The 72,089-nt window shown below is 38.3% G+C and overlaps 1 non-coding gene across 1 annotated transcript; it reads left to right on the plus strand.

Moving 5' to 3' along the window:
- On the plus strand, positions 36,652–36,724 carry TRNAR-CCU. Its single transcript has one exon. It is a non-coding gene; the product is annotated as a tRNA-Arg (tRNA).

Here is a 72,089-nt window from a genome sequence, read left to right on the forward strand (position 1 = left end):
TTGGCCACCTGATGAACTGACTCACTGGAAAAGACCCTGATGCTAGGAAAGATTGAAAGCAAGAAGAGAAGGGGACAACAGAGGAGGAGATGGTTGGATGGCATCACCGACTCGTTGGACATGAGTTTGAGTAAGCTCCAGGAGTGGGTGATGTACACCTAAATATACTAGATGTACATATATTATGATATTTATATATTTAATATAATATATATTATATTTAGTATATAATAAATATTAATATTTATTATATAATAAATATAATTATATAATATGTATTATAATACATATATGTATTATATCACATATAATACAATATTATATGTGATATAATACAAGAGAAATATTTATGTGGTCTCAAATATACCTTAGAAAGAGATATATGTGCTCTTATATATAAAGAGTTCAATAACTAACAGCAAGGCTCCGGAAAAAGACAAAACTTGTTCAAACATGGGGTCTGGCACTTATCACCTGTTGGGTCTTTAAAAAGTTAATTTCTCTAAAACTCAGTTTTCTAAAATGTAAAATGTACCTGATGAAAACACATATTCATATGTCTGCTGGCAGAACTAAATGAGATGATGTGCTGGGCATAAATTAATAAATTAATAAAAGTTAGCTGCTATTGCTATTATATATAAATTATACATATTAATATTACATATAACTATAATAGGTCCTATGGAGAAGGCATGGCACCCCACTCCAGTTCTCTTGCCTGGAAAATCCCATGGACGGAGAAGCCTGGTAGGCTGCAGTCCATGGGGTCGCTAAGAGTCGGGCATGACTGAGCGACTTCACTTTCTCTTTTCACTTTCATGCATTGGAGAAGGAAATGGCAACCCACTCCAGTGTTCTTGCCTGGAGAATCCCAGGGACAGAGGAGCCTAGTAGGCTGCCGTCTGTGGGGTCGCACAGAGTCGGACACGACTGAAGGGACTTAGCAGCAGCAGCAGCATAATAGGTCCTAAGCCCATTACAAATGGCACTGATTATAAAATGATGATTTAGAATTCTACCTATAGTTCTACCTGGTGGCTCAGATGGTAAAGAATCTGCCTGCAGTGTAGGAGACCCAGATTAGATTTCTGAGTTGGGAGGATCCCCTGGAGAAAAAAATGGCTACCCATTCTAGTATTTTTGCCTGGAGATCCCCATGGACAGCGCCTTGTGGGCTACAGTCCACGAGGTCCCACAGAGTTGGACATGACTGAGTGACTAACACCTTCACTTTTGTAAATAATAACCCTTTTAGAGGGAAAAAGCTAGTATTCATTAGCATTTACTGCTCTAGACACGATGTTGTGTCCTTTACATATATTTACACATATTAGCTCATTTAATCCTCTTGCCATAAAGAAACCAAGGTTCAAAGAGTTTATGACTGTTTACCCAAAGTGATACAGCTAAAAGTTGTTAAAGATAGAATTTGTTCCTAAAGTCTGTCCTCAAAACCCATCAGCCTAATCCTATAGTTAAATTAAAGATAACAAAACTATTAGCTGAGGCATTTCCTCTTTCAGTTACCCCCTTCCTCACCCCAGCTCAGTGACACTGCTCTAATCAGAAAGATCTTCATCCCTAATCACCTTGACTATTATAATAATGACATAACTGGCCTCTTCACCAGGATTTCCTCGCCCCAATCCATTCTTACTCCCAGTTGCCAGAATAAACTTCCAGAAGTTCAGTTCCTAATCTTCAGTGATTCCCACTACTGACTGGACTAGTCAAAATATATTAGCTTTTCAATATTCTCAATCAGTTCAGTTCAATCCGCTTAGTCGTGTCCAACTCTTTGCAACCCCATGGACTGCAGCACCACAGGCCTCCCTGTCCATCACCAACTCTGGGAGTTTACCCCAACTCATGTCCATTGAGTCAGTGATGCCATCCAGCCATCTCATCCTCTGTTCTCCCCTTCTCCTCCCACCTTCAATCTTTCCCGGCATCAGGGTCTTTTCAAATGAATCAGCTCTTCGCATCAGGTGGCCAAAGAATTGGAGTTTCATCTTCATTATCATTCCTGCCAATGAATATTCAGGATGGATTTCCTTTAGGATGGACCGGCTGGATCTCCTTGCAGTCCAAGGGACTCTTAAGAGTCTTCTCCAGCACTATAGTTCAAAAGCATCAACTCTTCAGCATTCAGCTTTCTTTATAGTACAACTCTCACATCCATACATGACTACTGGAAAAACCATAGCCTTGACTAGATGGACCTTTGTTGGCAAATATTCTCAATAGCCAGGTGTAAATCCCTCTTTTCACACTATTTCTCAGCTTAGTGCTGCTGGATGGTCCAGTTTACCTAGATGAGCCCTAGTTTCCTAGATAATGCCCAGCTACCCTGGGATAACTTTAACTTCCTTGCTTTGCTGCCTTGAACAGCTCCCTGTCCAACCCATGTCACCCCCAAAACTTCTCTCATTCAGTCCCACCAAAATACTAGCCATATTCTGGAGCTCAGCACAAATATTGTTCCATTAATCAAACTTTTTCTGATCTTTCCCCTCTCACTGTGATCATTCCCTCCTCTCAATATCCACAGTTCTTTATCTGTGCCTCTACAACAGTACTTCAATTTTCTGCCATTCATTATCTGAGGCTATCTCAAAAGTAGAAACTAAGTCTTATTCATTAAGCATCCCAGTGATTTGAATATAGCAATAGTTAGAGCCAACACTTACCTATCATTTATTATGTTCCAGGCATTGTTCTAAGATATTTTACATAAACTAGCTCAACCCACACAACAAACCTATTAGGTAAGTGCGGTAGGTGTGGCAGGCAGGCTTTAAGATGGACTTGCAATCATTCTCACCTCCTAGCAATTCATACTTGGCTGTAATCAACTCTTCTTGAGTATGAACTTGATATAAAGACTTGCTTCTAATAAACACAACATGGAAGAAATAGTGAGATGTCACTTCTGAGGTTAGGTTACACTGAGATTGTAGCTTCCATCTTGTGCTCCCTCTTCGTTCAGTTGCTCAAGGGAAGCCAGTTGCCATACTGTGAGCTGTGTCATGATGAAGCTCATATGGCAAGGAACTGAGAGAAGCTGTTGGCCAACACTCACAGAAGACTTCAGGCCCTCAGCCCCATAGTCCATGAAGAACTGAATCCTGCTAAGAACTATGTGAGCTTGGCAGCAGACCCTTACCCAGTTGAGTCTTTAAGTGAAACCACAGCCCACTTGCTGACACTCTTGAATGCAGTTTTATGAAAAAAGTCCAGCAGAGGCACTCAGCTAGGCCACACCTGGATTCCTGACTCAGTTTTGTGGTAATCTATTCTGAAGCAACAGATGATAAATTATTATTATTATTATTTCTACTTTTCAGATGAGAAATCTGTGGCTCATGTATGTAGTAAGTAATAGGGACAGGATTCAAACCAGGCAGTATGGCTCCAGAGTCCATACTCTTAATCACAGAGCCAGAATGTCTTATAAATGAATAAATGAAAATTCTTTCCCTAAACTGACTATACCACAGCCAAGTAACTTTAACTCAAACAATTTAGAGTCGACTGTAAAAAGGTTTATAGTATCTTAATTCATAATTGTACCATCGGGTCTCTGTTGAGATCAGATAGAAGTATATTAAATATACTTATTTAAATATCTATTTATGTCTAACTTTCTATATAAAACTTGGATGATCTGTGTAGCTTTACTGATACATATATAAACTTATATTGGGAACTCTGTTTATCTCAGTTTATATTTGTAGCTTGGGCCTTCCCTAGTGGCTCAGGTAAAGAATCATGCCTGCAGTGTAGGAGACCTGGGTTTGATCCCTGGGTCAGGAAGATGCCCTGGCGAGGGCAATGGCTACCCACTCCAGTATTCTTACCTGGGGAATTCCATGGACAGAGGCTACAGTCCAGGGGGTCGCAAACAGTCAGACACGACTGAGCGACTAACACTTTCACTTCATATTTACAGCTTAAAACATGGTTAGTACTAAGTGTGGGTAAGGGCAAAAGAAGCTTTAGAATCTCACTAACCTGGATGTGAGACCTACATCCAACAATTTTTGGCAGTGTGGTGCAGTGTATGGTCATTTTCTCTAAGCCTTGCTCCAATTCCATGTGTTTAGCAAGGTCTTCCTCAGCCACAAAAGTTAAAAATGTTCACCTAGAAATTATCTTACTAAAAGAAGTAAGTCAGACAGAGAAAGACAAATATCATATAACTCACATGTTAAATTTAATTTTAAAAAATTATACAGATGAAACTTTTTACAAAACAGAAACAAACTCACAGATTTTGAAAGGAAATTTACAGTTACCAAAGGAGAAATGTTGAGGGGAGGAACACTGCTATACATAAAATAGATAGCCTAGGAGGCCCTACTATACAACCCAGAGAACTCTATTCAATATTCTGTAATAACCTATTTTGGCAAAAAAATCTGAAAAAGAATGAATATATGTATATGTGTAACTGAATTACTTTGCTGTACACCTGAAACTATTACAACACTGTAAATCAACTATACTCCAAAAAAATAAAATGAAATATTTAAAATGGGCAATTCTTTCCAGAATTCCTCTTTGTCCTACTCATGACACACAATGATTACAGTATCTGTTAGAAGGCAAGAAAAAGATCTCAATATCTCTACAATACAGGATTAAATTATCCATTCATAAAGTCTTAATTAAACATGCAGCATTAAGCCTACACCTTAGTAATGAGGGACTCCCTAAAACAGTGTTCTGAATAGAGAAGATGGCCAGTAAACATCTGTCAAATTAATAAATGAACTCTCTATTATACCATCTCAGTATCACAAGGGAAAAAAATGAACTCTCTCACACATTTTGAAAACAGCTGTCTTGGTAGGGTTGACAAAGTCTTGTTGAGAAGTAGCTGACTTTCTAAGGCTGAGCCTTGGTGTGGTGCAGGGTCTGTACTGAGTGTAGCCTAGGTGTCACCCCATGTGTGTTCATCTTTGCATGGCGGGAGGGCAGTTTGGAATGACATTTCCCATAAGTCCTTGGCCGTCTCATGCCCTTAGTGCCTGTAAGAGACACTCTCACCAGTGGCTAAAGCTCATTCCCCAGTGGCAACTGTAGCAGGAAGTTTAGATTATGTGAAGTGTGATCTGTCTTTGACTTCTGAGAATTTCTACTAAGAATCAGCCACTCTGGTGCTACAAGCAGCCGAGATCATTGACAGCGGCTTCCCTGCAAACCCTGCCTCATTGGATTTCCTAATATTTCCAGACAGGTCTCCTGATTTCATCCTCTCAGAATTTCCAGAAGTGTACATGCCTTTAATTCCTCTAATTCCTAACCAAAATACCTTGGTGGCTTCTGTTTTTCTGATCGAACTCAGATTCATAGGTTATGCTATGATTTGGCAATTTAATGGTTAGTAGTGTCATTCATTAAACACGAAATCATTCCCCAATAGAAAATGTCTCTCAATTATTTTTGCCCAGGAGAACTTACAGAACTGCATTAATGAAAGGTATAAGTACCCTTCTAATGTCAGTGAATTATATTACTATGCCTATTCCTAATGAATTTATTACTTACAATTTCTAATAGTCCCTGGAATTCTTACTTTGGGGGAATAAAAGTGATGGAAGAGTTGAAAGTCACAGCACAATATAATGTTACTAATCATAATGAAAAGATATAGTTATTCCTGATAGCATAGCCTATGGCTCAAATGCCAGATCTAAATTGCCTATGTTCAAATTCCAACTCTTACACTAATCACTGTGTCTCAGTTTCTTCCTCTGTAAAATGGGAATAAGACCTTATTGCGTGGTTGAGAAGAATAAATGAGCTAATAAATGAAAACTTCTTGAAACTGTGTCTAGCTCTACAACAAACATGGTTACTATGTCTGTATTATTATTTTATTATCATTATTACTTAATCACAATACATGGCAAGAGGGCCAAATCATGAATCCCCAAATGCTCACCTATTACCACTAATTCCTGACAGTTGAGTTACATGACATGGGGGACTCCAGGCAAGGGCATACTTTATAACCATGCCCTACCCTGACAACTCTGACAGTACCCATCAGGGGCTTCTTTTTATTATCTTCTCCCATAAGCCTAGACTAAAACAGGAAAAGCATTCCCAAACCCTTTTCCATAGGCCTCATGCTCTATTCTCCCTTATAGTTAAGGCTTAAAAATAATACATAACAATTATTAACTTTGTATTGCATTCTAGACAACATGCTAACTCTTCTACTTGTAGCAAAGCCTCATGACACTCTAGAGATATATTCATTGCCCCCTCCCAATTAAAAGACAAAATATAAACTAAGCCCAGGAACACAGAGTGCCTCTCTCAAGGGCACATAGCTGATAACAGACTCAGAAAGCTGAGTGTAAGAGTCCTTTCTCTTAACCCCGGCACACAGACAGGTACTTATACTCTCCAGTGCCCTGATTTCCATGAGACGACAACTGGTAAGAGAAGAAGCATTTTCTAAAATCAACGAAATTATTAAAATCCTTGGTCTCTTCCTTTGTCCACAGAAAACTGCACTTGTAGTTCATTGTGTCTATTATGCATATTCTTTTACTTAAGGAGAAGAAAAGGTTATGTTATTTAAAAAAAGGTGAGGACGCCTTTGTAGGATGCCATAAATTTATTCTGTCAGGCAGGCCGAGTTGTGTGACAGTCAGAGACACGGCTTGATGCAGAGATGTGAAGTGTGACTTTTTTTGACTGTCACACTGGATGAGATGGATGGATTTTGGAACACATCCCAGGAAGCTGAGACACTTATGTGGTCAAGTGTTGGTCTCTCTGATCAAATCTGACTTGCTGTCTCTGAAGTTGTTGGATTTTGCCAGCCCTCCAGATGCAGCATTGTGTCTTTGCAAACACAGTTGGTTTGACACCATCTGCAAGACCCTTCATTGGTCCTAGCGCTATGAGCCATTGTTTCCTGAGGAATTAATGGACATTCTCACATTCTACCTGTGATAATTGAGCTATTTTCACACTTGCTAATGTATCGGTTACCCAGAGCCTAGTTCTCACTTACATACTCTGTGCTAGATATGCATATAAATGGGAGAAATCCTGGAACTTGCTGCCAAAATCCAATAGCCTAGTATTCAGCAAATGAGAATAGTTAGCCCTTGAAGAAATTATAGCTCCAGAAATAAATGTACAGGATTCATGCTTTGGTGGGTAAACTGGTTTGAGATCACCTACACTCTTTACTTTATAAATGATCTTATCCTGAATAAGTCATTTGACTTACACATAATTTAGTTCAGTACTATGCTTTAAGTCGAGACAAAAATATTTTTCCGTGCTCTAGAGTTATTTCACTCTAACATCACCAGGGAGCAAAATGTGAGAAAATAAATGTGAGTCTGAGCTCCTAACCAAAGGCATTTGATTAATCAATTACCAAAAGCACTTGTTATAACGAAATTCTACTTATCTGTTACAGTAGATGCTCTCTTATCAAAGTAAATGGGAATAATGTCAAATTAATCCAAAAAGAGAGTTAAAGTGGGAGATAAAGAATATGTCCTAACATTTTAAATTAAAATATATTACTTTGTATTATTTCACTAATATCTTGATGAGGAACCAAATAATTTTTATTTCTATATGGGCCTTTTCATTGAGTGTGGGTCTGTCTGTTTATCTTTCTTGTATAAACCACATCTATAATGTATTTTCTATGAGTTCAGGATGGAGTTTCTTCAGCTAACAGATTGCTTCTTACACAGCAATCTGAGTGGGATATCTTTAATGATTTTTATGTACTTTCTTTGCCTCACTCAACTTCAAATCTATACTTCTTTTTTTTTTTTGCAAGTTAACTTTAATATGTTTTTCCAAAGTATTCAATTTAGTTGGCATAGAAACATCTTTCTTTTTTTTAACTCATATTTCATGGATATAAAATATAATGAAGATTATAATCAATTTTATGTAGTTAAAATAGTAAATACAAATGGCATACATAGGCTTGGAAGCAAATACAACTAACTCTTGGTAAGCACACAGCTCATCTTATGGGAGCAAAAATATGTGGGATCCCTATGGAGTAGCCTACTAATCATTGGCACTCCATGTGCCACGGTCATCTGTCAGCATATCTTACTAAAGGAACAGAAGTAGATGATTAATCTAACAGTTTGATTGTGTATTTCTATATATCTACTCCACCTTTATGTAAACATGATGTACTGGGAAGTCCTCTATTATGTAGGATTGATTACATGGTACTTTCACTGATCATAATTGCATAAGAAAAAAAAAATGTCCATTTGGTATTAATTTCAAAGATTCAAAACACAGGTGGAAATACATATTTTTAAAAATATAGATCATCTAAGCTATTTAAATTACATACTAGAGTATCAGGTTTTAGTGTCTGAAACCCAAATGTACCTTGTGTAAAAAGTCTCAGATGATTATATTGTTCCAGAACAAAGAAGAAAAGAAATTATAATACATCTAGAACTATATTTCCATCTTTCCATTAGGTTTACAGGATAAAGAACTTTTCTATTTTTAATTTCTGTCCTAATAGGTTGAAGACAACAAATCATAACTTTGAAAAGGTATCATATTGTACTAGCTTTCTTTCCATTGCAGTGTCTCTGCCAGACATACTCTGGATGTTTCAAGGAAACTAAATGCTCATCTACTCAAATAGTACCTCTCAGGCAGTCTCCTTGTTCATATGAAGCCAGTGGAAGTCCAGGACATAGCTTTTTCACTAACACTTAACTCAAAATAAGATGAATCAAATAGATGGAGACGGAGAACTGAATCCATTAATAGATGGCCTGCCATGTGGAAGGAACAGTGTTTGGGACATAGGAGTACAAGCTAATGTCACACATTTCCTGACAATTCTAGAGGAATTTGAAAGTTTACTATCTCACTGATAAAGTATGACCATATTTAAAATATTTATTTAAAACTGTGAAAGTGAAAACTTGAGGCTATCTACAGATTACAAAGAATTAACAGTTCTAGTCTCTGGGATTTGTGGGAATTTTTAATTTGCTTTGGGATGGCATGGTTACCAAAAGGCTTTCCTATTTCATTCTCCATGTTTTTACGGTCAAGAAATATTTTATACATGTGTTTTGCATAAGGACCTAATATAGGATGCAAGCTGATAGAACATTCAACAAAAGAGGTAAGAAATTATACTCTAACATAAAATTTCTAACATGACATGCTATTTATCTGTTTAATACTTCTTGCTGTGTACAACATAAAATCAGTTTGTCATAACCTTGAAGCATTATTTTCTGGTTCTGAAAGCTCCAGAATAAATTGCCATTCTTTGACTTTCTCAAGCATAAAAATGAAAACTGGATTTTTTTTCTTAGAAAAGATGAATTACCCTAGCTTGACAGAGGGTAATTAGCATACCCAATGCAAGTTAAGAGAATGGGTTGACAAGCACAAAGAAGACTAAGAAAACATGAGCACATTTTGCATGTGTTTTAATACATAAATGATTAAAAACATTACTATATATGTTAATTGCCACCAACTTCAACACAACCCTATTGGAAGACAATATTAAGTCATGGAAAACAGTACATCTTTAATTATTTGTCTATTCTATAAACAAGTTTAATTGGAATCTAAAAACAGCAAGGGACAAAAGCTCAGTTCATTAGGGACCAACTAACTGTAAAGGGCAGATAAAAACCTTTTGTCTGATACAGATGTACCTCCTGAGCACCATCAGAGAGCATCAGGCAGCACACTAATCAGTAATAAGAGGTGTTCTCATTATTAAGCTTATAAAGCATAAACCAGGTCACCACAAGCTTTGAAGGTACTGATCATCAATTATTTCGCTAATTGTTTGTTCTGTTTGCATGTCTCAGGGTAAAAGGAAAAAGTCACTGAAGCGAAAAAGAGACACCAATAATTGCTACCTCAGTGACAGTTGGTTTTTAGTATCTCATTATTTATGATTTGTTTTGTTGTGCATATGTGACTTTAAGTCTACTGTATTAATGTATACCCAAGAAGCCTACTGGGTAACACTTGCAAAAGAATTATACAAATTAATCAGCAAACTCAGGCATAGAATCTGCCCTGCAAAGTCCTATAAGACTGTTAATAACTCTGTGTGTGTGTGTACACGCGCGTGCTCACGTGCGTATATGTGTGTGTGTGTGAATCTAGGAACCCTCACTTATGATGCATTGAATTTCTGCTGCTGGGGAAGTGTTATATAGCATGTTGCAGCATAAAATGCCATTGCCATTTTGTTTTCAAGAATCACAAGACATGTGGACTGTCCTAAAAAGCAGATAAATCTCCTTAAAGAACAACAACTACAACTTTAGGATTATTATTAAGTTAAAGATGACATGAGGCAAAAGAAGCTAGAATATCATGGAATTCAGGAATAGAATTTAATTTTCTCAGTTCTAACCATGAAGCTAAGTGGCACTTTAAACAAAAGCATCACTTACTTAGAGCTTGGGGCAATGAGTGGGGGGTGTCATTGGTTCAAAAAGCAGCTATTTTTGGACATTTTTAAGGTGTAAGGCAAAACTTCTATTTTAGTCTTCCTTCTATCCATTAAAGTTCCATTAACAGATTAAATATTACCCAAAATCTAATTATTAAGCTGAAAACAGAATAAATTCTCTAACAAAGCATGTTTTTAAATGTGTATACAGAAATGTACATTGACTTTTTCAAGGTTAAGGAAACTCATGGAAGTTGTCTATGTATTTAGTATGCCAAAAAGATCACTATTTTGTTTACATTAGACTTCTAGAATACCTTTCTGAAAAGAAAACATTCCTTTGTGGACTTTTTTCTTCATTCCTTCCATTTCCTACCCTCCTCCCTACATCTGACTTAAATGCTGCAAAGAGTATAAAACTGATAGGGTCCTGCTTTTGCAGAGTTCATTTCTTTATGATAGATATCAAACTGAAGTACTTAGGTTCTTAGTAAAGAGAAGAATGGTCCCAGTCAGAAGGAATAAAAGTAAATAATTACTATTGCATTAAATGCCAAATCTAAAAACTGGACTAAGTCCATGCCCTCCTCAATGGAATCACCTTTCTCTGAGCAAACTGTGCTGACAGGAGTAAACTGATATGATAATATCTCTTACTGCGAAGAAAGTAAAGCCCAACTCATCTTCTGAATCGACAAAAGGACATTATTAAAAGACAGTTTCCTTGCAAAATTAACATGGGGAAAAGAGTTGTTTAAGTATTTTGTAGGAGAATGGATTTCAGGTAACTGCACCTGTACTGTAGAAAATTACTCTTCAATTATACATAGTAATTAGAGCTGTTGTTTAACTGTTCTGAGAAACCTGCAGTGTGCTGAAAGGTGCATGCAACTCATCGAAAGATTCTGTCACTGGGAGTAGGTGAAGGAAGAGGATTTGAGATAGAAAGCAGAATAAAAGAGAAACTTGCTAGAGAACAGGTCTTTGTACAGGACTCAACTGAGACACAGAGAGCAACTATTACAATATATTTGTTCATCATTTACAATGTTCTTAGCATGGTGATAAAATTACTGAAATTTATGTCATTAAAAGGGGCTTCCCTGGTGGCTCAGTGGTAAAGAATCTGCCCTCCAATCCTGCCAATGTAGGAAACATGGTTTGATCCCTGGGTCAGAAAGATCCAGTATTCTTCTCTGGGAAATCCTATGGACAGAGAAGCCTGGCGGGCTACAGTCCATGGGGGTATCAAAGAGTCACATATACTTAGTGATGAAATAAAAATGTCATTAAAATCTCTTCACTGTGCAAACGAGTCCAGAATGGATATCAGCCTGTGTGGTGAGACTAAAGGTAATTTTTATTTTCATCTTGTTCATTACATATATACACACACACACACACACACACACACACACATATTCTCCTAAAATGAACAATATACTCTTTAAAAATGAGTCACTTTGACTATTTTGGTGTTTTTTAAAATTAAATATGATACAATATGAAATATCTTCCAAGCATTAAGTGAATATTATTTTGAAACATTCTCTTAAAAAATTTCTTTGTTGAAAATAAAAAACTGTGCTAAGTGGCTACATATACTTATTAATGGTCACATCACTTTAGGCGCTTAGACTTTGCTCAGGCTAATTTTTAAATAAGCTTTAATGAGATCAAAGTAAAGCACCTAAGGTGCATTCTTGTCATATTAGACACTGCTTAGTGGCAAACTCTCTATTCCAAACACTCAAGGTTTCCAATGATTCAGCTAATAATGAATAAAAATGACTCAGGAAGAAATCCCTTCATTTCACTCCAGTTGTCTTATTCGCCTCCTTAGTTGGATGGATCAGCACAATTTTGAAACGTGATTTTTTTTTTCATACACATAACAATTCTCCTTGATAGCATATATCACACTGAAACTATAATCATGACTAAAAGGAAATAACTTCAATAAAATATGATTAAAGTCATCAGGTTACAATATACATATTCCATGAAACCTGTGAGAGAGGAGCCTATGTCATATTTCTTCTGCATTTCTGTCATCATCATCATCCTTGTCCACAAAAATAATCAAATGAATTGATCAACTGCTACATAACTATTGTAACTGAGCACAATGAAACTTCATTCAGTATTTGCTAGTTTAAAAAGTAAACTCATCAAATCATAACTACTAATACCAATTGATAAAATCTAAGCTCCATGAACTCTAGCATTTCTCTTTCACTTATCTTATCCTTAGATGAACTGTAAACTAGATATTTGTTTCTGGGAAGATCCTTTTACATGTCTCTCTCTCATTCATTGTATCAGTGACTGAGTGACACCAGGCATCTCGAGCTCCCATTTGCAAGTAGCAGTTGCAATTAATTGCTGATACTGATGTGAAACCCATACTGCATGCTTTATCTTATTCTGAGGCTCCTAACTGAGGTATCTGTGTTTTCTCCCTTCATTTTCTAGCCCTTCAGTGAGATAGGAAGCACAGTTTAAAAACATCACCTCTCTCAGGACTGATTGTGCTTTGGAACTCCCACTGAAGTCAATAGGTGCTTTGTGTACACTCAGACTGAACTCATAATGAGCAGAGTTGATGAGAATCCAGTTTTCCAAGGATGACTAGTGCTGAGTCTTCAAGGTCATTCATCATTTTCATCTGAGATGGGAGACCCTTTATTTGCACTCTCTTCTCAAATAGGTATACAATTAAAGGAAGAATTATTCCTCCCAGTGGCAATCACTTTATTAACAAAGGGCACGTTGAGCCCCCAACTCCTCTCACTGCCAGATGGTCTGTGTGCCCAGGCAACTGAAGGCAGCCTCAATGAATATCTTACTTTCTGCCTCAGAACGGCTGGCTCTATTACTACTCTTCTGGCAACAAGTGAAAGGAAATCCTCCTTGTAGTTTTGCACTGCATTATTTAATTTTCTCTGTAAACTCTGAGTCAATAAAAATGGCACCTTTTAGGTTGTCCATCCAATAATTGGGTTCAAATTAACATTTTTTAAATGCTAAAAATCCAAGATTATAAGCCCATAATTGGAGTGGTCTGCTTTAGCCCAGGTTGAGTAGCTGTTATGATGTAAAGAAAAAGCTTTCATCCTGCATAGTATGCTTCTTATTAACTTCCATTAAACATACTTAAATATCACAGAGCTTAGAGCAGTTTGTAAGATGTATTCAATAGTAGAATTCTTTCCTTCTGACAATGTCATTAAACTTAACACTACTGAAATTCTCATTGTGCGTTAAATATAATTAAGATGTTCTTGATCAAACTTGTGGACAAAGTCCTCCCTACCCAAAAGAATACCATTCTTTTCTACATAGTGTTATCTCAAGGATAAGGAAAGTTCCTTAAGAGGAAGATGGTATTGAAGAAAATTAACAAAAATATGTTGTTTGTCTTCTCTCCTTCCCTATGTGGCTTTCCTCATAGCTCAGCTGGAAAATCATCTGCCTGCAATCCAGGAGACCCAGGTTCGATTCCTGGGTAGGGAAGATCCCCTGGAGAAGGAAATGGTAATTCTCTCCAGTATTCTTGCCTGGAGAATCCCATGGACAGAGGAGCCTGGCAGGCTACAGTCCATGGGATCACAAGAGTTGGACACGACTTAGCAGCTAAATCACTAAGCCACCACCATTGCCTGTGTTAATAGTGATATGATAGGCTATGATGCACCAACCAACAACCCCCCCAAATCTCAAAGAGATAATACAGTAAAAGTTTACATTTACACTTCCCATGTGGTTATATTGCTCTCCCATATTGCTGTTGTCCAAATGTTAACTCTAACCTGAACGGCCTCCTTCTTGCAGCTATGCCACCTGAAACATTGGTCTTCCAAGGTTACCACAGGCAGGAAAGAGAGAAGCGGAAGAGGCACAATAGCTTTAAAATGACCAGCAATGTAGCTATTGGCTACAAGTAGTCATATGATGGAGAAGGCAATGGCACCCACTCCAGTACTCTCGCCTGGAAAATCCCGTGGACGGAGGAGCCTGGTGGGCTGCAGTCCATGAGGTCGCGAAGAGTCGGACACGACTGAGCAACCTCACTTTCACTTTTCACTTTCATGCATTGGAGAAGGAAATGGCAATCCACTCCAGTATTCTTGCCTGGAGAATCCCAGGGATTGGGGAGCCTGGTGGGCTGCCATCTATGGGGTTGCACAGAGTTGGACACGACTGAAGCGACTTAGCAGCAGCAGCAGCAGTCATATGACAACAGATTCACAGAAAGGGAGGATGGAAAATGTGGGGGACATATGGCTACTGAATGGCTGATAACTAATGCTACCATATTTTCCAAACAACAAGGAAAAAGAGATGAGCTAATATTAGGATGAATACTTACTATCACAAATGCCAACATGAGCCCTGATGCATGCTAAGTTGGGGTTTGCCATGCTGAAAAATAAAAACACAAAGCAAACAATCAAGGCGACCCCCAGGCAGGATTACTCTCCTCAAGGAGTTTCTCAGCCAAGTGCCTTTGGAAAATCTGATAGTTTCTCCAAGTCTCATTCTTCCTATCTACAGTGCAGGAGGAAAAAAAAGTGATAAGAATTAAATAAGATGTTGTTTGGTTGCTAAGTCGTGTCTGACTCTCTTGTGACTCCATGGCCTGTAGCCTGCCAGACTCCTCTGTCCATGGGATTTCCAAGGTAAGAATATCGGAGTGGGTTGCTATTTCCTTCTCCATTAAGTAAGATACCATATGTTAAACACATAAAAGAATGCCTCACACATTTTAGGTACAAAGTTAAGTGTTATTTTTCTCTCACAAATAACTATATAGATATAAATATTATTTACAGTTAAATACTACTTTCCCTGGGAGAATATGTACGGCAGTAAATTAAGAGAATGGGTTTTAGAGTCCAATAGTCTTGACTTAAGGTAGCTTCCTTATAGCTCAAATGGTAAAGAATCTGCCTGTGAGGCAGGAGATCAGGGTTCAGTCCCTGGGTTGGAAAGTTCTTCTGGAGAAGGGAATGGCAATCCACTCCAGTATTCTTGCCTGGAGAATTCCATGGACAGAGGAGCCTGGCAGGCTACAGTCTGTGGGGTCGCAAAGAGTCGGACACGACTGAGTGACGATCACAAGGTGAAGTGAGCCACTTAATCTCTGTGCCTTTCTGTGTATGCCCTCCATACCAGGAACAACTTGGCTTATTCCTGCCCTGAGTTTTGTTCCTGGTATAAACAAGATGTTCAAGGAAATTTAATTGTACCAAGAAGTGTAGTTCAGAGAATCATCAGCAAGGTAACTCTAGCTAGTCCCACTGTCTTTGTACCTCAGTACTGTAAATGATCGTGAAGCCTCCAACCCTGCCAGTCTCAGTCTGATCTGGTCCAATTTAGGCCCAGCTTTGACACAGATAATATTTGTTCTTCTTTAAGCCTAAACCCAGTCACATAGGTAATGTCTACCCCTGTTATCTTTTGACTCTTTAAAGGTGGCTCCTAGTATTAGCCTGGGGCTTCCCAGGTAGCTCAGCTGGTACAGAATCTGCCTGCAATCCAGGAGACCCCGGTTCAATTTCTGGGTGGGGAAGTTCCCTTGGAGAAGGGATAGGTTACCCACTCCATTATTCTTGGGCTTTCCTGGTGGGTCAGATGGTAAAGAATCCTCCTGGAATGCAGGAGATTTGGGTTTGATCCCTGGGTTGGGAAGATCCCCTGGAAGAGGGTATGGCAACCCACTCCAGTATTCTTGCCTGGAGAATCCCCAGGGACATAGGAGCTACAGTCCATGGGATCACAAAGAGTCAGACATAACTGAGCAACTAAGCACAGTACTGCACAGTATCAGTCTCAGGCCTCCAGCATGCCCATCTGCTCCCATGAGCCCCAAAACATGAGAGTGAGTTCACAGAGAGCAGTTAATCAGGATATTACCTAATTTATTTAAAGGAAAGAGGAGATACTGGGGCAAAAGTCTTGGCCTTGGCACAGGTGAATTTAAGATGCAAATTATACATATAGAGAGATATGATAAACTGTAAAAGGCAGAGAATGTAGTAGAGGGCTTTGATTTTAACTTGCACTGAAAGAAGCAAAAGGAAAAGACACCTACAGATTAAATAGTCATGTTTGTGCTTTTGTTCCTGTAGTTCTCCCTGCTTCACATTTTTAAAGGACAGGGGAAAAAAAGAAAAAACAAAACTATGTTCTAACTCTGTGCTATTTTTTTTTGTAAAGATAATTAGTGGGATACTTAGTAGCTTATTCTATATAGTCTCCTTGAAGTATTTCCTTTTTTGCTATTGTTAAAATTTTTGTGACTCTGCTCCGCAACTGGACTATAAATCTACTGATATGAAAATGTTCCTCTAAATGTCAAATAAGACAGGCTTTGTCAACAGACAGATCTGAGTTTGAATCTTAATGCTCCACAACACATGTAACCCTAAGTAAACTAGTTAACTGTTCTGATTTTCTGTTGGCTCTTCTGTGCAAAAGAGAATAATATTTATATACTGTGTTGAATACTATCCCCTAAAGATTTATTTCCTTCCACAAGCCTCAGAATGTGACCTTATTTGGGGATAGGGATGTTACAGATATAATTATTTCAGATGAGGTAGGTCACAGTGAAGTAGGGTGGACCCTTAATCCAAAATGACTGGTACCCAGGACTTCCCTAGAGGTCTAGTAGTTCAGAACCTGCCAGTCAATGCAGGGGACATGGCTTTGATTCCTGGTATGGGGAGATCCCACATCCCTAAAAGTAACTAAGTCCATGCACCACAACTACTGATTCAGTGCTCTAGAGCCCATGAGCTACAAGTGTTAAGCCCACGCACCACAACTATTGAAGCCCACGCATCTAGAGCTCATGCTCTGCAACAACAGAAGCCACCACAATGAGAAGCCCGTGCATCTCAACTAGAGGGTAGCCTTTACTCTCTGCCACTAGAGAAAGCCCACGCACGTTGAAAAATAAATAAGTAAATAAATCTCAAAAATGACTGAAATCCTCATAAGAAAAGGAGAACATCATGTGGAGACACAAACACAGAGGGAAGAAGGCCAAGTGGTGACAGAGGCAGAGACTGGAACTAGGAAATTGTGCAAGCCAAAGAACATTAGGATTGTTGCAACCATCAGAAGCTCAGAAAGAAGCATGGAATACATTCTCCCTCTGAACCCCAAAGAAGAAACCAACCCTGCCAACACCTTGATTCCGTACTTCTGGCCTGAAGAATGAAGATAAAATGCTGGTTGCATTAATTTACATAAGTACTTACCATGATGCCTAGCACAGAATAATCACACAGGAAAGGTTACCTTGCAAATATTTACTGACTGAGAGAATGAGAGTCCATATAGAATATACCAGCTCTCTGTCCTTTCCTAGAGGCTCAGATGGCAAAGAATCTACCCACAATGCACGAGGTCCGGGTTCAATCCCTGGGTTGGGAAGATCCCCTGGAGAAGCTAATGGCATCCACTCCAGTATTCTTGCCTGGAGAATTCCATAGATGGAGGAGCCTGGTGGGCTACAGTCCATGGGGTCACAAAAAGTCGGACACGACTGAGTGACTAACACTCACTTTCACTTGTCCTTCTCTACATTCAGATGTTGTACTAGATAGAGAATGGAACAGTTGCGATTCTCCCTTTCTAATCTTCAAAATGAAGTATGTAATTGATAAAGTTGTTGGGCTGGATTTTCTGGGGTCTTATAACAACCAGTTTAAAGAATGAGGCCAAAATGAACTGACAGAGATGAAGGAATTGAAGCAAGAAAATGCCACTGATCCAGAGGGCTGTGAAGCCTGCAAAATAGAACAAACACAGTCTTAAGGCAGGAAGTGTACCACTGTGAATTAACTGTAGGGAAAGCAAAAAAGTGAAACCAAGTTGAAACTATTAAATGAGAAAATCAAACTCAGGATGACAGGCCACAGCAAGTTGACTAGAAGCAAGAGTATAGACTTCAGTAAATAATGACTTTATTGATTTATAGATTTTATTTATCCTAAGGCTACTTTTTAGAATATAGTACTTATTTTTTCTTTGAAATTATATTTTCAGGAATGGGGATTTTTGAAAATACAGAGGATAAGAATGGCTGCTATCAAAAAGTCTACAAACAATAAATGCTATAGAGGGTGTGGAGAAAAGGGAACCTCTTACACTGTTGGTGGGAATGCAAACTAGTACAGACACTATGGAGAACAGTGTGGAGATTCCTCAAAAAACTGGAAATAGAACTGCCATATGACCCAGCAATCCCACTGCTGGGCATACACACAGAGGAAAACACAATTGAAAGAGAAACGTGTACCCCAATGTTCATTGCAGCACTGTTTACAATAGCCAGGATATGGAAGCAACCTAGATGTCCATCAGCAGATGAATGGATAAGAAAGCTGTGGTACATATACACAATGGAGTATTACTCAGCCAATAAAAAGAATGCATTTGAATCAGTTCTAATGAGGTGGATGAAACTGGAGCCTATTATACAGAGTGAAGTAAGTCAGAAAGAAAAACACCAATATGGTATGCTAATGCATATATATGGAATTTAGGAAGATGGTAATGATGACCCTATATGCGAGACAGCAAAAGAGACACAGATGTATAGAACAGACTTTTGGACTCTGTGGGAGAAGGCGAGGGTGGGATGATTTAAGAGAATAGCATTGAAACATGTATATTATCATATGTGAAGTAGATTGCCAGTCCAGGTTCGATGCATGAGATAGGGTGCTCAGGGCTGGTACACTGGGATGACCCTGAAGGATGGGATTGGGAGGGAGGTGGGAGGGAGGATCAGGATGGGGAACACATGTACACCCATGGCTGAGTCATGTCAGTGTATGGCAAAACCACTACAATATTGTAAAGTAATTCTCCACCAATTAAAATAAATTAATTTTAAAAAGAAAATATAGAGGAATAGAAAAGTTAAAAAGTATCCAAAATATTCTGAAATTGGAAGCTATTGACAGTCCAGGAATTAAGTTCTCTAAGCACAGGAGCCATGTCTGTCTTATTTACTGAGTCCGCTGTCTTTGGCAGAGGGTTTGCAAATAGGAGTCATCCAATAAATATTTGTTAAGTGACAAAATGAACTAGGTTAGGTATATCTTCTTCCTCAGATTTTCAAATTTTTTAAATGGGATTATGTTGTATGTTGATCCCAAGCACCAGCTTGAGTTTCATCCTTTCCTTGTTTTCAAATTTAATCAGTATAAGCACTACATGCACTGGGAAAGTTATTTCAACACTAGTTTCACAGACACTCAAACACTAGTTCATCATGTTTTATGGTCTATTAAATTAATTTCTCTAGAGCCAAATTCCTCTAATTGCAAACTATCTTGTAAATCTCTGTCATATTTTCTTACCTACACTTGATGCTAAATACCATTTACTCCATGCAATAACTGCCTAAAGCACTTAACAAACTGTAGCATATTACGTTTATTTCTTCCTATTTAGGTTAAAATTTATACTTGAAGATACATTTCCTTGACTAAAAATAAGAGAAAAAGAGAGAAAAAAATTCTTATTTCCTCAGAAAAATTCAGGTATTCTAACAATAATACAAACCTACAGTGAAATCACTGATGGGAAGCCACAGATTATTGGTATCTAAACTGAAGTCTCAGGTTGGCTCTTCTAATTTATACCTAATAAATGAATCCTTAGAGGAGAAAAAAGATAAAAAATATATGAGGGCAACAACTTTCATGAAATGTTGCAGGTGTTTCTCATGAGAATAAACATGAGAAAGTAAATCAGAAAATAAATCCCCTTGAGAAAGAAGCTGCATGCCCCAAATACTGACAGAGTATGAAACTAAGTTACAACATAAGTTCCAACATAATTCAGTTTATTTTGTTTTCTAAATTTTACCACCTTTAAGCGATAATACTTTTATCCAAGGCTCAAAGCAGAACTGTGGAACTTATTGAAATAGGCTTCTTGAAGATATATCTAACATGAGCAAAATCAGAGAACATCTCAGAAAATTATACCCTTTCAAGAAGAAGCAACTGCAGAGAACTGGGTTATGTACTTGAACTAAATGAAACCAAAGGCTTGAATTTCTCCCATTATTTTTGTAAAAAGAAAAGTTCATTTTATATTAGTCTAGACAAGTGGGCTGGGATAGTCGGTTAATAATGTGATGCTACACTGTCCTTGCTTTGCTGCAAACTGCCTCTTTGTCATTTTGAATGTTTATCAATGCTATGAAAAGACTTAATTATATAACATAATGCAAAATATATTAAATCAATATGGAACTAGATGCAGTCTCTCACATTTCAAAACATTTTTCCAACATTTTTGCAAGGCAGGTACTCGATAGTATCACCTCAATTATTCTGATAAAATGGCTAAATAATAGGAAAATTAAGCTCAAAGTAGTTGCTGCTGTCACTATTAACTTTTATCTTTAATTTGAACAAATTAATTCATGATTATTACATTAAAAAAGAAAAAGTAAATTTAATAAAATTCCATCACCTAGGAATAGGCACTGTTATTATTTCACATTCTTCCCATTAGAAAAAATACACACATGTATGTGTTTTTTTCAAACAAAAAATGAGACTATATGTTATTCTATAATTCTATATATATATACCTGTATATACATATATACATACATACATATGGAGAGAGAGGGGGAGGAAGGGAGCACATGCAAGAAAGCATCATTCTATGGCAAAATTACAAATCTAAAACATCATTTTAATGACAGTATGATATTACAAAAAATTGCTATAGTATAATTTATCTAATCTCTCCTATGTTGCCTGATATTCAAGGCATTTCCATTGTCTTGCTATTATAAACAATGCTGTGGTAAAAGTATCATAACCTTTGTTTATCCACCCATTTTTTTCCCTTCAGTTAACACCTTAGAAGTAGAACTATTATGTCAAATGGATTATCTTACAGTTTTTGATAGTACCGCCAAGTTGCACCCCAGACACATGATATCAATTCATGCTCCTACCAAAAATGCAAGAGCATACTTATTTCTTCATATTTACATCAGTTCATAGTCCTCTTTTTCGATTTTTGTCAATCTGATAACTACAGGATGTTATCTTAATAGGTGACAAATTCAAGATACATATATATTAGAAAAAACTAAATAAATGACTAAAAGAACAAAACAAATAGGCCAATAAAGATTAAATGGAATTGCAAAAAGTAATTAATTAATATAAAAAATAAGACAGAAAAAGGTAACAAAGAATAGATAGGACAAAAAACAAATAGCAAGATGAGACATAAACCTAAAAACATCAATAGTAATATTAAATGTAAATGGTTCAAATGTTGCAATTAAAAGACCAAACTTATCAAACTAGATTTAAAAAATCCAACCATATGCTACTAACAAGAATCACACTAATATAAAGACATAAAGGGTTAAAATTAAAAGGATGAAAAATTAAATACTATAATTTGTTGTTGTTCAGTTGCTGACTCTTTGTGACCCCATGGACTGCAGCACGCCAGGCTTCCCTGTCTTTCACCATCTCCTGGAGCTTGCTCAAACTCATGTCCATTGAGTCAGTGATGCCACCCAACTGTCTCATCCTCTGCCACCCTCCTCTCCTCTTGGCTTCATCAGGGTCTCTTTCCAGCATCAGGGTCTTTTCCAATGAGTTGGGTTTTCACATGAGATGGCCAAAGTATTGGAGCTTCAGCTTCAGCATCAGTCTTTCCAATGGATACTTAGAGTTGACTTTCTTTAAGATTGACTGTTTTGATCTCTAGGGACTCTCTTGAGAGTCCAAGGGACTTGCTGTCCAAGGGACTCTCAAGAGTCTTCTCTAGCACACAATTCAAAAGCATCATACCATATGTATACTATATGTATATACCATACCTATAGTATACCTTACATACAGTATGTATACCATACTATACATAGTATACTACAGTAGGTATACATAGTATGTATACCATATTATACATACCATACTAACATCAGGCAAAAACCCCAGAGGGACATATTTAATATAAGACAAAATAGATTTCAGAGCATAGCATATTATGTAGATAAAGAGGGTCATTTCATAATGATAAAAGGGTCAGTTCAGAAGGAAAATATAAAAGCCCTAAAGGTTTCAGTTCAGTTCAGTCACTCAGTCGTGTCCGACTCTTTGCAACCCCATGAATTGCAGCACGCCAGGCCTCCCTGTCCATCACCAACTCCCGGAGTTCACTCAGACTCACATCCATTGAGTCAGTGATGCCATCCAGCCATTATGCACCTAATAATAGGGCTTCACAATGTATGAAGCAAAAAAAAAGACAAAATTTAAAGGGTATATAAAAAAAAGACTAATCCACATAATCAAGGATTCCAATACCTGTCTCTCAATAATTGATAGAACAAGTAGAAAAATAACTGTAAAACAAGTAGAAAGTTTTTAAGGTTTAGAAGAATCATGACACTATCAGTTATCTTGACCTAAGATATCTGACATTTATAGAATATTACTTGGAATAACAGAAAACAATTCTTTTTATGGAAGATTTACAAAGACAGGACTATATTTGGGGCCATTAAAATTTTAGTAAATTTAAAAGGATTCAAATATATAAAATATATTTCTTGATCACACTAAATGAAAGACATGTTTAATGAAAACTCTCTAGAAAATTCCCAAATACCTGTAAGTTAAACAGCAAACTCCTAAGTAAACTATGTGTCAAAATGTATAATAAAGGAAATTTACAGTTTTAGACTGGATGAAAATGAAAATATAACATACCAAAATTTGTGGGATTTAACTAATACTACGGGAGAAATATCAGATATGCAGATGACACCACCCTTATGGCAGAAAGTGAAGAGGAACTCAAAAGCCTCTTGATGAAAGTGAGAGAGGAGAGTGAAAAAGTTGGCTTAAAGCTCAACATTCAGAAAATGAAGATCATGGCATCTGGTCCCATCACTTCATGGCAAATAGATGGGGAAACAGTGGAAACACTGTCAGACTTTATTTTGGGGGGCTCCAAAATGACTGCAGATGGTGACTGCAGCCATGAAATTAAAAGACGCTTACTCCTTGGAAGGAAAGTTATGACCAACCTAGATAGCATATTCAAAAGCAGAGACATTACTTTGCCAACAAACATTCATCTCGTCAAGGCTATGGTTTTTCCTGTGGTCATGTATGGATGTGAGAGTTGGACTGTGAAGAAAGCTGAGTGCCGAAGAATTGATGGTTTTGAACTGTGGTGTTGGAGAAGACTCTTGAGAGTCCCTTGGACTGCAAGGAGATCCAACCAGTCCATTCTGAAGGAGATCAGCCCTGGGATTTCTTTGGAGGGAATGATGCTGAAGCTGAAACTCCAGTACTTTGGCCACCTCCTGTGAAGAGTTGACTCATTGGAAAAGACCCTGATGCTGGGAGGGATTGGAGGCAGGAGGAGAAGGGGACGACAGAGGATGAGATGGCTGGATGGCATCACTGACTCGATGGACATGAGTCTGAGTGAACTCCAGGAATTGGTGATGGACAGGGAGGCCTGGCATGCTGAGATTCATGGGGTCGCAAAGAGTCAGACATGACTGAGTGACTGAACTGAACTGAACTGATGCTAGAAGAACATCTGTAGCACTAAACACCTGAATTAAGTAAAAAAAGAAGGGATTCTTAAATAAATGTCTTGAGTATCTACACTAAAAAAATGAGGAAAAGAAAGAGCAAATGAAACCCCAAATAAACAGAGGAAAGAAAATAATAAAGATCGGGAATAATAAAGATTGGGAAAAAATAAGCTAGAAAATAAAAAATCAATAAAGACATTAATGTTATTTCTTTGAAAAATTAATAAAACTGATAATCTTCTAATCACACTTTTCAAGAAAAAAAGATCCATATTACCAATATCAAGAATGACATATTACCAGTATCAATATACCAATATCAAGAAAGTATAATTACTATACATCCTATGAGATTAAAATTTTAAGAAGTACAACAATTTAGATGAAAAGGACAATTTCTTGAAAGATACAAACTATCAAAGACCAATCAAGAAATAAACTGAAGCCTTCTCTAGTTATTACTTCATTTGCAGTTTAAAGCCTTCTCACAAAGATAAGTTCAGACCTGGATAGTTTCACTAATGAATAGTAGTAAACATTTAAGAAAGTAACAATATCAATTCTACACGATCTTTTACAGAAAAAGTAAAAGAAAGAACACTTGCCATGACTGAAGTCATGAAATTAAAAGATGCTTGCTCCCTGGAAGAAAACCAATGACAAACCTAGATAGAGTATTAATAAGCAGAGGCATTATTTTGCCAACAAAGGTCCATATAGTCAACACTATGGTTTTTCCAGTAGTCATGTACAGATGTGAGAGTTGGACAATAAAAAAGGCTGAGCACTGAAGAATTGATGCTTTTGAACTGTGGTGTTGGAGAAGACTCTTGAGAGTCCCTTGGACTGCAAAGAGATCCAACCAGTCCATCCTAAAGGAAATCAACCTTGGATATTCACTGGAAGGACTGATGCTGAAGCTGAAGCTCCAATACTTTAGCCACCTTATATGAAGAACCAACTCATTGAAAAAGACTCTGATCCTGGGAAAGATTGAAGACAGGAGGAGAAGGGGACAACAGAGGATGAAATGGTTGGATGGCATCGTCGACTCAATGGACATGAGTTTGAGCAAACCCCAAGACGGTGAAGGACAGGGAAGCCTGGCATGCTGCAGTCCATGGGGTTGCAAAGAGTCAGACACAGTGACTGAACAACAGGACTTCTCAACTTAGTCTATGAAGATAGCATCACCTTGATTCCAAAACCAGATGAAGACATCCTAAGAGGAGAAAATTATAGACCAATATCCCTCGTGATCATAGATGTAAAAGGCCTTAAATTGTTAGCAAATGAAATAGAAAAAGATAAACATGAATAATATATCATGACTGTGATTTCTTTCAGAAATTCAAGCTGGTTTAACTTGAATTTGATTTAAATTCAAGTTGGTTTAACATTCAAAATCAACCAATGCAATTAATCAAATTAAAAGATCACCAAATGATCATATCAAGAGAATCAGAAAAAGGTATTTGACAAAATCCAACATCTGCTCATGATAAAAACTTTTAACAACAAGGAAATAGAAGGAAATTTCCTCTGCCTGATAAAGGATTTGTATGTTACAAGCTACATCTAACATCATATTTTATAGTGAAAAACTGCCTGCTTTCTTCCTAAGATCAGGAATGAGACACAATGTCTGCTCCAATGACTTTTACTCAGCATCATCCTGGAGATCCTAAACAGTGTAATGAGGTATGAAAATTAATCAATCAATCATGTAGATATTTATTTGCAGGCAACATGACTGTCTGTGTAGAAAATCCTAGGAAATCATCAAAAGAGGCAACGAATAAGTGAGTTTACCAGGATTTCAGGATGCAAGATCAATAACAAAAATTAATTGTATTCCTATCAATATATACCAGCAACAAACAATTGAAAATTAAAATTAAACCAATATAAAAAACTTTCTATAATGCCACCAAAAAATGTAAAAGAGATACATTTTGCTAAATACGTATAAGACCTATACACCAAAAAGTAGAAAACATTGATGAGAAAAATTAAAGAAGATCTAAATATATGGAGAGCTAGTCCATGTTCTTGACCCAGAAGACTCAGTATTTCTAGGGTGTCAATTCTTACTAAATTGATCTACAGGTTTAATGCAATCCTAACAAAAACCCTAGGCTTCCCTGGTGGCTCAGCAGTAAAGAATCCTCCTGCCATTTCTGGCGACATAGGTTCGATCCCTGGGTCAGGAAGATCTCTTGGAGAAGGTAATAGTCAACCACTCCAATATTCTTGCCTTGAACCCATGGACAGAGTCTGGTGGGCTAAAAGTGTATGGGGTTGCAAAGTCAGATAAGACTTAGTGACTAAACAACAACAAAATAAAACACCCTATAAGCATTTTGGTAAAAATTACCAAACTGACTCTAAAATTATGTGGAAATACAAAGAACCTATAGTTCTTTGTAACCTATAGTTACCAAAAGAATTCTGACAAGAAAAAAAAAACCACAGCTACAGAATTTACATAAAACAAAGCCACAGTGCAATAGCACTACATATTATAACAGTCAAAATTAAAAATAGTAAGAAAAACTAAAACCCCAAAATGATCACATTAAGCGTTAGCATGGATGTGGAACAACTGGGACTCTCAGAGACTGCTGAAATCATTTAACTTTGGAAACCAGCCTGGTAGTGTCTTAAAAGTTCAACATAGACCTACAATATGACTTATGACCTAGCCATTGCATTCCAGTGTATTTACCCAAGAAATTGAAAACATATGTCCATACAAAACCTTGTACATTAATACTCTGAGCTTTATAACAGCTCACCCTCAAAGGGGTGGGCTGGGGCGGGGGACTCTCATCAATTCAGTTCAGTTTAGTGGCTCAGTTATGCCTGACTATTCGTGACCCCAAGGACTGAAGAACGCCAGGCTTCCCTGACCATCCCCAACTCCCAGAGCTTACTCAAACTCATATCCATAGAGTCTGTGATGCCATCCATCCATCACATTCTCTGTCAACTCCTCCTTCTGCCTTCAATCTTTTCCAGCATCAGAGTCTTTTACAAAGAGTCAGTTCTCATCAGGTAGCCAAAGTATTGGAGCTTCAGCTTCAACAGCAGTCCTTCCAATGAATACTCAGGACTGATTTCCTTTAGGATGGACTGGGTGGATCTCCTTGCAGTCCAAGGGACTCTCAAGAGTTTTCTCCAACACCACAGTTCAAAAGCATCAATCCTTCAGCGCTCAGCTTTCTTTATAGTCCAACTCTTAGATCCATACATGACCACTGGAAAAATCATAGCTTTGACTAGATGGACTTTTGTTGGCAAAGTAATGTCTCTGCTTCTTAATATGCTGTCTAGGTTGGTCATAGCATATCTTCCAAGGAGCAAGTATCTTTTAATTTCATGGCTGTAGTCATCATCTGCAGTGATTTTTGAGCCCAAGTGAATAAAGTCTGTCACTGTTTCCATTGTTTCCCCATCTGTCTGCCATGAAGTGATGGGACCAGATGCCATGATCTTAGTTTTCTTAATGTTGAGCTTTAAGCCAACTTTTTCACACTCTTTTTTCATTTTCATCAAAAGGCTCTTTAGTTCTTCTTCATTTTATGCCATAAGGGTGTTGTCATCTGCATATCTGAGGTTTTTTATATTTCTCCCTGTAATCTTGATTCCAGTTTGCAGTTCATCCAGTCCAGCATTTTGGATGATGTACTTTGCATATAAGTTAAACAAGCAGGGTGACCACATACAGTCTTGATATACTCCTTTCCCGATACGGAACCAGTCTCTTGCTCCATGTCCAGTTCTAACTGTTGCTTCTCGACCTGCATACAGATTTCTCAAGAGGCAGGTCAGGTGGTCTGGTATTCCCATCTCTTAAAGAATTTTCCACAGTTTGTTGTGACCCACACAGTCAAAGGCTTCGGTATTCACAGACACAGTCAATAAAGCAGAAGTAGATACTTTTCTGGAAGTCTTTTGCTTTTAAGAGTAACAGTAAGTTGCTCAGTCGTGTCCGACTCTTTGCGACCCCATGGTGGACTGTAGGCCACCAGGCTCCTCAGTCCATGGAATTTTCCAGGCAAGATTACTGGAGTGGGTTGCCATTTCCTTCCTCAGCAGATCTTCCCAACCCAGGGGTTGAACCCAGGTCTTCCACACGGCAGGCAGGCGCTTTACTGTCTGAGCCACCAGGGAGATCCTAGATCCTTTTGCTTTTAGGATGATCCAATAGATGCTGGCAATTTGATCTCTGGTTCCTCTGCCATTTCTAAATCCAGCTTGAACATTTGGAAGTTCACAATTCATGTACTGTTGAAGCCCAGCTTAGAGAATTTTGAGAATTACTTTGCTAGCGTGTGAGATGAGTGCAATTGTGTGGTAGTTTGAACATTTTTTGGCATTGCCTTTCTTTGAGATTGGAATGAGAACTGACCTTTTCCAGTCCTGTGGCCACTGCTGAGTTTTCCAAATTTGCTGGCAGATTGAGTGCAGCACTTTCACAGCATCATCTTTTAGGATTTGAAATAGCTCAATTGGAATTCCATCACCTCAACTAGTTTTGTTCCTAGTGATGCTTCCTAAGGCCCACTTGACTTCACATTCCAGGATGTCTGGCTAGGTGAGTGATTGTACCACCATGGTTATCTGGGTCATGAAGATCTTTTTTGTATAATTCTGTGTATTCTTGCCACCTCTTCTTAATATCTTCTGCTTCTGTTAGGTCCAAACCATTTCTGTCCTTTCTTGTGCCAATCATTGCATGAAATGTTCCCTTGGTATCTCTAATTTCTTGGAGAGATCTCTAGTCTTTCCCATTCTATTGTTTTCCTCTATTTCTTTGCACTGATCACTGAGGAAGGCTTTCTTATCTCTGCCTGCTATTCTTTGGAACTCTGCATTCAAATAGATATATCTTTCCTTTTCTCCTTTGTCTTTAGTTTCTCTTCTTTTCTCAACTATTTGTAAGTCCTCTTCAGACAACCATTTTGCCTTTTGGCATTTCTTTTTCTTGGGGATGGTCTTGATCACTGCCTCCTACAATGTCACAAACCTCCGTCCATAGTTCTTCAGGCACTCTGTCTATCAGATGTAATCCCTTGAATCTATTTGTCACTTCGACTGTATAATTATAATGAACTTGATTTAGGTCATAACTGAATGTTCTAGTGATTTTCCTTACTTTCTTCAGTTTAAGTCTGAATTTGACAATAAGAGTTTATGATCTGAGCCACAGTCAGCTCCCGGTCTTGTTATTGCTGACTGTATAGGGCTTCTCTATCTTTGGCTGCAAAGAATATAACCAATCTGATTTCAGTACTGACCATCTGGTGATGTCCATGTGTAGAGTCTTCTCTTGTGTTGTTGGAAGAGGGTGTTTGCTATGTGTTATGTGCGTTCTCTTGGCAAAACTCTATTAGCCTTTGCCCTGCTTCATTTTGTACTCCAAAGCAAAATATGCCTGTTACTCCAGGTATCTCTTGACTTCCTACTTTTGCATTCCAGTCCCCTATAATGAAAAGGACATCTTTTTTAGGTGTTAGTTCTAGAAGGTTTTGTAGGTCTTCATAAAACCATTCAACTTAAGCTTCTTCAGCATTACTGGTCGGGACACAGACTTGGATTACTGATATTGAATGGTTTGCCTTGGAAATGAACAGAGATCATTCTTTCATTTCTGAGATTGCATCCAAGTACTGCATTTCAGACTCTTTTGTTGACTACGATGGCTACTCCATTTCTTCTAAGGGATTCTTTCCCACAGTAGTAGATATAATGGTCATCGGAATTAAATTCACCCATTCCAGTCCATTTTAGTTCACTGATTCCTAAAACGTTGTGGTTCACTCTTGCCATCTCCTGTTTGACCACTTTCAATTTGCCTTGATTCATAGACCTAACATTCTAAGTTCCTATGCAATTTTTTTTTTACAGCATGGGACTTTACTTCCATCACCAGTCACATCCGCAACTGGGTGTTGTTTTTGCTTTGGCTCTGTCTTTTCATTCTTACTGGAGTTATTTCTCCACTGATCTGCAGGAGCATATTGGGCACCTACTGACCTGCAGAATTCATCTTTCAGGGTCCTATCTTTGGGCCTTTTCATACTGTTCATGGAGTTCTCATGGTAAGACTACTGAAGTAGTTTGCCACTCCCTTCTCCAGTGGACCATGTTTTGTCAGAACTCTCCTCCATGACCCGTCCATTTTGGGTGGCCCTACATGGCATGGTTCATAGTTTCTTTAAGTTAGACAAGGCTGTGGTCCATGTGATCACACTGGTTAGTTTTCTGTGATTGTGCTTTTCATTCTGTCTGCCCTCTGATGAAGAAGAATAAGAGGCTTATGGAAGCTTCCTGATGGGAGAGACTGACTGAGGGGGAAACTGGCTCTTATTCTGATGGGCAGGGCCATGCTCAGCAAATCTTTAATCCAGTTTTCTCTTGATGGGCAGGGCTGGGTTTTCTCCCTATTGTTTGACCTGAGGCCAAAGTATGGTGGAGGTAATGAAGATAATGGAGACCTCCTTCAAAAGGTCCCATGCACGCACTGCTGCACTCAGTGCCCTCAACCCTTGGACGTGGGGTATCTTTTTTTGGTGGGATCCAACATTCTCCTGTCAATGGTTTTTCAGCAGCAAGTTGTAATTTTGGAGCTCTTGCAGGAGAAGAAGAGCACACATCCTTCTACTCCACCATATTCTATGACTATGACAATATTCACCATTATCAAATGGTGAACAAATTGTGCTATAGCCATATGATGGAATACTACTCAGCAATAAAAAATAAACTATTGATACACAAAACACAGAGGTATCAAAGTAATTATTCTGAATGATAGAATTAGACAATAAATGAGTGCATGCTTTATGATTATCTTTCTACAAAATTCCATAAAATGTTACCTAATTTATAGTGACAGAAAGTAGATAACTAATTGCCTAGGAAGACAGGTGAGGAGGAGAGATGGATCAGTTATAAAGGGGCACAAAGAAACTCCTGGGATGAATATGTTCATATCCTGATATGACAATATTTTTAAAGATATGTCAGGTATCTTAAAACTCATCAAATTGCATACTTTATGTGCAGCTTATTATATATCAATATGTTTTAATGAAGCTGCAAAAGAAAGTATGAAAGTTTTCATTTCTATACACATATAAGTTCATATTCATCTTCTACAGATTTTGCCAGTCTTCTGAGTACAAAATGGTACCTCACTTTTTAAAAATGTTCTTGATGACAAGTGCAAGTACGTGTTTTTAATTCATTTAGAATTTTTATCAGCTCTCATATAAATTAACTATTTTATGGTCACTGACAAACATTTAAAAGGTACCTATTGAGATAATTTTTAAAATCCTAGGTACATGAACATTCATGAATTTTTTTATCTTTAATGAACTTGTGACAGTCTCTTGTCTTATGAATTTAGTTGTTTCTCAGACCACATAACTATGCTCACTGTGCACTGTGTGTGCGTGAGTTCCTGAAGAGGTCAAACTTAAGATGACTGATTACACAGTGGCCTCTCACTCTTAGAAAATCCATGCAGAGAAAAATAATTTTGTTTTACGTAATATCTGAGAACATCCAAGGGAATTTTGCTCAAAATGGCCACATATTAAGTTTAATTTCAGTAAGTAACTGCCTTGAAGGTTTATAACCAGGTTTGTATTTAATACACATCTTGAATAAAAGGAAAAATTCTCTCTCCTGCTGATTTTTTCTTTCCAAATCTGTTCATCAATTAATTGGAGCAATAGAATCTTGATGTTTTATTTTCTGGGTAACAGCGCAAATAAACAGGGAGATATGCAGTAAGTAAGAGAAGTCTAATGGACACGCATACATAAGTGTTAAACAGTTGAAAGCTAGCTGCCACATACCTTTAAAAAATAGTGTTAAGTTTAATACTTCTAAGTAAAATGTCAGAAAAGACTAACAAAAGTTAAGGAAAAAATTACCAGAGTTTAGTGTAGTAGAAAATTTGCCTAGATATCTTCACCATTATTGTTATGAGTTGTTGATACTCTTCCAGGTGTGAATCACGTTTCTCCTTACATATAGGACACCACTTATAGGCCACCAATTAACCTGTCTTTCTAATGGCGCTCCCTACGCCTATACACAGTTTGTTAAAGAACTTATATCAAAGAAGAATACTAAAAAAATCTTAAATGAACATCATTGTTATAAAAATACAATTTAGCAACTTTTTGAGAGTGGCTAGTTTTTCTAGTAAGCTACATGTATTATAATTATTGTTATTAACGAGAATAATGGCTACCTTTTATTGACTATCTACCAAATACTAGGCACTGTGCTAGCCACTGAATCCTCCCTCGTATCTCACAGTGGGTAGCACTGTCTGCATTTTACAGGTAAAGAAAGTGAGTGCTTCTCTGCTCAGAGCATTTTACTTCCATTGCTTGGGGCTTAGAGCACTGCCATGTTTCTACTAAAAAAATGACCCAGCTGTCCCTACTCTCAATGTATTATTGCTTTCATTTTCCTGGAAGGCAGTGATGACAGAAGGTTGCCCTTGTAAATAAGGAAATAAGTAGATGCCATTAGGCCACTAAAGCAAACAAGCACACTTCATTAAAAGGAGCACTTAACAGTTTATCAACAGAAAATGTTAATATCTTTTGACTCTTTGACTATACTTGTACCATTCTTATGTCTTATAAAGTTTCCAAAATGAACTTTCCTTGAATTGGTTATCAATTGATACTTATCGAAAAGACCATAGTCTCTGCTCTCTGGCAGAGCATTCTGCGAGGATGGTTTTTTTTCATTGTTGATTCACTAACAGAAATTAACGTAAACAACCAGAAAGAAAGGACATTGAGGCCTAACTGTGTAAGAGTAGATGAGCAGTAAGAAGAAAACTGACTTTGTGGGTTTATATGATAGTAGGAAACTCCCACTGGAGACCTAGCAGTCATCTTTCTGAGTTCCTTACTCCTAATTTTGCCCATTCTTGACAATAAACATGTTACTCCCTTAGCACTTTCTAGTTCCATGTACTTTCTTTTACATGGTATTTACCAATATCAAAGAAGTTCATAGTCCCTCTGCTTACACACTTCTGATTCCAGTACAAATTTGCTGCTGCTGCTGTGTCGCTTCAATCGTGTCCAACTCTCTGCAACCCCATAGATGGCAGCCCACCAGGCTCTGCCATCCTTGAGATTCTCCAGGCAAGAATATTGGACTGGGTTGCCATTTCCTTCTCCAATGCATGAAAGTGAAAAGTGAAAGTGAAGTCGCTCAGTCGTGTCCGACTCTTAGCAGCCCCATGGACTGCAGCCTAACAGGCTCCTCCATCCATGGGATTTTCCAGGCAGGAGTACTGGAGTGGGTTGCCATTGCCTTCTCTGAGTGCAAATTGAGGCCAGGGCAAAATTTACCAACTTTGTTCATCACCAAGAGATAGTATGGGCAGGCTATCATTTGTAGAGAGCTGTTTTAGACTTAGGAACAAAAGGAGTCATGAACAACTTGGAGTTGTATCCTTTAGCAAGATTTGTATTGCAAGTAACTGAAAATTCCACTTTTAAAAAATATTCAGATAACACAAGAGGTATTCATTCCTTCTAATTACTTTCTGTGACTAACTAAATGTTTCAATAGGTCAAGGTCCCTTCTTTCTTGTCTTTTTCTGTAATGCCCATCAGACTGATTCCAAAAGGAAATATCCTTCTGCCTTCAATGGAATTTCTCTACAAGACCGTCACTTCTGGTTGCCACTGTGGTCAGGTTGTGGTTAGCAAGTTGTGTGCCAACACTTAAAATTGACCTGAGATATTAATAAGTTAGTTGTATAAAGATTAGAATAAAAAATAAATCAGACTGATTGCAAGAAGAAAAATTATGAAAAAATATAAAACAAAAAATCTAACAATAATATTTTTCACCTATAGAAAAAAATATTTCAAAGAAGTAGCAGAACTGTCTTTCCTTGAAAGCCAATCATCAAAGGGATCTAAAGCCATGCTTCTGGCATAATTCCAAAACCAAGGACAGCTTCAGATCAGTCTTTCAAAAAAAAAAAAGAAAAAAAACAACAGAATATTTTCCAAAGTTCGAGCCTTCTGAATCTGCTGGTATAGCTTTCTGGCTTCAGTCCTCTCCAGAAACGGAGAGGTCACCTTTTAAAGACAGGTCACCATATTCGACAGCTATTTTCAACTATTCCAGCTGCTTGGCTCTTAAAAATGTGACTACCAAACAATTTCACCTTACAGCAGACATGATGGAAAAGCTGTGGAGATGCTTTGTTGTACCTGCCACATTGTTAAAGAGGCATGTGAAAGAAACTGTGGGATGTGAAAGAAATCCGGGGTGAGAAACAGGCAAAGAGAAAACCTGAAGCCACCTAGCACTTGCGCCACTCGCCGCCAAAGCTGTGGGTGCTGAGAGCATTATTGTTTAAGCTCTCTGAAGGGTATGTGGGAGCAGAAAGCACAACATCCCCAAGTTGTTACTTTGTCACAACTTTACAGAATACATAAGCACTTCAGTAAATACACAGATTTTTTTGCAAACTGTAAATCATCTGTGAGCCACCACTGTTCGACTAATTACAGCAAGAAGCTGTGCTCATTAGCTGTTCTCATCTGGCTCACTGCACGACCTAAATAGTCCGTAAATGAGCCGGCAATTATTGCTGTATTACCACTACCAGCTCTGCTCCCATCAAAATATCTCCACCAAATGTTACGCCTGTTGGTATTATCAGGTTAGAAATTTCATAAACATATTGAAGCAGTTAATTGGGAGATTATTAAAAAAAATGTGAAAATAGAATCATCAGTGAAAGAGTTTTCATCAAACCCCAGATAGGCGGCTCCACCTATAGACAAGAACCTCGGAATGCAAGCATCTGGCAGGATACCATCGCCTGTTTCTAAATGACAATGGAAAACAAAGATGGCAATGGAAATTTACTCATATTAAAAGAAGGAAAATGAACCATGTGTATCCTTATGCCACCTAAAAATGGTCTCTTGATTTGGTCAAAATATAACCGAAGCCTATGTTCATAGGCCTAAGGCCTGAAAAAACTTAAGACAAACAGAAAAGCAAACTTGTAATGTCAGCAAAATTGCATTTTTTCCAGCTCCATCATATGGCACATATAGAACTAGGATTCTTTCTTAAAGTTTGGGTCAATTTATTTTTAAACAAAACATACATTGTAATGATGAAAAGAAGTAATAAAATTACAACTTTGAAAAACAGTTTTCTGACATCCTAAAACATTTTAGAAAAATCTGTTTATAATATCAAATGATTAATTGTCTTCTCACTTATTCATTAAAAACTTTTCTGAGTTTCATTTAGTTATTGTAAATATCTGAAATCAATAAAATATGCTGTGGTTCCAAGGTTATATTCATTTAAATTCATCCGATCTCAATTGACCTAATTTAATGAGACCCTATTTTGATCATTTTCATTACCAAAAGGGGAGCCCTTGATAGTGCAGACATTTTATCTTGTTTTTGATGGTAATCACATCAGATTCATCACTGATTATGATCATGAAAAATACAGAAGAAAAAAATGGTAAAAGCTAATGTGTGTTCTGATAATATTGGCTTTCTCCTATCTACCATAAAAGGGGAGATATTTTTTGTAAATAAAAACTTCATTTGATTTCCCGGACAAGGTTGGTGTCACAATGTGGCCTATTTCATACAAACTATATGGTAAACTTTGGACAGAATGCGTAACAGAATTAATCATCAATGACATGCTCTGAAGAGATGTTTTTGAGATAAACAAAATGATTATAACAATGACAGTGATACTGAGAGGCACTATTCCTCCTGTTTACCAACTAATTGACCTCAATAGGCAAGAAAATATGCATCATATTTGTTAAACATTTTCCAGCTGCTTAGATTTACAAAGAATTCTTCAAATTTGGTCCATGATTATCTGGTTTTTTAATACAAATTTCATAAAGTTTTCTAGATAGACAAATCATTCCTCAACTATACATGTTAGGCTATGAAACAACACTGCTCCTCTCTCCCCTGCTGGAAGCTTAATCAGTTTCTAATTAATTATAAGAGTAATTTTCCTTTTTTCTTTCTTAGGATACCCCTTAAAGACAATTACCTTCCCTGTCTATCTCCTCTGAGACTTGCCATCCCACTCAAAGTGAGTCTGCAGACCAACAATACCAGTGTCACCTATAAGCTTATTATTATTATTATTAAAAATGCAATATCTCAGGCCCTAACCCAGACCTATTGAATCAGAATTTTAATAAACCTGAGAAAAACTGGAATAGGCCTTTCTATGACTCATAGGTTTCTTCTCTGCAAGAAAGTGGAGTCAAACCAGTGCCCAGCTATGCTGAATCAAAGACTGAGCAAAATAAATATGAGAGTTTGACTGTTTTGCTCATTATCAACATTAACAAAAAGGTTTATCCAAAGGCTACTCCTTCATGTTTAGGAAAGTAAACTGGATCCTTTGGAAAGCTGGATCTTTTGCACCCAGTGCTACACTCTATAGAATGGATGACTCACAAAAAGCATATTCAGGTACTTCCCTGGTGGTCCAGTGGCTATGACCCTGCACTCCTAATACAAGGGTCCCAGGTTCTATCCCTGGCCAGGGAACTAGATCCCAGATGCCACAACTAAGAGTTCACATGCCTGCAACTAAAGTTCCTGTGTGTTCCAACTGAGACCTGGTACTTTTACTTAATAAACAAATGAACCAGTAAATAAATAAATAAGTACATTCACCAAACATTCATCAAGAGCCATGGTGGGGTCATACTACCATTCAGATACATAATATTTCTAAAATCCTTTCAACTGTTCAATCACTTGTATATCTGTGGTATTACTTTAACATCACATATTTGGGTAGATATCATTATCATTTCTTCTTTCTTAATATATTGGAAAACTGAAACTTGAAGTTACTTTAGTGACTGCTCAAAGTCACCAGTTAGATAATGGTAAAGGTGAGGCTTCTTTTAAAAAACTACACTTTGTATACCTATAATTGTTGCTCAGTCACTAAGTCATGTCTAACTCCTTGCAAGCCACTGACTGCAGCACTCCAGGCTTCTATGTCCTTCACCTATGATACCTGTAGAATTTATTCACTCAACAGTTACAGAACATTTCTAAAGCAATGTGGGTTAACATCCTGATGCCAGGGATCTACTGTATTGAACTTAGGAAGAAAGCCTTCCTAAGTGAACAATGCCAATAAATAGAGGAAAATAGTAGAATGGGAAAGACTAGAGATCTCTTCAAGAAAATTAAAGACACCAAGGGAATATTTCATGCAAAGATGGGCACAATAAAAGACAGAAATGGTATGGACCTTACAGAAGTAGAAGATAGAGAAGAGGTGGCTAGAATACACTGAAGAACTATACAAAATGATTTAATGACCTTGATAACCACAATGGTGTGATCACTCACCTAGAGCCAGACATCCTGGAGTACAAAGTCAAGTGGGCCTTAGGAAGCATCACTAGGAACATAGCTAGTGGAGGTGGAATTCCAGCTGAGCTATTTCAAATCCTAAAAGATGATGCTGTGAAAGTGCTGCACTCAATATGTCAGCAAATTTGGAAAACTCAGCAGTGGCCACAGGACTGGAAAAGGTCAGTTTTCATTCCAGTCCCAAAAAAGGGCAATGCCAAAGAATGTTCAAACCACCACACAATTGCACTCATCTCACATGCTAGTAAAGTCATGCTCAAAATTCTCCAAGCCAGGCTTCAATAGTACATGAACCAAGAACTCCCAGATGTTCAAGCTGGATTTAGAAAAGGCAAAGGAACCAGGAATCAAATTGTCAACATCCATTGGATAATAGAAAAAGCAAGAGAATTCCAGAAAAAACATCTGCTTCACTCACTGAACCACTTCAAAGATAGATGAAGAGTAGGGTAGAGATAACTATCAGCATTATGATTAAACCTCAGAGGAAGACAAGCAGTGCAAAACATTATCAGATCTTCCTCATGGAAGTCTACTGCTGTCAGACTGAGAGCACAGAGGAGCGAACCCAAAGCAAGTCTCTCTCGGGCCTTCCCAAGAGTCCCTTGCTCGGGAGAAAAGGGCGGGAGGAAGAGGCAGGGCTGGGACTGCAGTCCTCTGTCAAATCACCAAGCTGAATTCAGAGCACCACCAGCAGGAGGAAGTGAAGGAAGACAACTGCTGCTGCTGCTGCTAAGTCGCTTCAGTCGTGTCCGACTTTGTGTGACCCCATAGATGGCAGCCCACTGGGCTCCCCCATCCCTGGGACTCTCCAGGCAAGAATACTGGAGTGGGTTGCCATTTCCTTCTCCAGAGGAAGACAACAGCGCTGCATTAATATATGCCCCTCCACAATGAAGAAAATATAAGGAAGTAAGAAACAATGGTTTCCTCACCCGGTTTCACTCAGCTTTTCAGTCTCTAAACCCTTTGGGGTAACTGTTAAGCTAGGGATAAACTGGAAATGGAATTATTTTCCAAGAGAAGAGATTTGTAGCATACTATCACCACAAGACCAACTCTCAATTTCAAGAGACCACTCCCCAAGAGCCACCACTACCTTATTTTGGGTTGTCTTAGGTCAACATAGTTTTGCTCCAAAATGCTTTGAAATGGATCAGAACCATACAATGGGTTAAAATTTCTAAGGCCACTCTATTATTCATAGCCTAGGAAAAGGGGACGACAGAGGATGAGATGGCTGGATGGCATCACCGACTCGATGGACATGAGTCTGAGTGAACTCCAGGAGATGGTGATAGACAGGGAGGCCTGGCGTGCTGCGATTCATGGGGTCGCAAAGAGTCGGACACAACTGAGCGACTGAACTGAACTGAACAGAACTCTCACTTACTTTACTAATTCCATTTTTTCCCAGCCACATTAACATGGCTATCAGAGGTTCTACAGTGAGATCAAAGACACTCCAATAATAAAATGACAGCAGTAAGAGTCCTCAAATTTTAATATAAACTCTCTTCCAGTATTAATTTCTCAGGAAATGAAGAAATTGAACACTCATGTACCTCACTTTCAGTGTATTCACAAATTAAGTCCAATAAAATTGAAGCACAAATGGAAATTATCTTGCCATTGAAAGTTAAATTACAAATATTTCAAGTTAAATTGAGGTCACCCTTCTTATTCTGTTCGGTTTTGGTTGGAGAGACTCTCTAGGAGAAGCCTTGGTTGAGACACAGCAGTTTCTCTCCTCTAATGGATGGAGCACGGTTCCTTCAGTTGTGAATCTGAACCCCAAATCTCTGATAAGCCTCATTTTTGTTTCAAAATTCTTAAGCGTTACTAAAACATACAAGACTATAACAGCACTGGCCCCATCTTCAGTGAAATTTGGAATCTGAAATAATCCCTGATTCCTAAGCAGCTCTTTCAGGCAAAATTATGTCCACAGACAAAGGTATTAATTGCTTACAAAGGCCGTGGCAAAGACTCAGTGTATCTGAGGGAAGGCAGATAGACAAAGAAAATCTGAGTTTCTACATAACTAGGATGCCAGTCATCTATGGCAAACTTAATTGTCCACAACTTTAAATTTTCAACATAATGAAAGAACTCTTCCTCAGAGAGGCTACTTTGAACATTATGCATTTATCATATCTAGAGGACCTGGTGGGGACTGAGGGTGATAGTCATGCATTCACCTCTCAGAGAAAGTTGAATGAGATAATCCTCTCCGCTTACAAAATGTTAAAAATAATTGCAGTAATGGCAGCCTTAGACCTCAGGTCCAATCTGAGATGCCTTTCTTCCTGAATCAGCACATTCAGTTCTTTTATTTCCTTTTTTCATTTTGATTCTCATTTATAATGCACCAGTGATGAACTGAAGGCAAACTCTGCCTTATAACACCCACAGTGTCTGGTGTATAAACCTTTCCATTCCATACCATACTGGCTTCTTCCACACCTCTTCTGATAGAAATTGTTTAGGTCAGTGGTTCTTAAGCAGGAATGATTTTGCCTCCAGGGGACATGCACCAATGTTAAACATCTGGGGACATTTTTGATTTTCACAACTAGGGAGGTGGGGAGGAAGGGGTACGCTAATGGCAGTTAGGGCACAGAGGCCAAGGATGCTGCTAAACCACTTAAAATGCACAAGACAGTTCCCACAACAACAAAATATTCCTTCCAAAATGTTCACTGACAAGATTGAGAAACTTTGCATTAGGTTAGGACATCTCTTTTAAAGAGAAATTTTGCCCTTCATTCTCACACTAGTTTCAGTTGGAGAAATACTTCAAGAGTTCTTGAAGTGCTGGTGCTATTATGGTTTTAAAAGCCTGGACTCCTAGTATTTCAGGACAGACCAATATCCATGTCACAGGCTCCTCCTGATGCTTCTTTCCTTAGCTTTTGAATGTTCCCGGCTTTCGATCTCTTTTCTTTCTTAGGCATTTATAGTAGTTAAATATGCTTCTTATGTCTCATTTTATAATTTTCTTTGGGAAACTCAGTTATATTTCCAATAGTTTAAAATACTTTAAAACTATGGCTTTTCCAGTAGTCGAGTAAGGATGTGAGAGTTGGACCATAAAGAAAGCTGAGTGCTGAAGGATTGATGCTTTTGAACTGTGGTGTTGGAGAAGACTCGAGAGTCCCTTCAACTGCAAGGAGATAGAACCAGTCCATCCTAAAGGAAATCAGCCTTGAATATTGATTGAAAGGGCTGAAGCTGAAGCTCCAATACTTTGGCCACCTGATGTGAAGAACTGACTCCTTAGAAAAGACCCTGATGCTGGGAAAGATTGAAGGCAGAAGGAGAGGGAGATGACAGAAGGGAGATGGATGAATGGCATCACCAACTTCACCGATTCTATGGACATGAGTTTAAGCAAGCTCTGGGAGTTGGTGCTGGACAGGGAAGCCTGGCATGCTGCAGTCCATGGGGTTGCAAAGAGTCAGACACAACCGTGTGACTGAACTGAACTGAATTTAAGACACTTTGGTCCTTTCCTTTCTGAATCCATAAAAGCTAGAACTGTCTGCTAGAGCTGAGAGTCAAATTTCTTTCCTTTTATTTAATTTCCTTTGCTTTGTGGTCCCTACATACTTTTATTCTATTATGTTACTCCAAATTTTCAGGCATCCTTCATAATGAAAAACATGAAATCAGTAGGTTCTGAGTTTTTCAAAATTATCCATTGGCCACACCTCCACCCTTATTTTTATCAACAGTGAACACTTTTGTGGATTTCTCCATTAAATTCTGTTCAAATTATTGTAGCATTTAGTATAGCTGGCTCACTCTTTCAGAGGTAGTAGAAACCCAATTTCCTTCACAACAAATTCTCTGTGATATGGAGTACATTTCTTATAGTTTCCTATATTTTGGCTCTCTTTAGAGAGTAGAAGTCTAGGTAGAAGTTTCAGTTCAGTTCAGTCACTCAGTCGTGTCCAACTCTTTGCAACCCCATGAATCACAGCAGGCCAGGCCTCCCTGTCCATCACCAACTCCTGGAGTTTACCCAAACTCATGTCCATTGAGTTGGTGATGCCATCCAGCCATCTTATCTTCTGTCATCCCCTTCTCCTCCTGCTCCCAATCCCTCCCAGCATCAGAGTATTTTTCAAAGAGTCAACTCTTTACATGAGGTGGCCAAAGTATTGGAGTTTCAGCTTTAGCATTAGTCCTTCCAATGAACACCCTGGACTGGTCTCCTTTAGAATGTACTGGTTGGATCTCCTTGCAGTCCAAGAGTCTTCTCCAACACCACAGTGCAAAAGCATCAATTCTTCGGTGCTCAGCTTTCTTTATAGTCCAACTCTCACATCCATACATGACCACTGGAAAAACCACAGCCTTGACTAGACAGACCTTTGTTGGCAAAGTAATGTCTCTGCTTTTTAATACGCTATCTAGGTTGGTCATAACTTTCCTTCCAAGGAGTAAGTGTCTTTTAATTTCACGAGTGCAATCACCATCTGCAGTGATTTTGGAGCCCCCAAAAATCAAGTCTGACACTGTTTCTACTGTTTCCCCATCTATTTCCCATGAATTGAAGAGACCAGATGCCATGATCTTCGTTTTCTGAATGTGGAGCTTTAAGCCAACTTTTTCACTCTCCTCTTTCACTTTCATTTAGAGGTTTTTTAGTTCCTCTTCACTTTCTGCCATACATAAGGGTGGTGTCATCTGCATATCTGAGGTTATTGATATTTCTCCCGGCAATCTTGATTCCAGCTTGTGCTTCTTCCAGCCCAGAGTTTCTCATGATGTACTCTGCATATAAGTTAAATAAGCAGGGTGACAATATACAGCCTTGACGTACTCCTTTTCCTATTTGGAACCAGTCTGTTGTTCCATGTCCAGTTCTAACTGTTGCTTCCTGACCTACACATAGGTTTCAGAGTCTATTCCAGTCTGCTCTCTAAAATCTTGCCAGTCTTGTATTGTGTATCTCTGGGCCCTGTCACCATTTCTAATTTGGCAACAACTAACATGGTGATGGACAGGGAGGCCTGGTGTGCTGCGATTCATGGGGTCGCAAAGAGTCAGACACAACTGAGCCACTGAACCGAATCGAACCAAACAAATACTAAAATATATGATCCCTCTTGATAATGCTCTCCTCAGAGCAGGGAGACACAGTTGCAACCCTACAGTCAATACTAGCCTTCAAAATATCATTTTCTTTTTTACCTCTGCCCACCCAGAGATTTTAAACTTTTTTGTATATAAATGCCTCTTCTTATAGCTCACTAGAGAAGGAAATGGCAACCCACTTCAGTATTCTTGACTGGAAAATTCCATGGACAGAGGAGCCTGGCAGGCTAGAGTCCATGGAGTCGCAGAGTAGGCCACGACTGAGCAACTGAGCACATAGCTCATTATAATTCCACTATTCCTGTTCTGACAGTAAGACTGAAATACACTTTGGAAATCATTGCAGCTTCTCCTCTGTGATCCCTAGAGATTGTGTTCCATGCCAAGAATTTTTAATTGCTTTTTAGGTTCATAATAATTTCAATGAGTGATTTCTTTGCTTCTTCCCAAGAAGACAGCGTTTTATTTTTTCTAACAAGACTCAAATTCTTCTGTGGTTTATTCTTTTTATAAATTTCTTCCACACTTTTATGTATCAATCTTCAATTTGGCCTCTGAATTCTAACACCATGGTCAAACCTTATATCTTTAACAATTTAAAACCAATTTGAGACTTTGTAGTGAGGTGTAAGTCTGGAAACTTTGGAAGAGTCACATGAATTTAAAGTTATCTCTTCTGGTTTCCTCCCTTTGCTCCAAATCCATCATTTAAAAGAATGCGACTCAGCACCCCCACTACTGGGCATATACTCAGAGAAAATCATAATTCAAAAAGACATATGCATCCCAATATCCATTGCAGCACTATTTATAATAGCCAGGACATGGAAGCAATATAAATGTCCTTGAACAGACAAATGGATAAAGAAGTTGTGGTATGTATATACAATGAAGTATTAGCCATTTAAAGGAACAAAATTGAGTCATTAATAGTGATGTGGATGGACTTAGAGGCTATCATACAGAGTGAAGTAAGTCAGAAAGAGATAAATATCATAAACATGCAGAATCTAGAAAAATGGTATAGTGAAAGTGCTAATCACTCAGCCATGTCTGACTCTTTGTTACTCCATGTTGAAGAAGACTCTTGAGAGTCCCTTGGACTGCAAGGAGATCCAACCAGTCCATTCTGAAGGAGATCAGCCCTGGGATTTCTTTGGAAGGAATGATGCTAAAGCTGAAACTCCAGTACTCTGGCCACCTCATGCGAAGAGTTGACTCATTGGAAAAGACTGATGCTGGGAGGGATTGGGGGCAGGAGGAGAAGAGGATGACAGAGGATGAGATGGCTGGATGGCATCACTGACTCGATGGAAGTGAGTCTGAGTGAACTCTGGGAGTTGGTGATGGACAGGGAGGCCTGGCGTGCTGCGATTCATGGGGTTGCAAAGAGTCGGACATGACTGAGCGACTGAACTCAACTGAACTGAACATGTCTGACTCTGTGTGACTCCATGGACTGTAGCCTGCCAGGCTCCTCTGTCCATGGGATTCTCAAGGCAAGAATACTGGATTAGGTGACCATTCCCTTCTCCAGGGGATCTTCCTGACCCAGGATTGAACCCAGATCTCTCTCATTGCAGGCAGATTCTTCACTGTCTGAGCTACCAGGGAAGCCCCAGAAAAATTGTATAGATGATCTTATTAATAGAAACACAGACATAGAGAATAACGTATGGACACCAAGAGGGGTGAGATGAACTGGGAGATTTGGATTGACACATATACACTATTTATACTACATATAACTTAGATAACTAATGGGAACATACTGTATAGCTCAGGGAACTCTATTCAGTGCTCTGTGGTGACCTAAATGGGAAGGAAATCCAAAAAGAGGGGATATATGTATACATATAGCTGATTCACTTTGCTGTACAGTAGACACTAACCAACACTATGTGTGTGCTAAGTTGCTTCAGTCATGTCCAACTCTTTGCGACCCTATGGACTGCAGCCTGCCAGGCTCCTCTGTCCATGGGATTCTCCAGGCAAGAATAGTGGAGTGGGTTGCCATGCCCTACTACAGGGGATCTTCCTGACCCTAGGATTGAACCAGCATCTCTTATGTCTCCTCCATTTGCAGGCAGGTACTTTACCACTGAAAGCAACTATATTGCAATAAAAAATAATTTTAAAATAAAACATAAATAAAGTCCATCCATCAAAAAAAAAAAAAAAAGAATGGGACTCAGAGCAGCCTCTCTATGCTACCAGGAAGCCTGGCATAAAGAAGTCAAAGCTAGAAGTCCACATACCAGCGCTCTCTAGAACAAGTTACTTAGTTGCCATTGACAATCCTAGCCCTCAGATTTTGCAGAAAAACACAGTAAAATAGCTATTAAGATTATTCTGTCTCCAAATGTCTAAAAGGTATATTTACAAACAGTCTTTTTGTTATAATCACATTTTTGCCTCAATTGTACTTACTTAACACAGTTTCCATGGCCTATAAATCAAATTAAAAGCATAAAATTTAGGATTGTGTTAAAGCCTCTTGATTAAGGTCCTACCAAAAGTTGTAAATCAGGGCACTATTTTGCTCCCTAAATTTCAGTCTTTGTCAATCTCTAGACATTTTCAGCCACTGCACCAGTCCTAACATTGCACTGAGTTGATCTTACTTCCTAGAATCACAGACCTTCTTTATAACATGGAAATTGAGACCAGATGCCCTAAGAGAGGTGCAGGGGAAAGAGACTGAGGAGTATGTCCAGGCTACTACCTGGCATATTGATTAGAATTCATTCTTTTCTCATTGGAGAGAAATGAATGATGAGACAGAAAGAGGCCAGTATTCTTATCCTATCCTTTCCACATCAAGAAAACATCCTGAATAGGGAATAAGTTTTTTCCAGAACAGTAAAGATTTGATGAGACTAACAAAGTAACATGGCCAATATTAAATTACATGGCCAGTATTAACAATAACAACAACAACGACAAAAGATGTGTTTATTTTGTAGCACCTCCATCAAGAATCTTAAAAAGCCTCTATATGTATGGGGACAGGAGGATATACTTTAAGGATGTACGGACACTCTTCCAACGGGTGTATTGGGACTTTCTCAGGATCTCAGGAGAGCTAGGATACTGAGAAGAATAGAGGAGCGTAAAAAGAACAAGGAAAATACAGGAAGAGGAGGAAGACCTAGAAAGAAAAGGGATTTCTAGACTCCTAAAACTGACTCATGATCTGAAAAGGAACCATATGAAAAGGGTAGACATGTTATCATCAACTTCTAGAATCTGGTGCCCTTAATTGGTCCCTCCTGTGACTTTCACCTCCTCCTGTACCTGATCACTCACAAGTGCCTGTGTTAAACTCTCTCCACCATGAGTTGTAGAACTACGCTCACAATTGCCTACAGCAGTAACTGGGTCCTGATATTCACTTGGCAGATCACTACCAGCACAAACTAGAGTAGACTAGATTATAATAAAAAATATCATGGTGTATTGCATATAGTAAGGATAAGGGCTGTTTAATGACACTTGAGTTTCAGTTTGATACTTTTATCTGTATGCCCTATGTCAACATGGGGTTCCCCGGTGGCTTCCCTGATGGCTCAGCTGGTAAAGAAACCGCCTGCAATGAGGGAGACCCACGTCTGATCCCTGGGTTGGAAAGATCCCCTGGAGAAGGGAAAGGCTACCCACTCCAATATTCTGGCCTGGAGATAGTGAAGGACAAGGAAGCCTGGTGTACTGCAGTCCATGGGGTCCCAAAGAGTCGGACACAATTTAGCAACTAAACAACAACTTGGAACAGCAAAGAATGTTCCTGTTTCATGTATGTTTTTCCAGTGTTCTGTAGGTATTAACTTCTAAATAAATATATATTGAATGAATAAATGAATGAATATTTGAAGGACAGAAAGCAAATCTATTAACCAACTATTACATGAAATGATCCCAGAAAACATTTTTCCCAGTAAATCCCCATTTATTTAAAACAACAGAAAGAATACACAAACTGGTCAATTAAAATGAGTTAAGTTCCCAAGATTTACCAATCTTGAAACAATTTTAATACTTGATTCTATAATTATATTGAATGCAAGTCCTTCTTTCTATGATGGTTAATTAATTCAACTAACCTGTATTAACATTGTTGATTACCTGCTGCATGTAAAGCACAAGGCTTAAACGTTACAGAGCAAAGACAGCTAAACAATATCCTCCTCTGAAGGACCTACTCTCCCAACAGCTTGGTGAAATGGCTGCTGCCTTACTTTTAAAAGTAAGATTTCAGTTAAAATTTGTTAGTTATGTAGATCCTAGACAATGGGTGTCTAGTGTGCATTTTTGCCTCAAGCATTATAGGTTTCCCCCAGTATCTGAAAGTATGAAAACCTCTTGTAAGCCAAAATGACATCCGTCGATGAAGCAATTACCTCAGGGCACAACTTATTAAAGGATGCACAAAATAAACCAAGATGAAGTCAGATTCTCACAGAGGCAGTTCAAAGCTTTCGAAGCCTGATGCTGAGACACTGAATGTAGTTCCCAGGAAGGAGCCTGGCCATGCCACTCTCCCTACCTCCACAACGGTTCACTGCAAAACAAATGCTGAAGACTATTTTCACTTTTCATCCTTTTTAATAAAAGCAAAATACTCTTCAGATTTCATTAGTGAAAACAGGTGGTAAGGTAGGTCTTTCATAAAAGCAATGAGGCACAAGGCAAACTTCTGGAAAGGGAGGGATATGTGTAAATGGAATCAAATTCCCAAATGAGGAATTTTCTTTATTCTTACAGCTCTGATTTGAATCTTTACCACAGTCAGTTTTTTTTTAAGAGAAAGCTTCAGTTTTTTGCTTAGAAAGCTAAGCAGAAAATTCAGAGTACTCATTTATAACATCGCCTGGAGAAGGAAATGGCAACCCACTCCAGTATCCTTGTCTGGAAAATCTTCTGGACAGTGGAACCTGGTGGGCTGCAGTCCAAGGGGTCGCAAAGAGTCGGCCACGACTGAGCAACTAACACTAACACTATTTATAACATCAGAATACTCAGTATCCATACTGTCACGTAACACATCCCTATAGCTTCCAGTCACTTTCTTAATCAAACAATTTCCAGAGCCTGCAATATCATGAATGCTGCCAGCTAGACCCTGAGGGAAACAAACCCATACCTTCTAATTCCTTCCATTCTTTGTCTTTCTCATCTCACATCTATGGTTAACACTTAATAACTATAAAATTGCTATGTTTGTTTATTTTTTCTTTCAAAAAACTCACCTGAAAGAGTCTGAATGAAGTCTATAGAAGAAATGATGAGACCCAGAAAGAAATGACCAGTCATCTAAGAAGTGAGGAGTGGTGAGTCCCTACTCTCTATTTCAACATTTGAGGGAATGTTGGTCTTAGTTGCTCTACATAGCACTTTATTGAAAGCCCCAATAAGAGAGTATTTAATAAAGAAGATACCTCCAGAAACTGTTAATTAACTCTTTGGGGCCTTCAAGGTATGAGTCAGCAAGTCAACATGGGTCCTACACAGTATGACACTTGAGTAATATGAAGAATCATGACGCTTCCAACAGTGACTAACAAATTTAGTCATTTAGAACTCTAAAAAGGGAACTGAAATCCAACCCTATAACGCTGTGTAATTTCTTTCCTTTTGAATTCAAATACTTTAAATGTGACTGATTCCACAGTATTCATACTTAGGGAAAATCTCATATCTACACCTCCAGAGAAAAAAAGCGTAGACGAAAGAAATCATTTTCTCGTCCAGTCTTAGATGATGACTAAAGTTAGTCATCAGCTTTGCATAAAAACCTATTTTTCTGGTAACACCACTACTATGTAATTAGGTCTAACACCACACATACACACAAACACTGAGGAAATATTATAACAAAGGGCTTTTCCTCTCCCTTTTCCTGACTGAGAGAAAAGTAGGCTTGTTAAGAAAGGATAAATTCTGGAGAGACACATAACAGATGGTCATATGGAGCCTTGGAAGTCACTCAGTGTTTAGATTCCAGTTCTGCAGCTGATAATCTAGTGGGGTAGCTTTTGTAGATCTCATTACCCTATAAGCTTCTCCTTAGCCAACTGAGTCAGAGGCTTTCATTGTCAATTATGGCAGGAATGATAAGTAAAAGATCAGATTTTGAGTTTCTAATTTTTATAAAGTTCAAAGCAGAGACAATCTGATTTATTTCCAATGGTCAGAATTTTGAAGACCTTAAGAACTGGTTATTTGAAAATCAAAAGTGTAAGCCCTTAAAGGAGACAGCTTAAAGATTTGGTCAGAAACAATATATAACAACAAAGATTCTCTTGTAAGACAAACAAAGGCAAAGTTGGTCAGGAGATAGAAAAATGGAGTGAGTGTTAGCTGGGATGATGTGAGAGAATTCAGAACAGCAGACTGGATAAGGATCCACGCAAGAGATACCACGTGGAAATGAGTGGATTCAGTAGTGGGAGACTTCCTAGCCTCTGTCTGAAGAGAACCCTCCACTGCCCCTGTAGGGAAGTGAGTTCAAGCAAGCCAGTATTTACACATAACTAATTGCTGGCCTTGAGCTTCTCACAGAATGGTAGTAGCAAGGTAGTTAGACTTTTTACATGAAAGTTCCAAATGACCAAGGTAGGGGCTGTCGATCCTCTTAAAAGTGAGGCCTGGAACTCGAATAACATCAGTACTGATATAGCCTATTGATCAAGTAGTCACAGCCAATCTCATTCAGAGCAGGAGAAACAGATTCTACCCTTTGATAAGAGGAGTATCAAAAAATTCAATCATCTTTTCCACATTTCCCTAAGGAGGTGATGATTGAGCTACAAGATGAATATTCAGAAGGGAGACTTGTACATTTTCTAAGGCATATGTTCCTGAAAAATAAAATATCATAAACCTGTGAAAACTTTAGGATAGGAAAGCATCATGTCCAAGGAACAGGAAGAAGGCCAGTGTGGTTGGAGCATAGTGAATGAGAAGAAAAGAGTTATTTACGAAATAGACATAAAAGTTAATTTTATTTTTCTTTTAAAAAGTATTATATGTACATGGCTTAAAAAAAAAACAAACCTAAGTTGTAATTTAGCCCAACATTCTGAGGATTCCTGATTCCCTATCTTGTTTTCAAAGTAATGTTTATATGAAAAATCCTTGAAGTATCTATTTTTGACATTTTCTTTTACTTTCTATTATGAAAAATGAAGATTTAACTATCTTAACTGTACACCTATATATATATCCCCCATCTTTCCCAAATAACTGTATGAAAATGACTCCATTAAATTAGTACTTAGTGTTTTCACTATACAGTTTGGTTCAGTTCAGTCGCTCACTCATGTCCAACTCTTTACAACCCATATGGACTGCAGCACGCCAGGCTTTCCTGTCCATCACCAACTCCTGGAGTCTGCTCAAACTCATGTCCATTGAGTCAGTGATGCCATCCAACCGTCTCATCCTCTGTCGTCCCCTTCTCTCTTTCCTTCAATCTTTCCCAGCATCAGGATCTTTTCTAATGAGTCAGCTCTTCCCATCAGGTGGCCTAAGTATTAGAACTTCAGTTTCAGCATCGGTCCTTCCAATGAATATTCAGGACTGATTTCTTTCAGAATGACTGGTTTGATCTCCTTGCTGTCCAAGGGACTCTCAAGAGTCTTCTCCAAGACTACAGTCAAAAAGCATCAATTCTTTGGCACTCAGTATTCTTTATGGTCCAACTCTCACATCTGTACATGACTACTGGAAAAACCATAACTTTGACTAGATGGACCTCTGTCAGTAATGTCTCTGCTTTTTAATATGCTATCTAGGTTGGTCATACTTTTCTTCCAAGGAGCAAGCATCTTTTAATTTCATGCTTCATTCACCATGTGCAGTGACTTTGGAGCCTAAGAAAATAAAATTTGTCACTGTTTCCATTGTTGCTCCATATATTTGCCATGAAGTGATGGGACCAAATGCCATTATTTTCATTTTTTGAATGCTCAGTTTTAAGCCAGCATTCTTCTCTTTCATTTTCATTAAGAGGCTCTTTAGTCCCTCTTCGCGTTCTGCCATAAGGGTGGTGTTATCTGCATATCTGAGGTTATTGATATTTCTCCCTGTAATCTTGATTCCAGCTTGTGCTTCATCCAGTCCGGCATTTTGGATGATGTACCCTGCATATAAATTAAACATGCAGGGTGGTAATATATGCCTTGACATACTCCTTTCCCAATTTGAACCACTTCATTTTTCCAGGTCCAGTTCTAACTGTTGCTTCTTGGCCTGCATACAGATTTCTCAGGAGGTAGTTAAGGTGGTCTGGTATTCCCATCTCTTGAAGAATTTTTCATGGTTTCTTGTGATCCACACTGTCAAAGGCTTCACCATAGTCAATGAAACAGATGTTTTTCTGGAATTCTCTTGCTTTTTCTGTGATCCAACAGATGCTGACAATTTGATCTCTGGTTCCTCTGCCTTTTCTAAATCCAGGTTGAACATCTGGGAGTTCACAGTTCACGTATCGTTGAAGCCTCGCTTGGAGAATTTTGAGCATGACTTTGCTAGCATGTGAGATGAGTGCCAGTTGTGCAGTGGTTTGAACATTCTTTGGCATTGACTTTCTTTTAGGTTGGAATAAAAACAACTTTTCCAGTCCTATGGCCACTGCTGAGTTTTCCAGATTTGCTGGCACAGTGAATGCAACACTTCCACAACATCATTTTTCAGGATTTGAAATAGCTCAGCTGGAATTCTATCACCTCTGCAAGCTTCGTTCCTAGTGATGCTTCCCAAGGCCCACTTGACTTCACTCTCCAAGATGTCTGGCTCTAGAGGAGTGATCACACCATTGTGGTTACCTGGATCATGAAGATCTTCTTTGTATAGTTCTTCTATGTATTCTTGCCACTTCTTCTTAATATTTTCTGCTTCTGTTAAGTCCATACCATTCCTGTCCTTTACTGCGCCCATCTTTGCATGAAATGTTCCCTTGGTGTCTCTAATTTTCTTGAGGACATCTCTAGTTTTTCCCATTCTATTATTTTCCTCTACTTCTTTGCATTGATCACTTAGGAAGGCTTTCTTATCTCCCCTTGCTATTCTTTGGAACTCTGCATTCAGATGGATGTATCTTTCCTTTTCTTGGAGAAGGCAATGGCACTTCACTCCAGTACTCTTGCCTGGAAAATCCCATGGATGGAGGAGCCTGGTAGGCTGCAGTCCATGGGGTCGCTAAGAGTCGGACACGACTGAGTGACTTCACTTTCACTTTTCACTTTCATGCATTGGAGAAGGAAATGGCAACCCACTCCAGTGTTCTTGCCTGGAGAAGCCCAGGGACGGGGGAGCCTGGTGGGCTGCCATCCATGGGGTGTCACAGAGTCAGACACGACTGATGCGACTTAGCAGCAGCGGCATCTTTCCTTTTCTACTTTGCCTTTTGCTGCTCTTCTTTTCCCAGCTATTTGTAAGGCCTCCTCAGACAACCATTTTGCCTTTTGCATTTCTTCTTCTTGAGGATAGTTTTGATCACTGCCTCCTGTACAATGTTACAAATCTCACTCCATAGTTTTTCAGGCAGTCTAGTAGATCTAATCCCTTGAATCAATTATATAAATACTATTCAGAACTGATTTACATGGTATGTTAGCTTTATATCTGCTTTCTTTATAACTTCTATTTTTACTTGAGTTATTGACTGCCTTGTTGATTTTGCCTATTTTTAAAGTATTTATCCTAATTTAGGCCCAAACCTTCATCTTGGTTTATTTCTCTTCCTTAGTTCTTGTCTCACTGTAACAAAGATTTGTAACAGCAAACTAATTATGGCTCAAGCCAGCAGGATTTTTCAACTCCTCTCTCATTATAGTAAGGATTCGAAACAACAGACTGGTAACAGCTCAGTTACTGCTCAAGCAGACAGATCTTTATTATTAAACAGACAGGGGATAGTATATTCCCAAAATGGGGCAGTGGGCTGATCCCAAAGGAGTGGCTGCAATACCTGTTGGCTTTCCCTTTTTGTATATTCCCTGTTTCCTCCTCTTAGTTCTACTCTGTGCAAAATGCAAATATGTGTGTGCTTAAGGCCAATCAGGGAAGGGGGCGTGTCTGGGCACATGCAAAATAGGATTTACATATTCATCTGGACGGCTGTGGACTGAGAGTTTTGATTGACAGTTGCCAGATACCCAACAACAGGCTCTATTGTGCATGTCTTTCCCATAATTCAGTCCATTATAATCAGATGTATGTATGTATGTATAGAATATTTATGAACTCTTAATGGGCTTCTAGCTACCCTGGGTTACTTGAGGACACAGCTGTGCCTCAAGGATGCATGCCCTTGAGTTGGAGAAGCCCCATGGTTAGTTTGTATCCACTGTATGCCTAGGGCTCATGTGTAGGAGTTGTAAAAGTCTCTGTGGTTATTTCTGTAGCATATCTGTGAGCTCTCCTGTATGTGTCTAGGGTGGGGTTTAGAGATTAGTTTGCATTCTTTTCAGCTAGGCCACCCCTCATTGCTCATCTCTAACTTCCTATCTAATAAAACTTTTTGATAAAAGTATCAAATTCTTCTCATTAAAACACAACACGTGAGGTCATAAATATATCCTTCTGCTCTTTCTAATTTTTTTTCCCCTAGGGAATATTGCTACTGAAATTCTCAGTCCCTCTCCTCCATTAATACTGGTTGTAACCTAGCTATGCCTCACAATAGGCTGCGTGGAACTTCCCTTTACCATTTATTTGAAACTTCCTTTGAGCACACCCTCTTATTGATTTTGTTTCTTGCTTCCTTAGTTCATTGACACATTTTCATATCCTTAATTTGCTTCCTGAGAGAGAACACACAGAAGGTAAAAACACTTTTTAATTCTTCCTCTTAAGTAACAATTTATTCAGGATCAGAATTCAAGAAGGGATTTCCTAGTGGTCCAGCACTTAAGACGCTGCACTCCCAATGCAGGGGACCTGGGTTCAGTCCCTGGTCAGGGAACGAGATCCTGCCTGCTGCAACTAAGGCCCCACACAGCCAAAAACAAATAAATAAATCAAGAATGGATTTATTTTCTCTCATAATTTGGAAAATATTGTTCTTCTTTGAGTTTTCAATATTGTTTTAGAGAATGTCAGTATCACTAGAGAAGGCCAGTTTGTATGCCTTTTTCTTTCTCTCTGGAAACTTTTATGTATTTTTTTTTACTCCTAGAATTTTGAAATGTATGCACAAACATTCCATTGAACTCTGAGTGGACTCCTTCAATCTGTGGAACATGCCTGGGACCTGGGACATTTTGCTACAATGCTTGCACCTGGACAAACATCTCCTGGAACGACAAAATACAAAGAAACTATAAGGAATTAAAAATAACTGCATGATTGCAGGTATAGTTGAAGCAAATTCTGGACAAAAGATATAAAAGGACCAAAAATGTCCAAATGCCACTTCTGAAGAGCTGTGAGCAAAAGCAGGGGGTGGGGAGCAAAAGCAGGGTACTGTGCACGCCCCCTGAACACAACAACACAAAGGTGTGGGCAAACCACCTAAGCCACCTCTCCAGCCTGACCCCTGAACACACCCCTACCCTCAATCTTTTTTTTTAAATTAATTAATTTATTTTAATTGGAGGCTAATTACTTTATAATATTGTAGTGGTTTTTTCCATACACTGACATAAATCAGCCATGGGTGTACATGTGTTCCCCATCCTGAACTCCCCTCTCTATCCCATCCCTCAGGGTCATCCCAGTGCACCGGCCCTGAGCACCCTGTCTCATGCATCAAGCCTGGACTGGAGATCTATTTCACACATGATAATATACATGTTTCAATGCTATTCTCTCAAATCATCCCACCCTTGCCTTCTCCCACAGAGTCCAAAAGTCTGTTCTTTATATCTGTGTCTCTTTTGCTGTCTTGCATATAGGGTCATCGTTACCATCTTTTTAAATTCCACATATATGTGTTAATATACTGTATTGGTGTTTTTCTTTCTGACTTACTTCACTCTGTATAATAGGCTCCAGTTTTATCCACCTCATTAGAACTGATTCAAATGCATTCTTTTTATTAGCTGAATAATATTCCATTTTGTACCACAGATTTCTTATTCATTCATCTGCTGATGGACATCTGGGTTGCTTCCATGTCCTGGCTATTGTAAACAGTGCTGCGATGAGCATTGGGGCACATGTGTCTCATTCAATTCTGGTTTCCTCAGTGTGTATGCCCAGCAGTGGGATTGCTGGGTCATATGGCAATGGGATCATACTTATCAATTATTACCTTAAATGTAAATGGGTTGAATGCCCCAATCAAAAGACAAAGACTGGCTGAATGGATACAAAAACAAGACCCCTATATATGCTGTCTACAAGAGACCCACCTCAAAACAAGGGACACATACTGACTGAAAGTGAAGGGCTGGAAAAAGATATTTTATGCAAACGGAGACCAAGAGAAAGCAGGAGTAGCAATACTCATAAAAGATAAAATAGACTTTGAAATAAAGGCCATGAAAAGAGACAAAGAAGGACATTACATAATGATCAAAGGATCAATCCAAGAAAAAGATATAACAATTATAAATTTGTATGCACCCAACATAGGAGCACCACGAAATGTAAGACAAATGCTAACAAGCATGAAAGGGGAAATTAACAATAACACAATAATAGTGGGAGACTTTAATACCCCTCTCATACCTATGGACAGATAAACTAAACAGAAAATTAGCAAGGAAAACACAAACTTTACATGATACAATGGACCAATTAGACCTAATTGATATCTATAAGACATTTCATCCCAAAACAATTAATTTCACCTTTTTCTCAAGTGCACACGGAACCTTCTCCAGGACAGATCACATCCTGGGCCATAAATCTAGCCTTGGTAAATTCAAATAATTGAAATCATTTCAAGCATCGTTTCTGATCACAATCCAGTAAGATTAGACATCAACTATTTAACTTATATGCAGAGTACATCATGAGAAACGCTGGACTGGGAGAAGCACAAACTGGAATCAAGATTGCTGGGAGAAATATCAATAACCTCAGATATGCAGATGACACCACCCTTATGGCAGAAAGTGAAGAAGTACTAAAGAGTCTTTTGATGAAAGTGAAAGAGGAGAGTGAAAAAGTTAGCTTAAAGCTCAACATTCAGAAAACAAAGATCATGGCATCCAGTCCCATCACTTCATGGCAAATTAATGGGGAAACAGTGGCTGACTTTATTTTTCTGGGCTCCAAAATCACTGCAGATGGTATTGCCACCATGAAATTGAAAGACGTTTACTCCTTGGAAGGAAAATTATGACCAACCTAGATAGCATATTCAAAAGCAGAGACATTACTTTGCCAACAAAGGTCCATCTCGTCAAGGCTATCGTTTTTCCAGTGGTCATGTATGGATGTGAGAGTTGGACTGTGAAGAAAGCTGAGCACCGCAGAATTGAAGCTTTTGAACTGTGGTGTTGGAGAAGACTCTTGAGAGTCCTTTGGACTGCAAGGAGATCCAACCAGTCCATCCTAAAGGAGATCAGCTCTGGGATTTCTTCAGAGGGAATGATGCTAAAGCTGAAACTCCAATACTTTGGCCATCTCATGCGAAGAGTTGACTCATTGGAAAAGACTCTGATGCTGGGAGGGATTGAGGGCAGGAGAAGAAGGGGACAACAGAGGATGAGATGGCTGGATGGCATCACTGACTCGATGGACGTGAGTCTGAGTGAACTCTGGGAGTTGGTGATGGACAGGGAGGCCTGGCGTGCTGCGATTCATGGAGTCGCAAAGAATCGGACACGACTGAGCAACTGAGCTGACTGACTGAACTGCCTCTAGGAGGTGGGTCAAAGAGGATCTTGCGGTGATTTATGTCAAAAAGTGTTTTATAGTTTCTGGCCTTACATTAAGTCTTTAATCCATTTTGAATTTAGTTTTGTATATGGTGTTAGAAAGTATTCCTTTGCATGTAGCTGACCAATTTTCCCAGCACCACTTACTGAAGAGACTATCTTTTCTCCAATGTATATTCTTGCCTCCCTTGTCAAAGATGGCTTCCCTGGTGGCTCAGAGGTTAAAGCGTCTGCCTGCAATGCGGGAGACCTGGGTTCGATCCCTGGGTCGGGAAGATCCCACGGAGAAGGAAATGGCAACCCACTCCATTATTCTTGCCTGGAGAATCCCATGGACGGAGGAGCCTGTTGGGCTACAGTCTACTGGGTCGCAAAGAGTGGGACACAGCTGAGCGACTTCACTTTCACTTTCACTTTGTCAGAGATAAGGCACCCATAGGTGAGTGGATTTATCTCTGGGCTTTCTATCCCAGGACATGGAAGCAACCTTTATATCCATCTACAGATGAATGGATAAAGAAGCTGTGGTACATATATACAATGGAATATTACTCAGCCATAAAAAGAACAAAATTTGAATCAGTTCTAGTGAGGTGGATGAACATAGAGCCTATTACACAGAGTGAAATAAGTCAGAAAGAGAAAAACAAACATCATATATTAATCTATTTGCAGGGAATGAATGGAGACATAGATGTAGAGAATGAAGTTGTGGACACAGTGGGGGAAGGAGAGAGTGGGAAAAACGGAGAAAGCATCTGCATGTATACACTATCATGTGTAAAATAGCTGGTGAGAAATTGCTATATAACACAGAGAGCCCAACCTGTGATGACCTAGGGGGGAGGTTGAGGGGAGGGAAGGAAGGCTCAAGAGGGAGGGGATATATGTATAAGTATGACTGATTCTCATCATAGTACGATAGAAATCAACACACTGTAAAGCAATTTTCCTCCATTAAAAAAATAAATTTAAAAAATCTGCAGATGTAATTAAGGTTGTTAATTAAATGACTTTATCTTGGATAATCTGGGTGAGACCAATGTAATTACAAGGAGGTTTTAAATGTGAAAGAGGGAGGCAGAAGAGTTAGAGTGATGCAATGCCATGAAGACTCAACCAGTCATTTCTGGATTGAAGATGGAAGACAGCCACACACAATGAATGTAGGCAGCATCAAGAAGATGGGAAGATCAAGGAAAGAAATTTTTCTTTAGAGCCTCCAGAAAGGAGGAATTCTGCATTGATGACACCTTGAGTTTTAGCCCAGTGAAACCCATTTTTGACTTTAGAGTTTCAGCACTATAAGATAATACATATGTGCTATTTTTAGCCACTAGTTTTGGAGTAATATATCACAACAGCAATAGAAAACTAACAAACTATCATATTTTCAATTTCTAAGAACTTTGCCTTATTCCTTAATACTACCTTTTAGAGAATCCTATTCTTATTTCATGGATAACTTATTTTATCTTTGAGGATATTAAATACCAAGTGTGGAATCTTGCCTGGTGGTCCAGTGGCTAAGACTTTTCAGCACTTCTGATGCAGGAGGCCCCAGTTCAATACCTGGTCAGTGAACTAGATCCCACAGTCCACAACTAGGATCTCTTATGCCACAGGCTGCCAGGAAGACCAAAGATTCTGCATCTCACAGCTACAAACTGGCACAGCCAAATGCATGAATATTTTAAATAAATATGAAGTGTGGTGTTTTCTTCTGATGGTCTATTTTCCCTAAAAATCCTTTCTTTTATTCTTTTTATTTCTTGTCTATTAGACTCTTTCCTCAAAAGAGTCAAAAGTCTTTGACTGTGAATACATATTTAGGAGTGAAACACTAAAATGATGATTGAAAACTCTTTTTGTCTGAACAGGCTTTCCTGACCACTGGGCATTACCACAACTAGGAACCTGGCCATCTCATTGGAAGGCTCCAAAATGCCAATGTATGTGGTGTTTTTCTCTTTGGTCAGTTCCCCAGGGAGATTTGACCCATCTTTTGTTTGAAATGTATCATGCCAGTAGCCAATACTCTGGCAGTCAAGTGGAGAAAGGAGATGGTGAATCTTTTTAAGATGCAAAGTGTTTGATATTTAGGGAATCAAAAACATCTCTGTTGCCCTAAAATTCTGCCAAAGTTTTAAACCACCTGAGACATTAAAGTCCAAATATCATCTTTTTCACTGGTTGCTTAGAAGAATAAGGCTTCGATGTAAGGGCCAAGTGACCTTGCTCAAATTCCCTGTCCTGTCTAGACCCTGGTCAGAATACTTCAGCGGAGTTTCAGGCCTGCAGAGCAAGCTCACTTACCTGTGATCACTGCCTCACACTGAGAAAGAAGGAAAAAGACTGACGAGTTAGATCAATCCTCCCAGTCACAAAACAATGACTGACAATCAGGTAAATTCTCTCCTCCTCCATGAGAGAAAGGGAGACAGAAATAGGGCAAGATGCCAAGAATGTTAGGACAGTCCTTCCACATGCAACCTAAAAAGTAGGAACATACATTCTTCAATACAGATTTTCACTTAATCTAACTCATACCTCAGCTGTACCTTGGATTCATAGTCTCTTTCATTCAGCCTTTTCACAAAAGGTGCCTTCTGCTGGGATGAGGAAATCTAAGGACCAATGTATTCATTATATACATTTTAAAGTAATCTTCCCATTCTCATTCCTACCCTGTTCAGATGACTGAACATTTTATGTGCCTAAATTTAATCATTTAATTAATTTTATGTGCCTATACATTTAATCCTAAATTTGGACGCTCAAAACTATTAGGTGTTTTAAAAACCCTTTCATGTAACTAGATTTCTACTTTCTCACTCTTCTAAATTATTTAGCACCAATCCATCTGCATCCCATCATTCAAAATTTTATTGACATTTCTGTCTGTTGTCATATCCTTTCCCTTTGGTGTGTCCTTGATGTTTTATGCTTTTAAAAATGTGTTTACTGACATGTTGGCAATTTATTTTCAAGAGAAAGCATATCTTCAATCTATCATGTACAACTGCAGTTCCTTCTGTGCTATTCTACATTTTTCAGTCTTTATACAATGAACACATATTCTTTTTGTAATCGCAAAAAAAACACAGTAAATGTTATTTTTAAGGAACTCAGAAAATTATAGTCAATTGAAAATTTCATCTCCACTCATTCTAAATGACTTTATTTATTTATAATCTTCTTTTTCCAAAATCAATTTTGGGCATCTTTCATCTATATAAGTGGCCCAATTAGTCCATATGCTAATTTTTTAAATTGTATTTTATTAAAAGGCAAATGCTGTTCACATAGGTGTTAATAAATTATTAGCACTTCTCACATAACACATATTGCACAGCTTCTTTTCAAAGTCAGAAAATGTAACAACTGAGCAAAATACATAGTGAGAAGACTAATGTATTATATTTCAAGTACAAATGTATACACAGCATTATTTATGTTTCATAGATGAGAAAATTGAAGGTCAGTAAGCTTAGGGAACTCACTCAGGGTTTTTTAATTCTAAAATCCATATATTTGACATTAATACCACTTATTTCTGTGGATCAGTGTCTCATTTTTTCCCATAGATTATCTGAACATCCAACCAGAATTAACTATAGAAAAGTACTACAACTATTTCATGTCTTAGTTTCTATCAAAATGGGAAACTAAAGCCTCTCTGTCTTTTCTTTTTTCGCAGCTCTTAAGAGTTGATGTGAGAACGGAGGCATTATTAATAAAACATTTTTGGATCAAAAAAGGTTCTAGAATAATATTCTAGCACTATTTAACATAAGAATTGTTCCCAGGGTAGGGTGCACTGTAATTTGGGCTCTGCCTAGCACAGGTAAGACAGTAGACCTCCTTTACTGATAAAAGAGCCCCGTCCTGCATTTTATTGATGCACTTTAGGATTCAGCAGCTTCACTGTTCTCTCAGCCTCTATTATTATTAATGCTTAATTTTAATGGATGAAAGGAGGATTTTGGTGTGGGTGGCTTGCTTCTTCTTTTTGTTGTTGTTAAATGTAGCAACAAACAATCAAATCAAAGGAAGAAAAATACAAAGAAAATGGGTCGTGAATAAACAAAAAGGTCAGGACTCTAGTATTTAGTGCAATTTATGGGGAACTATTAACTACACCATGATTGGCAGATTTAACAGTACCTTCCACTCTCTTTTGCCAGTAACTATACAATTATTCCAGGTGTTGTAGTGGAATGACTCTATCAAATTTTATAGGATTAATCAGCATGTAAATGTTGGCAGGCTTCAGCCTCAGATCCGGACTTCAGGTGCAGCACTTAGAACAGATGGAAAGAAACACTTCTTCATTTTATTTTCCAAAGCAATTTATACATTGTCCATACTTTTGCCCTGAGACAGAGTTCATTTCATGACATTTACCCAGAATAACATCTTTTTAAAATGCTCGCACACACAAAATCACCTGTGTATTAAAAGGTAAAAATGACCCCAGAATTTATGATGTGCATAAATATTACAATTCCACATTTTCTCTTTGAAATCTAGGAAAATATTTTAAACACTACTTCTTTTGGTTATAACTCCATAGTATGTCATATATAGTAGTTTAAAAAGATAAGCATGGGCTTTATTACCTCTATCTGTCATATATTTCTTTAGTGATGTCAAGGAGAGGCTCAAGAGGAATTTGGGACATTGTATGAAGGTCATTGTCTGATTATATAACTATTTGGCATAAACTCTTGCTCATAAACTTCCAATGTCTCATAATTGCCAACAGGAGTGACTTTCAAATATTTATTCTTGCCAAAAACAATTTAAGCACTCCATCAGTAACAGTGGCTCACTACAGCAGGAATACCCAGTGCAGCTTAGTGATGAGGCATGCTGGCAGCAATAAAGTTTTAAAAAGCTCTCCTGGAAGTTTTGCTACCTCTTCCCACTGTTGGCCCCAGGTGAGAAGTACTGGCCCTGAGCATAGAGATCAAACTTCTCAGTTTGCTTCTTAGATTTTAGCTTAATCTATCTACTCAATCTTACCTAAATCCCCTTCTTTAACATGAATTCCAATCAGACAGGCTTCCCAATTGTTTATTCCTGCCTCTAGTATTTTTCTGTTAGTTTCCTCTCCAAATTTCAAAGTCCGGCCCAATCCTACCTTCCCTAAGATACTTACCCCTAGATTCTCCCAAACAATTGTGCTCCCTTTAACCGTCCTACTTGAATCCCTTATTAGATCAGCAAGATGGGCAGATCCAGGGCACACTTAAAATGGACATTGTATTTTCTGTAAATACAGAGTTTATGGTCTTCCCTGACCAACTGATTTAGTAGCACCATCATATGTATATGAAATGTCTTATCCATTGGACTTCACTATCTTGGAAGAAGTTGTTACACATGACATTTTAATCTAACCCTTACCAGTGAGATTCAGTGCTGAAATGACTGGCTTAGTCTAAGTCTGGGGCCACTGTTCTTTTTCAACTGAAGATAATCATTATATTTTATTTAAAGTGAAACTTGCTCAATCGTGTCTGACTCTTTGAGACATCATAGACTATACAGTCCATGGACTTCTCCAGGCCAGATTACTGAGTGGGTAGCCTTTCCCTTCTCCAGGGGATCTTCCCAGATTTTATTAAAAGTTCATTAAAATTTCAGCTAATTTATCCAATAACCCCAGGTCCTCATAGGCCCAATATCAGTCATTAAGATAAATAATTCATTCAGAAAATCAATTCTCAAAACATTTATTCTGTCTATGTGCTATGCCACATGAAATATACAAGGGAATCATAAGAGTTTCTACCTTAAAGGACAAACAAGTAGGTGAAATTAGAAGTAAACTGAGATATCCTTGAATTCCTTTATTCTGTGGAATCCAATAAGGTTTTTTGAGGAAAACATAAGTAAATATAATGTGACCTGAATTTCAGGCTAGGGTTTTTGTTTTATTGTTATGTGCTGCTAGTAAAATAGGGAAAGAATATCTCTCAAATAGTTCAATGTCATAAATGTCTTCACACATAAATTTTTAACTAAACTCATCTACATGATGGGAACAAGAAGCTCAAATACTAAAACCAACAGATAAGGGGAGAATGAGTCCAGAAAGTAGAAATATTAAAAGAGATGTAAAAATGTATAAAAATATGAATCCTGGTTTCCCATTTTTAGCTAAATTCCATAACTGATTTAAAAAGAAACAATATCAATATAGAGGGAACATACTCTGAAGGCTAAGAGATTGGAATCAGAAAGACACAGTAATGCAGAAAGTGATGAAAAGAATATGAGCTAGGCCTTGGTGATGCAGTGGGAAGAAGGTGAGGGATAATAGAGGAACTCTGGAGCAGGACACAGTAGGTCTTGGCAATTGCTTGGGCTGTGAGGATCTGGATCATTTAAATCACTTCTGGAGGCAATGGCTGTCCCTTTTACAGGAACAACTCACTGAGCCAGAACTCAGCTTTTTGGCAGTCAATTATCAGGACAGAAGTCCAAAAAAGGCCTTTGGACTACTGTAATAGATGCCAGGTACAAAAACACAAAAAGTGCCAGAAGCACCGATTCAATATTGAAGGAAGAAAAGAACCAAGTCAAAGGACTGACACTACTGGACTTAAGACTTGCTATAAGCTACAGTAATCAAGACAGTGTGTACTGATGAAAGAAAAGACAAATAGGCCAATAGCACAGAATAGAGAGCCCAGAAATATACCCACATCAATACAGTCAATCAATCTTTGACAAAGGAGTTAAGGCAAATACAATGGAACAAAGATAGTCTTTTCAACAAATGGTGCTGGAACAAATGAATATTGACATGCACAAAAAAATCAATCTGGACACAAGTGTTACACCCTTCACAAGAAATAAACCTAAAAAAAAATCATAGACCTAAATTTACAACAAAAAACTAGAAAATTCTTTAAAGATAACAAAGGAGAAAACTGAGATAACCTTGGGTAGGTTGATAACTTTTTAGATACAATGTCAAAGGCACAATCCATGAAAAAAAAATCAATAAGCCAGACTTCACTAAAATTAAAATTTTCTGCTCTGCAAAAGATACTATCAAGAGAATGAAAAGACATTCCATCAACTGGGAGAAATAATTTCTCCCAATTGACACAAAAGACACATTGATAAAGAACTGTTATCCAAAATATCAAAGAACTCTCAAAAACAAGAAAACATGATTAAAAAAGGGATCAAATATCTTAATATTTACCTCAACAAAGATAGATAGATAGATGGCAAATAAGCATATGAAAAGGTGCTGTAAATGAAAAGGAGACATGACTACACACATATTAGAATGGCCAAATCCAGACACTGACAACATCAAATGCTGACAATGAAATGGAGCAACAGGAACTCTCATTCATTGCTGGTGGAGACACAAAGTGGTACAGTCACTTTGGGAAATAGTTTTGTTCTTTCTTACAAAGCTAAACACTTTTTTACCATATGACCCAGTAATTTTGCTCCTTGATATTTACCCAAAGGAGATGAAAACTTAACTTATTTCCACACAAAAACCTATATACATAAGATTATAGTCACTCTACCCATAACTGCAAACCTTGGATGCAACTAAGATGTACTTTAGTAGGTGGATAAATGGTTGTACCATAATTATAGCAAATGTACCACTTTGGCTTCCCAGGTGATGCAGTGGTAAAAAAAAAAAAAATCCTCCTGCAAATGTAGGAGATGTAGGTTCGATTCCTGGGTCAGGAAGATCCCTTGCAGGAGGAAGTGGTAAACCTCTCCAACATTATTGTCAGGACAATCCCATGGACAGAGGAGCCTGGTGGGCTACAGTCCATGGGGTTGCAAAGAGCTGGACACAACTGAGCAACTGAGCATGCACACACACTTCAGCAAGGTAAGTTGGTAACAGGGAAGGCTATGCATTTGTGAGCACAGGAAACATACAGGAAATTTCTGTACCTTAAGATAAATTTTGCTGTGAATCTAAACTACTCTAAAAAAACCAATTAAAAAAATTAGAAGCTCTGCATGTACTGCATTAATTCCCTTTAGGAGGTACTATGAGAGTTCATATGAAAAACCATGAACTGATATTTATATCCACCAGGGAAGATGAGATTACACTGTTAAAAGATCTCAGTAGCTAAAGACAGCAAAAATGTATTCCTTGCCAGACATATCCATTACCAGTTGATGGGATGACTCTGCTTCTACAGCCACTCAAAACCCAGTAGAAGAGTGTCTCATCTAGACACAGGCTTCCTGGATTACCACAATATGAGAAAAAAGAGAGTGAATTGCCTACAAACTTTTAAAATGTCCACCAAAAGGACTTCCCTGGCAGTCCCATGGTTGAGAATATGTGCTTCCATTGCAGGGGTTGCAGGTTTAATTACTGGTTGCAGAACTAATATCCCACATGCCATGGGGTATGACCAAAAAATATAAGTAAATAAAAATAAATTTAAAATGTATACCAAGAAGTGATACACATCACATTTGTCCACATTTCTCAAGTCTGATGACCACACTTATTTCAAGGGATTGCTGCTAAGTCACTTCAGTCGTGTCTGACTCTGTGTGACCCCATAGACAGCAGCCCACAAGGCTCCCCTGTCCCTGGGATTCTCCAGGCAAGAACACTGGAGTGGGTTGCCATTTCCTTCTCCAATGCATGAAAGCAAAAAGCGAAAGTGAAATCTCTCAGTCATGTCCGACTCTTCGCGACCCCATGGACCGCAGCCTACCAGGCTCCCCTGTCCATGGGATATTCCAGGCAAGAGTACTGGAGTGGGGTGCCATCGCCTTCTCTGGTTCAAGGGATTAGGGAAGCATAATTCTACCATGCATTTAGAAAAGAGAAGATCAGGAAATATTCAAGTGGATAACATCAAGCTGATATGAGAAAGTGCTATAGATGAATTCTTACTGGATACACTACACAACATAAAGTTGTAATATTATTATACTATGATCCTATCATCTAGTTTTGCACTTAGATAACAATCTCCTTGTTCTATATTTCTACTTCATGGAATGACAATCACTCCATAAGCGGTCTTTGCTGACCCCAAGAGTGGGCTACATGCTCAAGGGGCTATCATAGTGCCCTGTGTTTACTTCAACATGGCACTGCCCATTCTGCTGTGTAATTGGCACCTCAAGGCAAGAACCAAGTCAAGGGCTTATTTAGGTTAACTGTTGACCAATTCCCAAAGTCCTCACATCTGAACCACACTTTAAAGGGTGTTTGGTAGCCTCCTGGCCCTTGGATTGTATACTCTACACTTGAAGACTGAAATAGTTGGATACTTGGGTTAATTTTTGAATAGCCCCTATTACTGAGACTAATAAATGATGTCATATTTGCTTATATATTTTAGGCCTTAAAATGAGTCTTCAGTTCAGTTAAGTTCAGTCGTTCAGTCCAGTTCAGTCGTTCAGTCATGTCCGACTCTTTGCGACCCCATGAATTGCAGCACGCCAGGCTTCCCTGTCCATCACCAACTCCGGGAATTCACTCAGACTCATGTCCATTGAGTCAGTGATGCCATCCATCCATTTCATCCTCTGTCGTCCCCTTCTCCTCCTGCCCCCAATCCCTCCCAGCATCAGAGTCTTTTCCAATGAGTCAACTCTTTGCATGAGGTGGCCAAAGTATTGGAGTTTCAGCTTTAGCATCATTCCTTCCAAAGAAATCCCAGGGCTGATCTCCTTCAGAATGGACTGGTTGGATCTCCTTGCAGTCCAAGGGACTCTCAAGAGTCTTCTCCAACACCACAGTTTAAAAGCATCAATTCTTCGGCGCTCAGCCTTCTTCACAGTCCAACTCTCACATACACACATGATCACTGGAAAAACCATAGCCTTGACTAGATGGACCTTAGTCAGCAAAGTAATGTCTCTGCTTTTGAATATACTATTTAGGTTGGTCATAACTTTTCTTCCAAGGAGTAAGCATCTTTTAATTTCATGGCTGCAGTCATCATCTGCAATGATTGTGGAGCCCAGAAAAAAAAAGTTTGACACTGTTTCCACTGTTTCCCCATCTATTTCCCATGGAGTGATGGGACCGGATGCCATGATCTTCATTTTCTGAATGTTGAGCTTTAAGCCAACTTTTTCACCCTCCACTTTTACTTTCATCAAGAGGATTTTTAGTTCCTCTTCAATGAGTCTTAGCTGCTATAATATAGAGTAAAGCAATTAAAATATTCTAGCTAAAATAGTTAAACTATTTATACTCATATTAGATCTCTTATTGTGTTGTGTGAGTTTTGGATATCTTGGTAAATGTGACAAATTTTAAAGCTTGTGTTACATTTTTGAAGGGCATTTTTTTCAAGTTTACATTATAAATGTATCTATAAACCAATTTAAAATTCATTTAGACTAATTACACTGTCATACATCCCCTATTGACTACATTTTTGAGTATCGGTTCTATAATTTTGAGAAGATGGATGATAGTTTAAAATATTAAGCAAAACCTTTGTGCTTCATTTAAGCAGCACTTCAGTTCAGTTCAGTCACTCAATTGTGTCTGACTCCTTGCGACCCCATGTATCACAGCATGCCAGGCCTCCCTGTCTATCACCAACTCCTGGATTTTACTCCAACTCTTGTCCATCAAGTCGGTGATGCCATCCAGCTATCTCATCCTCGGTCGTCCCCTTCTCTGTCTGCCCCCAATCTCTCCCAGCATCAGAGTCTTTTCCAATGAGTCAACTCTTTGTATGAGGTGGCCAAAGTATTGGAGTTTCAGCTTTAGCATCAGTCCTTCCAATGAATACACAGGACTCATCTCCTTTAGGATGGACTAGTTGGATCTCCTTGCAGTCCAAGGGACTCTCAAGAGTCTTCTCCAACACCACAGTTCAAAAGTGTCAATTCTTTGGCACTCAGCTTTCTTCACAGTTCAACTCTCACATCCATACATGACTACTGGAAAAACCATAGCCTTGACTAGACAGACCTTAGTCGGCAAAGTAATGTCTCTGCTTTTTAATATGCTATCTAGGTTGGTCATAACTTTCCTTCCAAGGAGTAAACATCTTTTAATTTCATGGCTGCAATAACCATCTGTAGTGATTTGGAGCCTAAAAAAATAACTTCTGACACTGTTTCCACTGTTTCCCCATCTATTTCCCATGAAGTGATGGGACCAGATGCCATGATCTTCGTTTTCTGAATGTTGAGCTTTAAGCCAACTTTTTCACTCTCCACTTTCACTTTCATCAAGAGGCTTTTTAGTTCCTCTTCACTTTCTGCCATAAGGGTGGTGTCATCTGCATATCTGAGGTTATTGATATTTCTCCCAGCAATCTTGATTCCAGCTTGTGTTTCTTCCAGCCCAGCATTTCTCATGATGTACTCTGCATATGTTAAATAAGCAGGGTAACAATATGCAACCTTGATGCACCCTTTTTCCTATTTGGAACCAGTCTGTTGTTCCATCTCCAGTTCTAACTGATGCTTCCTGACCTGCATACAGGTTTCTCAAGAGGCAGGTCAGGTGGTCTGGTATTCCCATCTCTTTCAGAATTTTCCACAGTTTATTGTGACCTATACAGTCAAAGGCTTTGGCATAGTCAATAAAAGCAGAAATAGATGTTTTTCTGGAACTCTCTTCCTTTTTCAATGATCCAGCAGATGTTGGCAACTTGATCTCTGGTTCCTCTGCCTTTTCTATAACCAGCTTGAACATCTGGAAGTTCACAGTTCACATATTGCTGAAGCCTGACTTGGAGAATTTTGAGCATTACTTTACTAGCATGTGAGATGAGTGCAATTGTGCAGTAGTTTGAGCATTCTTTGGTATTGCCTTTCTTTGGGATTGGAATGAAAACTGACCTTTCTTACATTGCTATATTGATTGATATAGGCAAGGCAGGAAATCCAGGGTTTGATTGTGCTAAAAAGACACATCAAAATCCCAGAAAACATCAGAAAAATTTTCAAAGCCTCCTTTATTTCAACAGAAATCAAAGAATTCAGTTTTGTTTCTTGGGGATTTGCTATCTTTGGTCCTAATTAATTCTTGTAGAGTAACCTCTAGTTAACTGGTTAACTAACAATAGCCCTTAGGCAAAGTCCCTCATAACAAGCACATAAAAACAAAGGTTGTACATAGCAGAGAGTCATTGAAGAGTGACTTGTCAATCTTCACTAGAAATAATCCCCATGCATACTTATTCTGATCTTTTAAGTCTAATAGCCACTGTAAAATAGCTTACTGTGTCCCTTTTGCACTTCAGGAAAGGAAGGTGAGAAGTGATCGGGGCTAGCAACTTAACTTGACATCATGGCTGTTTGGCATCAAGCAAAGAGCCATGAACCATCTGACCCTTCCCTATCTTTTCCTCCAATTCTTCATTCCCATTCTACCTTTTCTCAAACCAGCTAAATTTCCCAAAAGAGAATAAAAGGACTTGTTCATTTATTTAGAAAAGTGGAACATCTGTTTCTTCTTCCTTTCCTTTCCAAGGTGGGGAAAACATCATCAACTTTCCAGTAGAAACCTAGAATCTAGGTTTCAAGCCATGGCCTAATATATTCTCCTTCCTTTAATAGATGGAAGTAAGAACCCCTTTTGGATTCCACAAATATCATTTGAAAAAGAGTTTTCATAAACCTAACCATGACCATAGGAGAACATGCTCCTCTTGATCATCCTCCATCCAGCTGCCATCACATCCATCAGAAGAACAGGCTTCAAATGTCCTGCAGACTTTTTCCCTATGTCAATCCAGCTTCCTAAATAATTGTGTCCTCACAGACCTCAACAAAACTCTTGTTCTTGAAATTTTCTAAACTGGGGTGAAGATTCAGTATATCCATATAAAAACAACGAAAGGGATCCAGCTGTCCACAGAGGTGATGCCCCTCTGGGTGAGCAGCCATCCAGCTATGAGCTGGTAACCACTTGGCTTAAGGCAGCCTGAGTTATTTCTGCTTCCTGGTGCTAGCTGACTACAGGACAAGACCGGGTTTCCTTCTGCTTCTGTTTGTTCAGCTGAACCTCCCACTCAGAATGCACCTTCCTTCTTTGTTCTGCATAGCTAAGCTACCCAGTCAGTGGAAAAATTCAACCTGCAGTCTCTTCTAATCAGCTACTCAAGGGCAGAGATCATACCTTCTATTTCTTCTTACCCCCCAGTGGCACATAACATAGACGGTGCACATGGGAGGTGACTTAGAATTGCTCTTAAACTATGCAAAAGTGCATGAGAGCACACAGAGTAGAGGGGGAGAAACTCAAACATTACTATTTAAAACATTTTATATAAAATATAATAGTTTTAAATTATGAATTTTGGAACTATTTTTTCCTAAAATTGAACTCCCACCAATATTCAACCAGTCCCTTACTTTCCAGCAACGTCACATGTGTATAATAGTTTCTGTAAACATTAACTTCTATCTCAAGAACAAATTGTAACAATCTGCAAAGAAATTAGAATGACAACTCTGCCAGAAAAACCTAAACCAAATTTGAGACTCACTTACATATTCCTTATAATAACTACTATATCCTCCTTATCTCCTAGGCCTTCACATATCTTCTAAGATTTTAGAGTACTATTGGCAATATTAGTGCATACAATAATTCTTACCAACCAAATCTGTACCTTAGGAGATAATTCTGAAAATCTTCTTTGCAAAGCTCTTTAAACAAAAAATAGCATTCTTTCTGTGGAATCCCAGGATGTTAATAAATGTTGCCCATAAAATGGGTGCCATGATCATGTAAGTTTGGGAAACTTCAGTTAAAGTTACTTTATTAATTAAAAAATGTATTTATTGCCAACATTCTTAGAACTTTTAGTACGTTAAATTTCAGTGTGAATCACTAAGAGGAAGACAAAAAATGCAGTATTTTGGAGAAGGAAATGGCAACCCACTCCAGTATTCTTGCTGGGAATATTCCATGGACAAAGGAGCTGGTAGGCTAGAGTGGCAGAGAGTCATAGAGAGTCAGACACAACTGAGCACAGCACAGCATCAAACAAAAAGTATGAAGTATCAATTGCTTGGAAGAAAATTACTTTTCTCACACATGCTACTGAAGTATATCTATTTAAAGAGAAATGTATACTTTATATTATTTATGAATATGCATGTTAAGAGTATTAAGTAACTCAGTTTTTTAGGATGAGATTTAAAACAAATTACAAATTCTTGAGGTTATATAATTACATAGTAATGACTATTCTCTTACTGCAGTATTAGATTCAAAAGTGGACTGATCACTGAACCAGGTGTTAGAAGACCTAAACACAGCTTTGTTTTTACTGATAAAGTAAAACTCATTTGTAAACAACATTATTGATGTAACAGGGGTAATATGTGTGTAAAAACATTTGTAAAATTGAAGTTTTCATCCCATACTAAATGTATATGTATATATATACACACACAGAATTTGCCAACACCTCACAGCACTATTCAAGGAGCATCTTTAAAGGTCAGAAAAAGGCACCTGCAGGGACTAGAGTGTCTCTCTGTCCAGTATCATTTCTAGGAGAGCCAAAGCAGTCAAATTCAAACTTTACTGCACATCAAAACAGTTACTGCAAAAACTGTATTTGCCTGGAGGAATTTTCCAGCCTCCCTGGATAACATGACTGCTTTAACTTTAGAAAGCTATTGTGAATGAACGATCAACTCTAATTACCTGAATAACATGAAGGTTCAGACACTGAAAAAAAAACTTTTTTCTGGTGAACAGAGCATTCGATTCTCTTTCTTACCATCTTCCTCGTCTGTCTATTCTTTATTTTCAAATTACAGAGAGAGGGAAGAATAAGCCATGGAAATGTGCCTTGTGTAGTCCTAACAGAGATAAATATGGACAAAGAGTGTAGAGACTTGTTTATCTGAAGTTCTAGGCAGAAGTTATGGACTTGAAGGTGTCAGATTTTGTGTGATAATTGAAATTTTTGCATCTTTTAAGTCTTGCTATATTCAGATTTAAACTGTTATTCTACCAAAACAAATTCAACTTTTTTTATATATAGCAAACCATAAGATGAACCTTTCATTTTCCTCCAAACAAGACTACAGTATCCAATAACTTTCGACAGTTTTTCCTTATTTCTTTCTATTAATTTTTATTGGACTATAGTTGTTTTACAATATTGTATTATTTTCTGCTATATGACAAATGCAATCAGCTACACATATACATGTATTTACTCTTTTTTGGATTTCTTTCCCATTTAGGTCACCACATATCATTGAGTTTCCTGAGCTATATAGTAGGTTCTCATTTTCAATCTTTTCAATAATTAAAAAGGAGTAAAATAAACTTATTCCCCTCTGATTTAGCCTAAGAGAGATGTGAAATATACCTAATGTGAGTATCAGTAAGGATTTTTCATCATCAATTCAGTAAAAATATTTATGACAATAACCTCAGAGAAATATTCTTTAAACTTCCAATCCACAATATCCTGGGATGATGCATCAAAAGTCTGTTGGAAACAAAAGTTTGAATTTGTAGTGGCATGTGGATACCTGTTTTTCTCAGCAAAATAATTCAGCCATTGTAATTATTTTTAACAGAATTGGGCTTCACACTGTGGGAT

The sequence above is a fragment of the Capra hircus genome, chromosome 21 (genome assembly GCF_001704415.2).
Source record: "Capra hircus breed San Clemente chromosome 21, ASM170441v1, whole genome shotgun sequence".
NCBI lineage: Eukaryota > Metazoa > Chordata > Mammalia > Artiodactyla > Bovidae > Capra > Capra hircus.